At 37.7% G+C, this 72,089-nt stretch overlaps 4 non-coding genes across 4 annotated transcripts; 3 read left to right on the forward strand and 1 right to left on the reverse strand.

The window, feature by feature from the left end:
- Positions 1–21,612: 21,612 nt before the first annotated feature.
- Positions 21,613–21,719, forward strand: LOC112788191 (small nucleolar RNA R71). The gene has a single exon (XR_003195566.1). It is a non-coding gene; the product is annotated as a small nucleolar RNA R71 (small nucleolar RNA).
- An 8,636-nt stretch (positions 21,720–30,355) lies between these two features.
- Positions 30,356–30,463, forward strand: LOC112787845 (small nucleolar RNA R71). Its single transcript, XR_003195234.1, has one exon. It is a non-coding gene; the product is annotated as a small nucleolar RNA R71 (small nucleolar RNA).
- Positions 30,464–39,287: 8,824 nt separating this feature from the next.
- Positions 39,288–39,395, forward strand: LOC112788574 (small nucleolar RNA R71). Its single transcript, XR_003195934.1, has one exon. It is a non-coding gene; the product is annotated as a small nucleolar RNA R71 (small nucleolar RNA).
- A 17,586-nt stretch (positions 39,396–56,981) lies between these two features.
- LOC112787476 (small nucleolar RNA R71) lies at positions 56,982–57,089 on the reverse strand. The gene has a single exon (XR_003194888.1). It is a non-coding gene; the product is annotated as a small nucleolar RNA R71 (small nucleolar RNA).
- Between the last annotated feature and the right edge of the window lie 15,000 nt (positions 57,090–72,089).

Consider the following 72,089-nt stretch of genomic DNA (forward strand, 5'->3'; position numbering starts at 1 on the left):
TCGTTTGTAATCCTGCTAATCTCCTGTTACAAAAGTGAGTGCCTTGATCACTCACGATTGCTCGTGGTGATCCAAAGCGACATATAATATGGTTTCTAACAAAGGAAACAACAGTGTTAGCATCATCAGTACGGGTAGGAATTGCTTCCACCCATTTAGAGACATAATCTACAGCTAACAGTATATAAAGGTAACCACTAGAGTTTGATATGGACCCATGAAGTCAATGCCCCAAACATAAAAAATTTCACAGAAAAGCATAATCTGTTGAGGCATCTCATCCCTATTGGATATATTACCAAACCTTTGGCATGGGGAACAAGATTTACAAAAAGTAGCAGTATCTTTAAAAAAAGTAGGCCACCAGAATCCACAATCTAAACTTTTCCTAGCTGTTCTTTGAGGGCCAAAATGTCCACCACTCTCAGAGGAGTGGCAGGCCTCTAAAATGGACTGGAATTCTGATTAAGGCACACACCTTCTAATTACCTGGTCAACACCACACCTCCATCCTGATTAGAGGACTTTTGTTGATATAGAGTTTCACAATTGAATGAATTTTCGTTGCAAGTATAGTTTCTAAACCAAACAATAATCCTTTCATGCAAAAATTTGGTTTTGTCACAAGTAACAAACCCCTAAATTTATTAAACCGAAGTATTTAAACCTCGGGTCATTCTCCCTAGGAATTGCAATAAAGTGCTTTGTTATTGGTTATGAAGTATGTTTTGGGATTTTTGAGATGATGGACAAAAAATATAAATGGCAAAGGAAATAAACTAACAAAAAGGTCTTGGCAAGGTTAGGTGGTCAAGGATCTCTATCCTAATCACTAACCACAACATGAGAATTGGCAAGGATCAATCCCACTATGTTAACCCCTAACTAATAGTAGAGAAAAGTCAAGTGAGCTATATCAATCCAAGTCCATAAGTCCTAGTTCTACATCTAATCAATTGGTGAGATCTAGCGTTAATGGCTCCCAATCATCAATCACTTGGACATTAGTGACTCAAGAGTTCCTAAGTTACCTTCCCAAGACAAGAGCACAAAATTCTACTCTAAGATCCAACCAAGCATTTTGTTAAACACTTGGAAGGCATAAAAGGAAAGTATAGTAAAATTGTAAGGAATATAAATCTACACTACTCAATTGCAAGGAATTAAACAACAATAAAGCATATCAATGATAAAAGAGCATGAATCATAAATTGCATTAAAAGAAAATAGAAGAAGGAAGAGTGCATCAACAACAAAGCAAACAATTACAAGAATGAAATACAAAATTAGAGAGAGGAAGAGTAGAGGAACAAGAAATTGTAAAAGAAAAGTAAATCAAAGCATGAATTAAACTTAGATCTAAGAAATTCTAATCCTAATTCTAGAGAGAAGAGAGAGCTTCTCTCTCTAGAAACTACTCTACATGATGCTAAACTACCAAACAATTGCTTCCCCCTTACCCAAGCTTGAATTTTGCATGAAATAGCTTCAGAAATGAGTTGGGTTGGGCCCAAAGTGCTTTAGAAATCGCTAGGGGCGATTTCACTTTAGTGCACCACGTGCACAATCGGTGCGCATGCGTACATGGCACGTGCGCGCCCCTTATCGCGAAGTAACATATGATAAATTTTATATCATTTCGAAGCCCCGGATGTTAGCTTTCAAACGCAACCAGAACCGCCTCATTTGGACCTCTGTAGCTCAAGTTATGGTCTATTAAGTGCGAAGAGGTCGGACTTGACAGCTTTACAGTTCCTTCATTTCTTCATGAGTTCTCCCACTTTGCATGCTTTTCTCCTCACTTCTTCCATCCAATACTTGCCCTATGAACCTGAAATCACTCAAAAAATACATCAAGGCATCGAATGGAATTAAAGTGAATTGAATTTAGCTATTTTAAGGCCTAAAAAGCATGTTTTCACATTTAAGCACAAATCAAGGGAGAATTGCAAAACCATGCTATTTCATTGAATAAATGTGGGAAAAGGTGATAAAATCTCCCAAATTAGGCACAAGATAAACCACAAAATTGGGGTTTATCAAATCTCCCCACACTTAAACTAAGCATGTCCTCATGCTAAAATCAGGAAAGAAGCAATGGGACATCAACATTTATTCAATGCAAACTAACTACATGCAACCTATCTATATGCAATCTATTTACATGAATGCATCCACTTAGTCAAAATAAATCAATTTCCAAGAATACATATACAAACACAAGGGCTAAGGTAATAGCAATCACTCAACCCACAATTGAATTGAATTATTAAAAAGATTTTACAAACTTGCAAGAAAAGAGATGATCATGGGTGGAAACATGTAATTGAGCGATCGAACCCTCACCGGATGTGTATCCGCTCTAGGCACTCAAGTGTATGGGGTTGATTCACTCAATTCTCCCCTAATCATGTTTTCCAAGATTTGTTTTTCATCTAACAATCAACAATTATTTCATGCATGCATACAAATATCATGAGGACTTCCCATAGGTTGTAATGAGGTTAGGGTCAAGGTAAGATGCATATGGTCAAGTGGGCTTGAGATTTGAATCTTTGATTAACCTAAACTTTTCACCTAACCTATGATAATCTATACAATTCTAAACAAACCTCACTACCCATTCTTCACTTTTTCACACACTCATCCATTCTCATTTTGATCACCACCCATATGCATTGACTTTTACTGAACCTTGTTTTGGGGCATTTTGTCCCCTTTTTATTGCAATTCTTTGTCTTTCTTTTTCTATTTCTATTATTTATTTTCTTGTTTTTTCTATTTTTTTTATTATATTTTTTTTCATTTATTTTTTTTTCAAACTGAAATATGTATACAAGAACATCAATGCATATGGTTTACACATGATTAATACATGAGTATGTACCCAATTCCCAAGATTTTTCAACAAAAACGTAAACACACTTTTATCCCTACCCAATGTTTCCAACTCTCCCAAAATCAAATGATGAACACTCTCACTAGCCTAAGCTAATCAAAGATCCAAACAAGGGACATTTATTATTTTTTCACTTAGGCTTGTAATGTGCTACAATTAAGAACAAATGGGTTCAGCATAGGCTCAAATTGGTTATCAATGGAAGATAAAAGATAGGCTTATTTGGGTAAGTAAGCTATTTGAACAATGGCCTCAATCATATCAATGTATGTATACAAAAAATAATGGACATATAGAATTAAACAAATCAAAGATTACAATCATAGGAAGAGAATAATGCACACAAGAATGAAAGTAAGTGGTTATGTATGATGTAACCACACAATTAGGCTCAAATCTCACATGCTTGTGTTCTTAGCTCAAAAATCATGTTCCACAAAGTATATAATTCAAGCAAGTTCTAAAAATTTTTTTTTTCAATTGGGGTGCCCTATAGATAAAATTCTTGGAAAATATCATGATTTTGACTAAGATTAATATATACATATGCAATATAAGAAAGTACAACTAGGAATCCTAAAATGAAATGTAAAAGGGTTGGGATTAGGAACTTGTCACCCAAAAATGCTGAGCGGTCGGACGACCTCCCCACGCTTAAAAGTTTGCACCGTCCTCGGTGCATCCAAAGATGAACAAGGGGGTACGGCGAATTTCCTAGTTGCTACCTTCAGTTGGTAGGTCAACCGATGCTGCGTGTTCTTCCTTCTGCTTCCATTTTTGCTTATGGTGCATCGATCATGAAAAATAAAATAAACACCGTAAGATGAGAAAGTACAAAAGCAAGGAAGCGTGAATTGTTGGAATGAGGTAAGAACCACTAGAATAGAGTGAGTGAATTAGTGTGACATTGATGAAAAATAAGTATGTGGGTTCTAAAATTGCGCGCGGTTTAGAATACACACACTAGTACAAAAAGTTATGTCACAATTACACAAAAAAAAACATGCACTTCACTCATTCTAGTGTGCTTGAGATACTTTAAAAGACTTGTAGGCTAAAACAACCCAACAAGTAGTGAAAAAGCATAAAAGCATTCAAGCAAAAATCAAGCAATTGTGAAATTGGATAATGCATGGACATTGATCGATGTGTAAGTAAATTTGATGAACAAAATGGTCTAGAGAGCTCACACATCAAGCAATGACACATATTGAAGTTGTTGCAACACCTAAGTGACATAGAGGTGAAACACATGGATGCTATGGAACTTAGGAAAAAGGATGTAGAAGTGGGAATCAATCACATAGCAAGCATGGCCCACAAAGCTTTACAAAGCTCAAAAATATGTCACTAGGTAAGCTTTCGATCCAATCTCACAATTCCACAATCTCAATGCATGAAATAAGTGACGTGAATAAGGGTAAACCATAAACAAGCATCACCTAAAAAAATCAATGATAATATACAATTGCCTAACAATAGATGATGAATGCATGGTGGCCAAAACATGCAATTCAAAAGAGTTAAGAAGCATGAAGGCAATGTAACATGTACTTGGTATTCACAAATGTTCAACATGAAAATTCAAGACCAAGTAATAAATTACAACCCCAACAAAGGAATCCAACAATGACAATAACAACAATGATGTTAAACTAACATACCATTAGTAATAAGCAGCAGTAAATGGTAAACAAGATTAGTAATCCAACACTTATAATGGAAAACAAAAGTTAAACTAACTAAAAGAAATGGTGTTACATGATACTTGGTAGTGTTGGATGATGTTTGAAGGGTGGAAAGAGAAGAAGTGAAAAGAGAAGAAATGGAAAGAGGAGAAGAAAAGAAGTGTATTGAAAGAAGGGCATCCGCGCGTACGCGTGCATGGTGCACGTGCACGGATGGTGGTGCAATGGAAGCGGCGCGTACGCGTACATGATACGTTTGCGTCGATGGCTTATTTCGAGAGGGGCGCGTACGCGCAAGGTACGCGTGTGCGTGCCTTGGACACAAAGTTGGAACACTTTAGGCACAACTCTCGGGTGAATGTATGGAGGGGTGGAAAAACTCAATCCACGCGTATGCGTACATGGCGCGTCCGCGTGGATGATCGAAAATGCTTGAGGCGCGCGTACGCGCCAGGTGAGCGCACGCGCGGGTTGGTGCTCTGTTTTTCAAAATTTTTTTTCTATGTTTTTGCACCAAACTAAGCATTCCCAACCTCCAAACAACTACCGAAACATCACAAAACTTTATTTGACCTACTAGACTCCCAATTAAACTCAACTAATCAAACAAAACATGAAATTAAATCTAAATTACCAATATTTACAAAGAGGGAAAGGGAAAGATGTTACCATGGTGGGTTGTCTCCCACCTAGCACTTTTGTTTATTGTCCTTAATTTGGACTTATGGGGAGCTCTTCATCAAGGTGGCTTGTGCTTGAATCCATCCTTGAACATCCACCAATGCTTAGACTTACATTGTGCTTCATCATTCAAAGTTAATAACTCCAAGCCTTGATGGAGTTCTTCACAAACCATAGGCTCCCAAAGTTGATCTTCCTTGTGTGATCCGGGATCCCACACTTTGTTTTCACACCCGTCCTTGAGTTGATCATGGTGGTTTCTTCCGGGTGACAAGAGAGATGAATTCTCATGGAAGTACCAAACTATAGTGACAAGAGAGATGAATTCTCATGGAAGTACCAAACTATCCTCCTAGACCTATCCAATTGAGCACTAGTCCAACCTTTACTCCTTGAAGCTTCAACCATAATGAGCCTAGACTTACAATGCCAACCACGAAACATTTTTCTTTTACGCTTCATCCCACAAAGCATCCTAAGTTGACCATCCTTTTCAAGCAAGCCATATTCGAGTGGGATAATAAAGATAATAGAAATGAGTTTCATCCACTCAAATGAAGGTGTAGATGGCAACCTAGGCGAAGGTGATTCCAAGGGTCTTGACAAGGCGTATTCAATTCCCATCCTCCTTTTTCTAAGGACTTCCACCTCTTCACAAAATCTCTTAATTTCAATCCTTTGTTCAACAATTTTATCTAAACCTTTTCCCTTACTCAAATTATAAATGGGAGGACGAGAGAGATTTACCTCCACATTGCTTTCAAATCCAATGGGGGAAGGTTCTTCATGTTCAAAGAATTCTTCACCACTAAGACTTGGTGCTTGATCTTCCTCACCAAGGGAACTCAATTCTTGCTCTATCCCATCCAAGGCTTCATATGGAGTATGCCTCGGAGGTTGTGCACATTCCTCTTAGCATCAAATTCAGTCATTTTGGAGGGGTTTTCTTCAATCCTAGACTCCCAAGATGGTTCCGCATCTCCTAAGTCTTCAACCACTTCTTCCTCTTGTTCAATAATCTCTACCTCCTCCTCTTGTTGCATTTCTTGCTTTAACTCTCCTTCTTCACCTTGGAGCTTCAAGTTCACTCCCTCACTAAGCTCCTTGGTTGCTTCTCCACATTCCACAATGGAAGTGCCTTGATCGCATAGGCTTAGGCGGGATGAGACTATGTTGCCAATGGCTTCTACCATGATAGCCGTTTTTGCTCTTAACTCCTCAAATTTCTTTTCATCCTCCTTGTGTTACCTTAAGATGTGAGATTCAAGATCCCTTAATTCTATCATAAAGGCTTCATCGGGGGGTGATGGTGGAAGAGAGGGTTCATTGTTTGAGGGAAAGGTATTATAGTCGGAAGGTGGTTCTTTTAGGTAGAGTTGTGGTTGAGAGTTTTCATGTACTGGAGGTGGTTCATCTTGTTAATAATATGGAGGGGGCAGCTCTTGAAAATGTTGATGTTGGAGTAGTAGTGGCTTGGTGCACGAAATTACAATCACACTTTTGTAACTCCGCACAACTAACCAGCAAGTGCACTGGGTCATCCAAGTAATACCTTACGTGAGTAAGGGTCGATCCCACGGAGATTGTCGGCTTGAAGCAAGCTATGGTTATCTTGTAACTCTTAGTCAGGATATCAATAATTCTCATATTTAATTGTAAAAAGTAAAAGAACATGAAATAAATACTTGTTATGCAGCAATGAAGAACAGGTTGAGGCTTTGGAGATGCTTTGTCTTCTGAATCTCTGCTTTCCTACTATCTTCTTCTTCATGCACGCAAGGCTCTTTCCATGGCAAGCTTTATGTTGGGCATCACCGTTGTCTATGGCTACTTCCCGTCCTCTCAGTGAAAATGTTCCAAATGTGCTGTCACTGCACGGCTAATCATCTGTCGGTTCTCGATCATGTCGGAATAGGATCCATTGATCCTTTTGCGTCTGTCACACGCCCAACAATCGCGAGTTTGAAGCTCGTCACAGCCATCCCTTCTCAGATCTTACTCAGAATACCACAGACAAGGTTTAGACGTTCCGGATCTCAGGAATGGCCGCCAATAATTCTAGCTTATACCACGAAGACTTTGATCTGAATCATGAGGATAAGAGATATGCATTCAATCTAAGGTAGAACGGAGGTGGCTGTCAGGCACGCGTTCATAGGTGAGAATGATGATGATTGTCATGGATCATCACATTCATCAGGTTGAAGTGCGAATGAATATCTTAGAATAAAAGCAAGCGTGATGGAATGAAAAACAGTAGTAATTGCATTAATTCATGAAAAACAGTAGAGCTCATCACCCCCAACAATGGGGTTGATAGTCTCATGCCGTAGAAGATACAATATGAAACGTGTAGAATGTCATGAGGTACAAGATGAATCACTAAAAGTAGTTTTTATAGTAAACTGGTGACCTAGGGTTACAGAAAATGAGTAAGCTAGGGTGTTTAGTGTAAAAATCTACTTCCGGGGCCCACTTGGTGTGTGGTTGGGCTGAGCATTGAAGCTTTCATGTGTAGAGACTTTTCTTGGAGTTAAACACCAGCTTTTGTGCCAGTTTGGGCATTTAACTCCAGTTTTTATGCCAGTTCCGGCGTTAAACGCCAGAATTCTTGAGCTGACTTGGAACGCCTGTTTGGGCCATCAAATCTCAGGCAAAGTATGGACTCTTATATATTGATGGAAAGCCCAGGATGTCTACTTTCCAACGCAATTGAGAGCGTGCCAATTAAGCTTCTATAGCTCCAGAAAATCCACTTTAAGTGCAGGGAGGTCAGAATCCAACAGCATCTGCAGTCCTTTTTCAGCCTCTTAATCAGATTTTTGCTCAGGTCCCTCAATTTCAGCCAGAAAATACCTGAAATCATAGAAAAATATACAAATTCATAGTAAAGTCCAGAAAAGTGAATTTTAAATAAAAACTAATAAAAATATAAAAAAAACTTATATACTAAAAACATACTAAAAACAATGCCAAAAAGCGTATAAATTATCCGCTCATCACAACACCAAACTTAAATTGTTGCTTGTCCCCAAGCAACTAAAAATCAAATAGGATAAAAAGAAGAGAATATACAACGAATTTCAAAAACATCTATGAAGATCAGTATTAATTAGATGAGCGGGGCTTTTAGCTTTTTGCCTCTGAACAGTTTTGGCATCTCTCTTTATCCTTTGAAGTTCAGAATGATTGGCTTCTATAGGAACTCAGAATCCAGATAGTGTTATTGATTCTCCTAGTTAAGTATGTTGATTCTTGAACACAGCTACTTTATGAGTCTTGGCCGTGACCCTAAGCATTTTGTTTTCCAGTATTACCACTGGATACATAAATGCCACAGACACATAACTGGGTGAACCTTTTCAGATTGTGACTCAGCTTTGCTAGAGTCCCCAATTAGAGGTATCCAGAGCTCTTAAGCACACTTTTTTTGCTTCGAACCACGACTTTAACCACTCAGTCTCAGGTTTTCACTTGACACCTTCACGCCACAAGCACATGGTTAGGGACAGCTTGGTTTAGCCGCTTAGGCCCGGATTTTATTCCTGTGGGCCCTCCTATCCACTGATGCTCAAAGCCTTGGATCCTTTTTTATTTCACCCTTGCCTTTTGGTTTAAAGGGCTATTGGCTTTTTCTGCTTGTTTTTTCTTTTTCTTTCTTTTTCTCTTTTTTTTTATTTTATTTTATTTTTTTTTGCAAGCTTTTCACTGCTTTTTCTTGTTCAAGAATCAATTTTATGATTTTTCAGATTATCAAATAACATTTCTCCTTTTCCATCATTCTTTCAAGAGCCAACAATTTTAACATTCATGAATCAACAAATTCAAAAATATGCACTGTTCAAGCATTCATTCAGAAAAACAAAAGTATTGCCACCACATCAAAATAATTAATCTGTTTTAAAATTCGAAATTCATGCACTTCTTTTTCTTTTTCAATTAAAAACATTTTTCATTTAAGAGAGGTGATGGATTCATTTTCATAGCTTTAAGGCATAGACACTAAGACACTAGTGATCATGTAATAAAGACACAAACATAGATAAACATAAAGCATAAAAAATTCGAAAAACAGAAGATAAAGAACAAGGAGATTAAAGAACGGGTCCACCTTAGTGATGGCGGCTAGTTCTTCCTCTTGAAGATCTTATGGAGTGCTTGAGCTCCTCAATGTCTCTTCCTTTCCTTTGTTGCTCTTCTCTCATGACTCTTTGATCTTCTCTAATTTCATGAAGGAGGATGGAATGCTCTTGGTGCTCCACCCTTAGTTGTCCTCTATTGGAACTTAATTCTGCTAGGGAGGTGTTAATTTGCTCCCAATAGTTTTGTTGAGGAAAATGCATCCCTTGAGGCATCTCAGGGATTTCACGATGATGATTTTCCTCATGCTCTTGTTGAGGTCCATGAGTGGGCTCTCTTGTTTGCTCCATCCTTTTCTTAGTGATGGGCTTGTCCTCTTCAATGTGGAGTCTTGGCCACAACTTCATAGAAGTGGTCTTGATGGACCTTTGAGATGAATCTCTCCATCTCTCATGACTCGAAGGTGGAAGCAATTGCCTTTCCATTCCTCTTTTTAGAGGTTTCTCCGGCCTTAGGTGCCATAAATGGTTATGGAAAAACAAAAAAAGCTGAGCTTTTCCACACTAAACTTAAAAGGTTTGCTCGTCCTCGAGCAAAAGAATAAAGAAAGGAAGAGAAGAAGAAGAGATAGATGAGATGGAGGTGTGTGAATTATTCGGCCAAGGGGGGTTTTAGGTGGTTATGATGTGGAAAAGGAAGGAGTGATGGTTTGAATTTGAGTGGGTGGGTGTAGGTGGTTTGTATGATGGTTTTGGAGAAGTAATGGAAGTGATTGGTGGAGGTTATTTGGGGAATAGTATTATGAAAAGGTGTGAAGAAGTGATAGAGTGAGTTGAGGTTGGTGGGGATCCTGTGGGGTCCACAGATCCTGAGGTGTCAAGGATTTCCCATCCCTGCACCAATTAGGCTTGCAAAATGCCCTTTGCTGCCAATCCTGGCGTTAAACGCCAGGTTGCTGCCCATTTCTGGCGTTTAACGCCAGCTTCTTGCCCTTTTCTAGCGTTAAACGCCAGTCTGGTGCCCATTTCTGGCGTTAAACACCCAGAATGGTGCCAGACTGGGCGTTTAACGCCCATTCTGCTACCTTTACTAGCGTTTAAACACCAGTAGGCTTCTCCTCTAGGGTGTGCTATTTTTCATTCTGTTTTTCAGTTTGTTTTTGCTTTTTCAATTATTTTTGTGACTTCACATGATCATCAACCTACAGAAAACATAAAATAACAATGGAAAATAGAAATTAACATAGATAACTAAAATTGGGTTGCCTCCCAACAAGCGCTTCTTTAATGTTAGTAGCTTGACAGTGGGCTCTCATGGAGCCTCACAGATACTCAGAGCATGATGATGACCTCTTAACACCAAACTTAGAGTTTGGTTGTGGCCTTCCAACACTAAACTTAGAGTTTGAATGTGGGGATTTTATTTGACTCTGTATTGAGAGAAGCCTTTCATGCTTCTTCCTTTTCCTATCTGCAAACCATGGTGCTTCCTGAATGGCGAAGAGTTGCTCATCCGGAAAGGTTTCAGAGATCTCAGTAGGAGGGTGGGACGCCCCTGCTATTGGTTCTATCCGGGACAGGTGATCAGCTACCTGGTTCTCTGTCCCTTTTCTGTCTCTTATTTCTATATCAAACCCTTGCAGAAGCAATACCCATCTTATGAGCCTGGGTTTTGAATCCTGCTTTGTGAGTAGGTATTTAAGAGCAGCATGGTCAGTATACACAATCACTTTTGAACCTACTAAATAGGATCTAAACTTGTCAATGGCATAAACCATTGCAAGTAACTCTTTTTCTGTGGTTGTGTAATTCTTCTGTGCATCATTTAAAACACGGCTAGCATAGTAAATGACGTGCAGAAGCTTGTTATGCCTCTGTCCCAACATTGCACCAATGGCATGGATTGAGATCATAGGCTTTCTATCCTAGTCATGCATGATTAATTCATCTTATTTAGTTAACTCACACATCGGGAGAATGTCAAACAAGACTAATTAATCATATCACAAATATAAATAAGAATTTATCTCATTACGTCAACTCCAACAAATAGGGAGAAAGTCTAATGAGACTAGCTAATCTGAATCCAAAAGTCCTAACTAACTTACTAATTAAACTAGCAAAAGATTAGCATCAATGGAAATAATATTCCATAAGTCCTAATCAACTCACTAATTAAATTAGCGTCAATGGAAACAATACTAGCTAACAACTCTAGATCACCAACATGAGTTGGGTTTTCATGACTCAAGATTACCCAATCACTCTTTCCAAGCCAAGAATGCTCAAAATCTACTCTAACATCCTTCCAAGTATTTTATCAAACACTTGGAAGGCATACATGGAAAGCATAATAAATGACAAGAAATATTAAAATCTACCAACTACCAATAGCAAGAAAAGTAAAATCAATAACTCAATTCAACAATAAAAAGACGTCAAATATTAAATTGCATTAAAAGTAAATGGAAATCCAACAAGGGTTCATCAACATAAAAGTAACAAAATAAAGGAAATGGACAAGTAAAAACTAAGAAGATTAAGATGTAATAACAAGAAATTAACAAGGGAAAACCAAATCAAAACAAGAATTATAACTTGGATCCAAGAAAATTAAACCTAAACTACCCTAAATTCTAGAGAGAAGAGAGAGCTTCTCTCTCTAGAATTCTACCCTAAAACATGATGAAAACTAAACTATGACTAAGTGTGTTGACTCTCCTTCAATCCTTGGCTTGAATAGCATCAGAAATGAGTTGGGTTGGGCCCAAAGTGCTTCAGAAATCGCTGGGGGCGATTTCATCTTTAGTGGGCCGAGCAGCATCGGCGCACGCGCGCAAAGTGCGCGTGCGCGCCCCTATACCCGAAGCAACATATGGCAAATTTTATATCATTCCGAAGCCCCAGATGATAGCTTTCCAACGCAACTGAAACCGCTTCATTTGGACCTCTGTAGCTCAAGTTATGGTCGATTGAGTGCGAAGATGTCAGACTTGACAGCTTTACGGTTCCTTCATTTCTTCATGAGTTCTCCCACTTCGCATGCTCTTCTCCTCATTTCTTCCATCCGATACTTACCTTATGGACCTGAAATCACTCATCAAATACATCAAGGCATCGAATGGAATTAAAGTGAATTAAAATCACCATTTTAGGGCCTAAAAGCATGTTTTTACATTTAAGCACAATTCAAGGGAGAATTACAAAACCATGCTATTTCATTGAATAAATGTGGGAAAAGGTGAATAAATCCCCCAGAATAAGCACAAAATAAACCACGAAATTGGGGTTTATCAAATCTCCCCACACTTAAACTAAGCATGTCCTCATGCTAAAATTAAGAGAGAACAAAGGGTATCAACATTTATTCAATGCAAATAAACTATATGCAACCTAAACTATATGAATGCAACTAAATGCAAAATGATTCTACCTACTTGGTTAAAAATAAATCAATCCCCAAGAACATAGATAAGCAAGTAGGGCAAAGGTCATATGACGACTCATGAATCCTACCAATTCAAGTATAAAAATGAAGTTCAAGTAGACTTGCAAGAGGAACGTTCATGGAAGCCGGGAATCATGGAGTTGAGCATCGAACCCTCACCGAAAGTGTTTGCACTCTAATCGCTCAAGTGTATAGGGTCGATTCTCTCAATGCTCTCCTAATCATGCTTTCCAAGATTTGTTTTTCATCTAACAATCAACATTGATTTCATGCATGCAGACAATTATCATGAAGACTTTTCATAGGTTGTAATGGGGCTTGGGTTAAGGTAAGGATGTATATTTGGTCAAGTGGACTTGAAATTTGAATCTTTGATTACCTTAAGCTTCCCACCTAACCTGTATAGCAACCTATACAATTTAGGTTAACCTAACTACCCATTTTTCACTTTTTCACATACTCATGCATTTTCTTTTTGATTACAACTCATATGCATTGATCTTTATTGAGCTTCACTTTGCTTTGGGGTATTTTGTCCCCTTTTTATTTCTTTTCTTTTCTTTTTATTTATTTTTTTATTTATTTTTTATTTTTTTTCTTTTTCTCTTTTTTTTTTCAAATTATATAAGAACATCAATGCATAAGGTCTATACATTTTATCAATACATGAGTATGTACCCAATTTCCAATTTTTACAACAAAAACACAAAACTACCCTTTTATTCACCCAATGTCCCAAGACTTCCCATACTTGAATGATACACACACACACACTAGCCTAAGCTAATCAAAGATCCAAATAAAGGACATTTATTGTTTTTCGCTTTAAGGCTTGTAATGTGCTAAATTAAGAACAAATGGGTTAATCATAGGCTCAAATTGGCTAACAATGGATGATAAGAGGTAAGGCTATTTGGGTAAGTGAGCTAATGAAATAATGGCCTCAATCATATAAATGCATGAATACACAAAATAGTGGACATAGAGAATCAAACAAATCAAAGATTACAATCATAGAAAGAGAATAATGCACACAAGAAGGAAGAATAAGTGGTTATAAGATGTAACCACGCAGTTAGGCTCAAATCTCACAAGCTTGTGTTCTTAGCTCAAAAACCATGTTCCAAAATAAATTCTTCAAGCAAGTTTGTCACATAAATTTTTTTCAAATTGGTAGGGTGCCCTAAAACAATTTTTCTTGGAAAAGAAATCATCACCCTAGCCAAGTAGTCTTAACATAAAAAGAAATGACAGAATATATACAAATTATAACTAACATGCAACCTATCATGTAATGCAACAATTAACTAACAAAGAAATTGGTGTTGAAGGAAAGAAATTGTTACCCATGGAGATCGGTCGGACGACCTCCCCACACTTAGAAATTTGCACCGTCCTCGGTGCATGCAAAGGAGAGCAAGGTGGACGGGTTGCTACAATTGATGAGTTCCTCCAAAAGGTTGTGCGGAAGGACTTGTTTGTTGCCCCATTTAGAAGCTTTTCCTTTTCTTTCCTTCTTGGTGGCCAACCTAAAAGGAAAGAGAAAGAAAGAAAATTATGCCTACAACAAAGATAGCAAAGCAAGTAGAACATAGGCAGGGGCTAATGCCAAATAAAAGTATGGTTCTCAACTACATGGTAGCTACAACATGTGAGTGAGAAAGCAATTCAAGCAAAGGCATATTAACTAATACTTGATGCAAAAACAAGTTAAAGCATGGGTACATAACATGAAGAGCAAGTTGCATCAAGCTTAATCAATAATTGACACAAACAAGATTAGTGATAAGCATGAGGGCATTTGGTCCCATCCTAACTCAATGATGATGGGGTACAAAAACAAGGGATCATGAGTTAGGAAAGACTAAAGCACTAATCTTGTGTGTAGAGTAAATATTACAATTAATGTCAAACAAGTCACAAAGCACCAAGATTAATCCAAGGACTTCTCAACAATTGAGTAAGAGAATAAAACACCATTATTAAAATAAGAAACTCAAAAAAAAAAAGGTAAAAATAAGTTATGAAAACAAAATAAAAATGGGAAGAGTGGAAGTATACGAATGCAATGGGCAAAAGAAAATGGAAGAGGGAAAAAAAAACTCTTTTTTTTTTACCGGCGCGGACGCGCAAAGTGCGCGCACGCGCGGGTGGCAGGCACAGAATAGGCACAAAAGTGGCACAACTCTCTGGTTTTTGTACCAGGAGGGAATGTGGCGCCATCGGCGCGCACGCGCACAGCGTGTGTGCGCGTGAATTGTGCAATTGGCTTATGGACGCGTACGCGCCAGGTGCGCGCACGCGCGAGTTGCTTTGTGCCTCGCGCACAAAGTAGGCGCAAGTTAGGCACAACTCTCTGGAATTTGGCTTGGAGGTGAAATCTTTGCATCCAGACGTATGCGTACATGGCGCGTCCGCGTGGATGATCGAGAATGCTTGAGGCGCGCGTACGTGTCAGGTGCGCGTACGCGTGGATGGTGCTTTGTTTTTCAAAAATTTTTCATATTCTTGCACCAATCCAAGCATTCCAAACCTCCGAACAGCTACCCAAACACCATAAAAGCCTTATTCAACATGCTAAACTACTGAATAAACTCAACAACTAAGCTACAAACTTATGACACAAATCTAATGAAACAAACCAACAACCAAAATATTAAAATAAAAGTTTGCAAAGAAGAAAACTACCTAACAATGGTAACTCAAATCACTTATTAACCAAATCTAAAAGAGAGTGGAAAGAGTTTACCATGGTGGGGTGTCTCCCACCTAGCACTTTTAGTTTAAGTCCTTAAGTTGGACATTTGGTGGGGCTCCTTGCTAGGGTGGTTTATGCTTGAATTCATCCTTGAATCCCCACCATTGTTTGCATCTCCAATGTCCACCGGGATCCCAAATTAGGCGCACAAGGTCTTCAAGTAAGCTTAGGTAGATGACAAGGCCCCAAGAGTGTTGAATGTTGAAATGGATTCCGGGGTCCCAAACCTTGTTATTGCACCCATCTTCTCGTTGACTACCATGGTTAAATCCGGGTGACAAGACTTGTGAATTCTCAATTGAGCATCCAAATATTCTCCTAGACCCATGCAATATGGTTCTACACCAACCATTGTACTTAAACCTTGATGACTCAACCATAATGAACCTTGGATTGTAATGCCTACCACCAACCAATTCTCTCCTATTCTTAACTCCACAAAGAGTTCTAAGTTGTCCATCCGTCTCAATCAAACCATATTCAAGTGAGAAATTAAAGCTTAGAGATAAGGATTTTACCCACTTGAATGTTATATTGGATGGTGACTTAGGAAGGGACATCTCCAATGGTCTTGTAAGTTCCATTCCCTTGTGCTCTTCTTTGACTACCTCCACCTCTTGGCAAGCTTTTTCAACTTCAATTCCTTGCCCACCAACTTCTTCCACACATTCTTCATTGGTGGAGCTTGCCTCTTGATCATCCTCTTCCAATCTTTCATCATTCATACTATGCCTTGGAGGTTGCGCATTATCCTCCTCAATACCAAATTCAAACTCATTGGAAGAAGGTTCAGCAACTTCCACAAAATCATCAACAATGTTACTTGGTATGGAAGTGTTCTCAAACTTGGAATCCACCTCTTGTTCAACTTCCTCTAACTCTTCAACCACTTCTTCTTCTTCAACAATCTCTCCCTCCTCCACTTGTTGTAAGACATACCCCATCTCCTTGTCCTCATGTTGAGATTCTAAAATCTCCTTCATGCTCCTTTCTTCAGTTGATTTCTCACACTCATCCGTGGAGATGCTCTGCTTGTTGCATGAGTCCCATGAGTCCAAGTTGGCTTTAATTTTGGCAAGGTTAGCCTCAATAGCTTCATAATTCCTCCTTTGAGCTTCCTCTTGCTCCTTTTGACGGATTATTGCTTGAAGCCGATCCATTTCTTCCTTGAGACGATCCATTGACTCTTGGATGGATGGATGTGGGTGTTCTTCCTTGGAGGGTTGTGGTGGAAAGGGAAATTCATTATGTGGTTGAAAGTTATCATACATGGGAGGTGATTCATCTTGGTAAGGGTAGTGAGGTGGTGGTTCTTGAGGGTATTGGTGGTGGAATTGGGGTGGTTCTTCATATGGTTCATATGGATCATAAGGTGGTTGGTATGGTGGATATGGGTTGGGGTCATATGGAGGTGTTTGGTAGTAGGGGGCTTGTGAGTAAGGTGGTTCAAAGTTATGTTGAGGAGGTGGTTCATAGGCATATGGTGGTGGTTGTTGACAATCATAATAAGGGTCACCATATCCATTAGATTGATATGCATTAGGATGAGAGTTATACCCATAAGAATCCGGAGGTTGTTGTTACCAAGAAGGTTGATCAATCCCTTGAGCCTCCTCCCATCTTTGATTCCTAAATCATTGATGCACATCCCCATTGTAGCTCCCATTTCCTACAACATAGTTAGAACCAAACTCATAGCCAAATTGATGAGAATTCATGATAGCAAATAAAAACAAAACTAACAGAAATAAGCAACAAAGTCCTAAAGCTAGCAAAAACTAACAAATAAGCAAAAGGCAAACATATTCACATATTCACAATAGCCAATAACATAACACCATTGCAACTCCCCGGCAATGGCGCCATTTTGATAGAAGAGAATTTGTCGTGTAGGTCTAGAATTTCTCTTCTAGAAATAAGAACTTCGTTGTAAGCATAGTTCTAAACCAACAAACAATTTCCACATCAAAAATTTGAGTTGTCACAAGTAACAAACCCCAATGAAAATTAACCGAAGTATTAAGACTCCGGGTCGTCTCACGAAGAGTTACAATGAAATGTATGCTTATTGGCTATGAAGGATGTAAGGGGGGTTTTGGTTGATAAGAGGGACAATAAAATAAATGACAAGAAAAATAAAGAGAGCAACTAAAGAAAGCAATTAATAAAAAGAGACATTCATGGCAATGGATTGAGATCATAGGCTTTCTATCCTAGTCATGCATGATTAATTCATCTTATTTAGTTAACTCACACATCGGGAGAATGTCAAACAAGACTAATTAATCATATCACAAATATAAATAAGAATTTATCTCATTACGTCAACTCCAACAAATAGGGAGAAAGTCTAACGAGACTAGCTAATCTGAATCCAAAAGTCCTAACCAACTTACTAATTAAACTAGCAAAAGATTAGCATCAATGGAAACAATATTCCATAAGTCCTAATCAACTCACTAATTAAATTAGCGACAATGGAAACAATACTAGCTAACAACTCTAGATCACCAACATGAGTTGGGTTTTCATGACTCAAGATTACCCAATCACTCTTTCCAAGCCAAGAATGCTCAAAATCTACTCTAACTTCCTTCCAAGCATTTTATCAAACACATGGAAGGCATACATGGAAAGCATAATAAATGACAAGAAATATTAAAATCTACCAACTACCAATAGCAAGAAAAGTAAAATCAATAACTCAATTCAACAATAAAAAGACGTCAAATATTAAATTGCATTAAAAGTAAATGGAAATCCAACAAGGGTTCATCAACATAAAAGTAACAAAATAAAGGAAATGGACAAGTAAAAACTAAGAAGATTAAGATGTAATAACAAGAAATTAACAAGGAAAAACCAAATCAAAACAAGAATTATAACTTGGATCCAAGAAAATTAAACCTAAACTACCCTAAATTCTAGAGAGAAGAGAGAGCTTCTCTCTCTAGAATTCTACCCTAAAACATGATGAAAACTAAACTATGACTAAGTGTGTTGACTCTCCTTCAATCCTTGGCTTGAATAGCATCAGAAATGAGTTGGTTTGGGCCCAAAGTGCTTCAGAAATCGCTGGGGGCGATTTCATCTTTAGTGGGCCGAGCAGCATTGGCGCGCACGCGCAGTGCCCCTATACCCAAAGCAAAATATATCAAATTTTATATTATTTCGAAGCCCCAGATGTTAGCTTTCCAACGCAACTAGAACCGCCTCATTTGGACCTCTGTAGCTCAAGTTATGGTCGATTGAGTGCGAAGAGGTCGGACTTGACAGCTTTACGGTTCCTTCATTTCTTCATGAGTTCTCCCACTTCGCATGCTTTTCTCCTCATTTCTTCCATCCGATACTTACCTTATGGACCTGAAATCACTCATCAAACACATCAAGGCATCGAATGGAATTAAAGTGAATTAAAATCACCATTTTAGGGCCTAAAAAGCATGTTTTTACATTTAAGCACAATTCAAGGGAGAATTACAAAACCATGCTATTTCATTGAATAAATGTGGGAAAAGGTGAATAAATCCCCCAGAATAAAGCACAAAATAAACCATGAAATTGGGGTTTATCAGCGATCAAGCATCTAATCAATAAATGGCAAGGGGTAGTGATCCTTGCGAGTGGCTTGGTTGAGACGCCTGTAATCAATGCAAACTCTCCATGAATTCTGCACTCTAGTTGTCAAGAGCTCTCCATGCTCATTCTTCATTTTTGTGACTCCAGACTTCTTGGGCACCACTTGTACTGGACTGACCCATTCACTATCTGAGATGGGATAGATGATATCTGCTTCAAGTAGTCTGGTTACTTCTTTCTTGACAACTTCTAAGATGGTGGGATTCAATCTTCTTTGGGGTTGATAGATAGTCTTTGATCCCTCTTCTAAGAATATCCTGTGCTCACAAACCTGAGGGCTGATGCCTACTATATCCGCCAAGCTCCACCCAATTGCTCTCTTGTGTTTTCTCAGCACACTGAGCAGCTGCTCCTCCTATTGGGAAGTGAGTTCCCTTGCAATTATATCTGGGAGCTTCTGATTATCCTAAAGGTAAGCATACTTGAGGTGGGGTAGAAGGGGCTTTAATTCCAATGTCTGCTCATGGCTAGGCTCTGGATTATCTAGAACTAGTGATAATGGCGAAGTGTCTTCATTATGTTCAGAGGGTATCCCCACACTTGGACCTTGCTCCATGTGCTTCTTTTCTACTTCTTCTTGGTGAACTTCAGCTACCGTTTCATCAATGATGTCGCACTGGAAGATAGAATGATCTTCTGGAGGGTGCTTCATAGCTTCATTTAGACTGAAACTCACTGCTCTGTCATCTATCTAAAAGGAGTAAGTTCCTGAGAATGCATCCAGCTTGAACTTCGAAGTCTTCAGGAATGGTCTTCCAAGCAGGATTGATGATGGTCTTCCTAAGTCATTAGGGGGCATTTCCCAGATATAGAAGTCAATGGGAAATGTGAGCCCCTTTATGCTCACTAATACATCTTCAGCAATTCCAACCACTGTAATAATGCTTTTATCTGCTAACACAAAATGAGCTGCCAACCTTTTTAAGGGAGGGAGCCTTAAAGCATCATATATAGACAATGACATTATACTAACACACGCTCCTAAATCACACATGCAGTCAGAAAATATTACACCTCCAATGGTACAGTTAACCATGCATGGACCTGGGTCACTACATTTTTCAGGTATACCTCCCATTAAAGCAGATATAGAACTACCTAAAGGAATAGTTTCTAGTTCATTAATTTTATCTTTATGTATACATAAATCTTTCAAAAATTTTGCATATTTAGGTACTTGTTGAATAACATTAAAAAGGGGAACAGTTACCTCAACCTTTTTGAAAATTTCTACCATTTTGGGATCAAGTTCCATCTGCTTCCTGGACTTCCTTGCAAGATGTCGAAATGGAATAGGAATGGCGCCATTTGCAGCTTTTGTGTTCTTTGGTGCTCCATTCCTTGGCTGAGCTACTTCTTCTTCAACCATGTCTTGTACTTCCTCTTCCTCTTCAGCATCTTCCACTTCAACTAAGTCTTCATTTTGGGCGTGGTCTTGTGGGCTTGTCTCCTCCTGATTCCTCTCTTGCAGTGTGGTTCCGGACCTTAAAGTGATGGCATTGATGCCACCCTTGGTGTTAGGTAGGGGTTGAGAAGGAATTCCACTGGAGCTTGAAGGTTGGTTGGTGGAAGCAGGTAATAAATCTATCTGGGAGACGAGAGCTTGTAAAGTAGCATTCAGACCATTTAAAGTAGAGTTTAGTGTAGTATGCATGTCTTGTTGTCCTTGTGCAAGAGAACGAAGCATCTCGTCATTTGATGAGGAAGGGGGATAAGTGATCTGAGGGGCCTGTCGTTGGTTATGCTGGGGTCCTTGGGACTGCCTTAAGTGAGGTGCTCTGTAAAGCTGGTTCTGATTTTGCTGTCTATTGTTGTTATTCCACCTCTGATTTCCATTGTTGTCTCTGCCTCCTCTGTTATAGTTGTTCCTCCAGCCATAGTTGAAATTATCTCTCCAGCCCTGGTTAGAGTTGTCCTGCCACCCTTGGTTATAGTTTCCACCTTGGTTGTAGTTACCGTCTTGCTGATTGTATCCTTGATTCGGGCGGTCATAGAAGTTATGAGTGGCTGCCACAAAGTTGTCTTCTTGTTGGAGCTGCGGGCACTCATCAGTGTAATGACTATAATCAGCACATATCTCGCATACTCTTTGGGGGACCAACTGTTGGCTTTGTTGTGGTAGGGGAGACTGTTGTTGTTGTTGTTGATTCAACTGCATCTGCTTCAGTAGGTTGGTCATTTCACATATAGCTTATGTAACGGCAGTAGTCTCACTGCTAGAGGAAACCTCTATAACAGTCTTTGAGTGGCTGTTCCTGTGCTTGTGATTCTGAGTGGACTCAGCTAGATCGCTGATCAGTTGCCATGCTTCATCTGCAGTCTTGTACTTTTTCAGAGAACCATTACTAGCACCATCCAGTGTAGTTTTATCCTGAGGCTTCATGCCTTGAGTGAAGTAGCTGATCAACACTAACTTGTCAATCATATGATGGGGGCATGCATCCAAAAGGTTTTTGAAACGCTCCCAGTACTCATAAAGAGTTTCTGATTCACCTTGAACGATGCAGGAGATCTCTTTTCTTAATCTATCTGTAACTTCAGCTGGAAAGTATTTTTCCAGGAATTCTCTCCTGAGCGTATCCCAGTTGGTGACAGTTGCTTCAGGTTGGGAGTAGTACCACTCCCTCGCCTTTCCCTCAAGAGAAAATGGGAAGGCGGTTAATAGAATAGAAGTTTCATTTGCACCATAACGCCTAACAGTAGAACAGGCTGTCTGAAAATTCCTGAGGTGCTTGATGGGCTCCTGAGCAGGTAAGCCATGAAACTTGGGCTCTCAAGTTGATTAGTGTAGTTTTCAGTTCAAAATCTGCAGCCAGAGTTGGATGATGCACTTGATACGGCTGTAGTGTAAAATCTGGGGCTCCAGCTTCCTGGAGAGTAATCCTCCTGGGTGCTGCCATATTATCTGCACGTGAATCAACTGAATCAGAAGTAAAAGAGCTTGTTTCCTCCTCATATGGCGGTTCAGATTCACCCTCAGATGAGACTGGTGAATCGATAATGATCACTTCACCACCCTCAGAGGCTAACCTGCGCCGAGCTCGCCTAATACGTGAAAGAGTTCTTTCAATTTCACGATCAAATGCAGCTAAGCTCGGATCAGACAACGAACGCGTCATTCAATGAAAGAAACATGTAGCTCATGGTAATAAAATAAAATAAAATACACAAATAAAATAAAAATATATACAGTAATCAATAATTTAGCACGCTATTGCAACTCCTCGACAACGGCGCCAAAAATTTGACGAGAGGCGTAAGTTTGACCAATTAAGAGATTATGATATAAGAACAGTGTTGCGAGCATAGCTCTTAATCAGCAAAAATCCGCCTCGTCAATTTAGAAAGGTTGTCACAAAAGTTTAGAATAAAAATACTGGGAGTATGAGTCCCAGGTCGTCTCCCAACGAGTTGCTAGAAAGGGTGCTAATTTATTAATCAGGAGTTTTTCGAGAGATTTTGAGTAAGTAAACAATTTTAAACTAAAGCAATGAAAATTAAAAGAGATTTATATATTTAAATTAAAAAGCCTTGACCGGGGGAATGATTAATTGGAAGTTCTATCCTTGTTGGAATTCTCTCAAGTGTAGTGTAAAAAGGTTGTTGTTTTCACTTAGTTAACCCTTACTAAATAAAGAAAAGTCAAGTGATTGAGCTAACTCTTATTCGCAAATCCTAGTCCTCTCCCTTGGGAAGGTCTAGCATCAGTAAATACAGAATTAGCCAACAACTTCCAATTTAACTAATCACTTGAGCATTCCAACTCAAGTGTCTCCTTTTAATCAACCCCCATGTCAAGTTGGAAATCTACTCCATTGACATGAAAATTACTTGCATAGAATTAAATAAGGAATAAAAGAAAGACATGATAGACAATAACTGCAATTTAATTAAAAATAAAAGTAATCATTTTCATTAACAATCCATGAAAATAATCCAATTGTAAGTCTAAATAAGAATTAAGAATATGGAATAAATAAAAGAGTAAGGAAACAAACTAGAATAGTATCTTCAACGGAGGTGATGACTCTTCAATATCCAAAGCAAAAGCAATAAACTATGAAACTATGAATGTAAAGAAAACCTAGAGGAAGAGTAATTTTCTCTCTAGATTTAGATCTAAAAACCTAAAACTATGCTAATGAAAATGTGTGTTGAGTCTCTGCATGTTCTCTGGCTCTAATCTGTGTTTCTATGCCGGAAACTGGGTCAAAACTCGGCCCGAAATCACCCCCAGTATTTTCTGTTATTTCTGCAGATCACACATGTCATGCATGCACGTCATTTAGCGAATTTCCTTGCCACGCATACGCGTCAGGCACGCGCACGCGTCGTTGCAAATTCTCCATATCGCGCGCTCGCATGATCCATGCGTGCGCGTCGGTGCTCGCTAGTCATCTCCTTAGTTTCTTGTGTTCCTTCCATTTTTGCAAGCTTTCTCTCCATTTTCTAAGCAATTCTTGCCCTATGAAGCCTGAAACACTTAACACACAGATCACGGCATCGAATGGTATAAAGGAGAATTAAAATATACAAATTAAAGGTCTCTAGAAAGCAAGATTTCAGCCATAGAACAAAACTAGGAAGAGATTATAAAATCATGCAAATCATATGAATAAGTGGGTAAAGACTAGACAAAAACCACTCAATTAAATACAAGATAAACGATAAAATAGTGGTTTATCAGGGTTCGACCAACTCAACTGAAGCGGACGATTAGTTCCGAGCTATGGAGCGCGCATTACAGTCTCAACATGTCCCAGCTAACCAATACGTGGAGTTTGCGGCTTATCAACTGTTAGGAGAGGCACAACTTTGGTGGCAAGGAGAGTGCCAGTTGATGTGACTTCCGAATGCAAAAATCTCTTGGAATGCGTTTCGAACGGCATTCTATAAGAAGTACTTTCCTAAATCTGCAAGGGAAGTAAAGGAGATGGAACTTATGCAGCTGAAACAAGGTTCTTCATCTGTGACAGACTATACTAGCCAATTTGAAGAGCTTTGTAGGTTCTCTAGGGTGTGTCACGGTGCCCCGAAGACCTATGAAAGCTGGAAGTGCGTCAAGTATCAAAGGGGCTTGAAGGATAACATCATGACTGCAGTGGCTCCTTTGGGGATTCAGATTTTCTCTAATCTGGTGAACAAGGCGAGAGTTGTTGAGGAATATGCATAGACGGTAGCCTCTTCAACAGACACTCGTGGAGGAAAAACTAATAGGGAGCACGACGATTACCTTGGACCAAGGGGATAAAACTTTAAGAGAAATGGTGAAGGGAAGCGGTCAAGAACTTACTCCCCTTATATGAAATGTTAGGAGTGTGGGAACTACCATCCGAATAAGCCATGCTGGTTGGGTATGAAACTATGTTACAAGTGTGGTGCACCGAGACATTTGGTTAGAGATTGTCCACACCAAGGAACACATGAGGTGGGTCGATCACAATGGTGCACGGAATTGTGATCACACTTTTCACAACTCCGGTACAACTTACCAGCAAGTGCACTGGGTCGTCCAATTAATAAAACCTTATGCGAGTAAGGGTCGATCCCACAGAGATTGCCGGCTTAAAGCAAGCTATGGTCATCCTGTAAATCTTAGTCAGGCGGATTCAATTGGTTATGAGTTTTGATAATTTAAAGATAAATAAAACGTAAATTAAAATAAAGATACTTATGTAATTCATCGGTGGGAATTTCAGATAAGCATTTGGAGATGCTTTTTTGCTTTTGAACCTTTGGTTTCCTATTGTCTTCATCCAATCATGCGTGCTCCCTTCCATGGAAAGCTGTATGTTAGTGGATCACCATTGTCAATGGCTACCATCCATCCTCTCAGTGAAAATGGTCCAGGTACGGTTTCTGTATGGCTAATCAACTGTCGGATCTCTCGTCTCGAATGAAAAATACCAGGTACAGCTACCGCACGGCTAATCATCTGTCGGAATAGAATCTCTCTATCCTTTTGCACACTGTCACCGTGCCCAACATTCGTGAGTTTAAAGCTCGTCACAGTCATCCCATCCCAGATCCTACTCGAAATACCACAGACAAGGTTTAGACTTTCTGGATCTCAGGAATGCTACCAATTGGTTCTAGCCTCTACCACGAAGGTCCTAATCTCACGGATTCGAATGCTCTGTTGTCAGGAGAGGCAAGTCAAATCCGTGAATCAGAGACCCAAGAGACTATACTCTAGCTGTCGTCCAATGACTACGTTGAACATCATGTAGACCGCTTGTGGTTGTCAGGCACGCGGATCTTGGCTAAGCGAGTAACGAAGATAGTGGGTGATTGTCACGGATCACCCCTTCATTATGACTTAAATGAATTAAGTATGAGAGTATATCTTGGAGAAGAAGTAAGCGTGAATAGAAAGAGAAACAATAGTACTTGCATTAATTCATGAAGAACAGCAGAGCTCCGCACCTTAATCTATGAGGTGTAGAAACTCCACCGTTGGAAAATACATAAGACAAAATAGCCTAGGCATGTCCGTGAGGCCAGCCAAGCATGAAGTTGATAAAAGATGATCAAAAGTCTAAAGACAATAGGAAAGACTAGTATTTATACTAAACTAGTTACTAAGGATTACATAAATTGAGTAACTAAGTGCAGATAGTGTAGAAATCCACTTCTGGGGCCTATTTGGTGTGTGCTTGGGCTGAGAATTGAGCTTTACACGTGCATAGGCCTTTTCTAGAGTTAAACGCCAGCTTGGATGCCAGTTTGGGCATTTAACTCCAGTTCTGGTGCCAGTTCCAGCGTTTTACGCCAGAAAAGGGTCTCTGGCTAGCGTTGAACGCCAGTTTGGGCCATTAAATCTCGGGCAAAGTACGAACTATTATACATTTCTGGAAAGCCCAATATGTTAGCTTTCAAGCCCAACTGAGAACACAACAATTGGACTTCTGTAGCTCCAGAAAAACGTGTTTGAGTGCAGGGAGGTCAGAATCCAACAGCATCTGCAGTCCTTTCTCAGCCTCTGAATCAGATTTTTGCTCAGGTTCCTCAATTTCAGCCAGAAAATACCTAAAATTGTAGAAAAACACACAAACTCATAGTAAAGTCTAGAAATGTGATTTTTGCATAAAAACTAATAAAAATATAATAAAAAGTAACTAAAACATACTAAAAACTATTTAAAAATAATGCTAAAAAGCGTATAAATTATCCACTCATCACAACACCAAACTTAAATTGTTGCTTGTCCCCAAGCAACTAAAAACAAAATAGGATAAAAAGAAGAAAAAATACAATAAATTTTAAAATATCAATGAAGCTTAGTTCCAATTAGATGAGTCGGACTAGTAGCTTTTTGCTTCTGAACAGTTTTGGCATCTTACTTTATCCTTTGAAGTTCAGAATGATTGCCATCCATAGGAACTCAAAATTCAGATAGTGTTATTGATTCTCCTACTTTAGTATGTTGATTCTTGAACACAGCTACTTTATGAGTCTTGGCCGTGACCCTTAGCATTTTGTTTTCCAGTATTACCACCGGATATATAAATGCCACGGACACATAACTGGGTGAACCTTTTTAGATTGTGACTCAGCTTTGCTAGAGTCCCCAGTTAGAGGTGTCCAGAGTTCTTAAGCACAATCTTTTGCTTTGGATCATGACTTTAACCACTCAGTCCCAAGCTTTTCACTTGGACCTTCATGACACAAGCACATGGTTAGGGACAACTTGATTTAGCCGCTTAGGCCAGGATTTTATTCCTTTGGGGCCCTCCTATCCACTGATGCTCAAAGCCTTGGATCCTCTTTACCCTTGCATTTTAGTTTAAAGGGTTACTGGATTTTTGCTCTTGCCTTTTGGTTTAAAGAGCTATTGACTTTTTCTGCTTGCTTTTCTTTTTCTTTCTTTTTCTTTATTTTTCGCCATTTTTTTTTCGCAAGCTTTGTGTTTTTCATTGCTTTTTCTTGCTTTAAGAATCAATGTTATGATTTTTTAGATTATCAATAACATTTCTCTTTTTCATTATTCTTTCAAGAGCCAACAATTTTAACATTCATAAACTTCACTATAAAAAATATGCACTGTTCAAGCATTCATTCAAAAAAACAAAAAGTATTGCCACCACATCAAAATAATTAAACTATTTTCAAGATAGAATTCGAAATTCATGTACTTCTTTTTCTTTTTCAGAAAACATTTTTCATTTAAGAAAGGTGAAAGATTCGTGGAACATTCATAGCTTTAAGACATAGACACTAAACACTAATGATCATGTAATAAAGACACAAACATAGACATAACATAAAGCATAGAAACAAAAAAAAGAAAAATAAGAACAAGGAAATTAAAGAACGGGTCCACCTTAGTGACGGCGGCTAGTTCTTCCTCTTGAAGATCCTATGGAGTGCTTGAGCTCCTCAATATCTCTTCCTTGCCTTTGTTGCTCTTCTCTCATGGCTCTTTGGTCCTCTCTGATTTCATGGAAGATAATGGAGTGCTATTGGTGCTCCATCCTTAGTTGCTCCATGTTGGAACTCAATTCTCCTAAAGAGGTGTTGAGTTGCTCCCAATAGTTGTGTGGAGAAAAATGCATCCCTTGAGGCATCTCAGGGATTTCTTGATGAGGGACTTCCTCATGCTCTTGTTAAGGTCCATGAGTGGGCTCTCTTGTTTGCTCCATCCTCTTTCTAGTGATGGGCTTTTGAGATGAATCTCTCCATCTCCTATGACTCAGAGTTGGAAGCAACTGCCTTCCCTTTCCTCTTCCTAGAGGTTTCTCTGGCCTTAGGTGCCATTGATGGTTATGGGAAAATAAAAAGCAGATCTTTTTTTCTACACCAAACTTAAAAGGTTTGCTCATCCTCGAGCAAAAGAAGAAAGAAAAGATTAAAGGACGAAGAGATGGAGGAGATTGAGGTGTGTGAATGGTTCAGCCAAGGGAGGTTTTAGGTGGTTATGATGTATGAAAATGAAGGAGTAATGGTTTGAATTTGAATGGGTGGGGGTAGGTGGGTTGTATGATGGTTTTGGAGGAGAAAAAGAGAGAGAGTGAGTTGGGGTAGGTGGGGATCTTGTGGGGTTCACAGATCCTGAGGTGTCAAGGAATTCTGGTCCCTGCACCTTTCTGGCGTTTAAACGCCCTCTGTGTGCCATTTTTGGCATTTAACGCCAGCTCTGCTGCCTTTCCTGGCGTTAAACGCCAGGCTGATGTCCCTTTTTGGCATTTAACGCTAGCTAAACACCCTTTGCTGGCGTTAAACGCCAGTCTGTCTGCCAATTCTGGCGTTTAACGCCCAGGATGCTGCCAGACTGGGCGTTAAATGCCCATTCTACTATCTTTACTGGCATTTAAATGCCAGTAAGCCTGTCCTCCAGGGTGTGCTATTTTTGATTCCGCTTTAATTCTGCAGCTATTTTTGTGACTCCACATGATCATCAACCTAAAGAAAACGTAAACTAACAATGGAAAATGAAATGAAAAAGTAATTAACATAGATAAATAATATTGGGTTACCTCCCAATAAGCGCTTCTTTAACGTCAATAGGTTAACAGTGAGCTCTTATAGAGCTTCACAGACACTCAGAGTATGATGGTGGCCTCCCAACACCAAACTTAGAGTTTGAATGTGGGGGCTCTGCTTGACTCTATATTGAGAGAAGCTTTTCATGCTTCCTCTCCATGGTTACAGAGGAAGATCCTTGAGCCTTAAACACAAGGTAGTCCTCATTCAAATTCAAGACTAACTCTCCTCTGTCCACATCAATCACAACTCTTGCTGTGGCTAGGAAGGGCCTTCCAAGGATGATGCATTCATCCTCATCCTTCCCAGTGTCTAGGATTATGAAGTCAGCAGGGATGTAAAGGCCTTCAACCTTCACTAAGACATCATCTACAAGTCCATAAGCCTATTTCATTGATTTGTCTGCCATCTCTAGCGAGATTCTTGCAGCTTGTACCTCAAAGATCCCCAATTTCCCCATTACAGAGAGTGGTATGAGGTTAATACTTGAACCAAGGTCACACAGAGCCTTCTCAAAGGTCATGGTGCCTATGGTGCAAGGAATTAAGAACCTTTCGCGATCCGGTTTCTTTTGAGGTAATTTTTGCTGAACCAAGGTATTCAGTTCCTTAATGAGCAATGGAGGTCCATCCTCCTAAGTCTCATTACCAAATAGCTTGGCATTCAGCTTCATGATTGCTCCAAGATACCGAGCAACTTGATCTTCAACAAGATCTTCATCCTCATCAGAGGAAGAATCTTTATCAGAGCTCATGAACTGCAGCATTAAGTTCCATGGAATCTCTATGGTCTCTATATGAGCCTTTTATTTTTTTGGTTCCTCAATAGGGAACTCCTTATTGGTCAGTGGATGTCCAGCAAGGTCTTCCTCACTAGAAATCACTGCCTTTTTACTCTCTCCAGGTTTGGCCACTTTGGATATAGTTATGGCCTTGCACTCTCTTTTGGGATTCTCTTTTGTACTGCTTGGGAGAGTACTAGGAGGAGTTTCAGTAACTCTTTTACTCAGCTGAACCACTTGTGCCTCCAAATTTCTGATGGAGGACCTTGTTTCAGTCATAAAACTGAGAGTGGTCTTAGATAGATCAGAGACTATGGTTGCTAAGTCAGAGAGGCTCTGCTTAGAATTTTCTGTCTGTTGCTGAGAAGATGATGGAAAAGGCTTGCTATTACCAAGCCTATTTCTACCACCATTATTATTATTGAAGCCTTGTTGAGGCTTCAGTTGATCCTTCCATGAGAAATTTGGATGATTTCTCCATGAAGGATTATAGGTGTTTCCATGGGATTCTCCATGTAATTCACCTCTTCCATTCCAGGATTCTCAGGGTCATAAGCTTCTCCTTCAGAGGAGGCTTCTTTAGTACTGCCGGATGCAGCTTGCATTCCAGTCAGATTTTGAGAAATTATATTGACTTGCTGAGTCAATATTTTATTTTGAGCCAATATGGCATTCAGAGTATCAATCTTAAGAACTCCTTTCTTTTGAGTCATCTCATTATTCATAGGATTTCTTTCAGAAGTATACATGAACTGGTTATTTGTAACCATTTCAATGAGTTCCTGGGCTTCTGCAGGTGTTTTCTTCAGATGAAGAGATCCACCAGCAGAATGGTCCAATTACATCTAGGACAATTCAGACAGACCATCATAGAATATACCTAAGATGCTCCATTCTGAAAGCATGTCAGAAGGACACCTTCTGATCAATTGCTTGTATCTTTCCCAAGCTTCATAGAGGGATTCACCTTCCTTCTGTCTGAAGGTTTGGACTTCCACTCTAAGCTTGTCATCTTTTGAGGTGGAAAGAATTTGGCCAAGAAAGCATTGACCAACTTTTCCCAAGGGTTCAGGCTTTCTCTAGGTTGTGAGTACAACCATATCCTAGCTCTGTCTCTTACAGTAAAGGGGAAAAGAATAAGTCTGTAGACCTCGGGATCAACCCTATTGGTCTTAACAGTGTCACAAATTTGCAAGAATTCAGCTAAGAACTGATAAAGATCTTCCAATGGAAGTCCATGAAACATGAAATTCTACTGCATTAGAGAAAATAATTGAGGCTTAAGCTCAAAGTTGTTTGCTCCAGTTGCAGGAATTGAGATGCTTCTTCCATAGAAGTTGAAAGTTAGTACAGTAAAGTCACCAAGCATCTTCCTTGCATCTCCACCATTGTTCTCAGGTTCGGCTGCCATGTCTGCCTCTTTTTCGAAATTTACTGTAAGGTCCTCTCCGGAGTGTTGTGCTTTAGCTTCCTCTTCAGAGTCCTTTCAGGTTCAGGATCAGCTTCAACAAGAATGTCTTTATCCCTGTTCCTGCTCATATAAAAAAGAAGAGAACAAAGAGAGAAGAGGAATCCTCTATGTCACAGTATAGAGATTCCTTTATGTGTTAGAGGAAAAGAAGAATAGAAGAATGAGGTAGAGAAAGAATAAGAAGAATTCGAACACAGAGAGAGGGAGAGGGTTCGAATTATTAGATTAATAGAAGAGAAATATTAGTAAATAAATAAAATAAATAGAAAGAGATGAGAGAGTATTCGAATTTTAAGAAGAGGTAGGAGAAAAATATTTTTTTTTTATTTAATTAATTAAGTTAGTTTCGAAAATTTGAAAAAGAAATACAAGAAAATTAAAAACTAAAACAATTAGTTAATTAAAAAGATTATTGAAAAAGTGGTTAGTGATTTTCGAAAATTAGAAGTGGAAAAGTAGTTAGGTGGTTTTGAAAAAGATAAGAAATAGTAAACTTTTTAAAATTAAAACAAACAAGTCAAGTAGTTAGTTAAAAAAGATTTGAAAATAAATTTTAAAAAGATAAGAAGTTAGAAAAAGATTTTGAAATTAAAATTTTAAAAAGATATGATTGAAATTTATTTTGGAAAAGAATTGAAAAAGAAATTAAAAAGATTTGATTTTTAAAATTAAACTTGATGACTTGACTAACAAGAAACTAAAATATATGATTCTAGAATTTAAAGATTGAACCTTTCTTAACAAGAAAGTAACAAACTTGAAATTTTTGAATCAAAACATTAATTGTTAGCAAGGATTTTTGAAAATATGAAATAAAATTAAGAAAAAGATTTTGAAAAATTATTTTTAAAATTTTCGAAAACATTAAAAGAAAAATGAAAAAGATTTTGAAAAATTTTAAAAATAAAATTCGAAAATCATAAAAAAAAATGAAAAAAGAATTGATTTTGAAAAAGATTTGAAAAGATAAAGTTTTTAAATTGAAATTTTGACTTGACTAACAAGAAACAACTAAATTTTAAAAGTTTTTGACCAAGTAAACTCAAAATTTCCAAAATTATGGGAAGAATAAGGAAAAGATATTTTTTTTTTACTTTCGAATTTTTAATGAGGAGAGAGAAAAACAACAAAATGAAACAAAATATAAAAATTTAAGATCAAAACAAATAATGCATGCAAGAATACTTTGAATATCAAGATGAACACCAAGAACACTTTGAAGATTATGATGAACATCAAGAACATATTTTTGAAAATTTTTAAGAAAAGAAAGACATGCAAGACACCAAACTTAAGAACTTTTGTACTAGGGACACTAACAATTTGAAAATGCATATGGAAAATAAGAAAAGACACAAAACAAGAAAATGTAAAGATCAAACAAAGAAAATCATCAAGAACAACTTGTAGATCATGAAGAACATAATGCATGTATTTTTGAAAATTTAAAAAAAAATTAAATTAAAAAAAATAGAGTTGACATCAAACTTAAAATTTGACACAAGACTTAAACAAGAAACACAAATTTTTTTTTATGATTCTATTAAACTTTTTGTATTTTTTTTCAAAATTATTTTGGAAAAAGAAAATAAAGACATTCAAAATTTTTAATAAGAATTCCAGTATTCATGCAATGTTAGTCTAAAGCTTCGGTCCAAAAGAATTAGACATGGCCAAATGGCCAGCCAAGCTTTAGCACAAAATAATAAATGAGAATCCAAAGGCTCCTCCAATAGCTGCAATGATAAGTGGAAGCTTCAGTCCAAAAGATTAGACTTGGCTTAATAGCCAGCCAAGCTTCAACATATCATCATGGAGCTCTAAGGTGGAATTCATTCTTAAAATTTTTGAAGAACATTTTTTTTGAAAACTTTTTTTTCTTTGAAATATTTTTAAAAACTTTTTGAAAAGAAAATAAAGGTTGAAACAAGAAAGAAGGTTACCTAATCTAAGCAACAAGAAAGAAGGTTACCTAATCTAAGCAACAAGATGAACCGTCAGTTGTCCAAACTCGAACAATTCCCGGCAACGGCGCTAAAAACTTGGTGCACGGAATTATGATCACACTTTTCACAACTCCGGTACAACTATCCAGCAATTGCACTGGGTCGTCCAAGTAATAAAACCTTACGCGAGTAACGGTCGATCCCATGGAGATTGCCGGCTTGAAGCAAGCTATGGTCATCCTGTAAATCTTAGTCACGCAGATTCAATTGGTTATGAGTTTTGATAATTTAAAGATAAATTAAACGTAAATTAAAATAAAGATACTTATGTAATTCATTGGTGGGAATTTCAGATAAGCGTTTGGAGATGCTTTGTTGCTTCTGAACCTATGCTTTCCTATTCTCTTCATCCAATCATGCGTGCTCCCTTCCATGGAAAGCTGTATGTTGGTGGATCACCATTGTCAATGGCTACTGATAAACCACTATTTTATGGTTTATCTTGTGCTCAATTGAGTGGATTTTATCAATCTTTCATACACTTATTCATACAATTCGCATGTTTTATGTTTTCCTTCCTGATTTTGTGCTATGATTGAAAATATGTTTCTTTGATCTTAATTTAGCTAATTTTAATCCTCTCTTATTACCATTCGATGCCTTGATATGTGTGTTAAGTGTTTTTAGAGATTACAGGGCAGGAATGGCTTAGAGGATGGAAAGGAAGCATGCAAAAGTGGAAGGAATACAAGAAACTGAAGGAACTGCTAAAGCTGTCCAGCCTGACCTCTTGCTACTAAATAGACTATAACTTGAGCTACAGAGGTCCAAATGATGCAGCTTTAGTTGCGTTGGAAAGCTAACACCCGGGGCTTCGCAACGATATATAATTTTCCATATCTGCCTGGTGCACGAAATTGTGATCTCTGGTAATGGCTCCAAAAACTTGGTGCTCTGATCTTAATTCATAATTTGTCACAACTTCGATACAACTAACCAGCAAGTGCACTGGGTCGTCCAAGTAATAAAACCTTACGTGAGTAAGGGTCGATCCCACGGAGATTGTCGGCTTGAAGCAAGCTATGGTCACCTTGTAAATCTCAGTTAGGCGGATATCAAATGGTTATGGAATTTTCGAATAATAATAATAAATAAACAGAAAATAAAGATAGAAATACTTATGTAATTCATTGGTGAGAATTTCAGATAAGCGTATAGAGATGCTTTCCTTCCTCTGAACCTCTGCTTTCCTGCTGTCTTCATCCACTCCTTCCTACTCCTTTCCATGGCAAGCTTTATGTAAGGCATCACCGTTGTCAATGGCTACATCCCATCCTCTCTGTGAAAAAGGTCCAAATGCTCTGTCACGGCATGGCTAATCATCTGGAGGTTCTTGATCATACTAGAATATGGTTCACCCTCCTTTTGTGTCTGTCACTACGCCCAGCACTCGCGAGTTTGAAGTTCGTCACAGCCATCCCTTCCCAGATCCTACTCGGAATACCACAGACAAGGTTTAGACTTTCCGGATCTCAGGAATGGCCATCCATGGGTTCTAACTTATACCACGAAGATTCTAATATCTCGGACTCGGTCCTCTGTATTAGATATCTAAGAGATACTCAGTCTAGCTTGTTTGCATGTAGAACGGAAGTGTTTGTCAGGCACGTGTTCATAAGTGAGAATGATGATGAGCATCACATAATCATCACATTCATCATGTTCTTGGGTGCGAATGGATATCTTAGAAGAGGAATAAGTTGAATTGAATAGAAAAAGAGTAGTACTTTGCATTAAATCATGAGGAACAGCAGAGCTCCACACCTTAATCTATGGAGTGCAGAAACTCTACCGTTGAAAAATACATAAGTAATGAAGGTTCAGGCATGGCCGAATGGCCAGCCCCCAAACGTGATCAATAGATCCAAAGTTGAACTAAAAATCATAAGATGTCTAATACAATAGTAAAAAGTCCTATTTATACTAAACTAGCTACTATGGTTTACGGAAGTAAGTAATTGATGCATAAATCCACTTTCGGGGCCCACTTGGTGTGTGCTTGGGCTGAGCTTGAAGTTTACACGTGCAGAGGCTTCCTTTGGAGTTGAACGCCAAGTTGTAACGTGTTTTTGGCGTTCAACTCTAGTTCGTGACGTGTTTCTGGCGTTTAACTCCAGACTGCAGCGTAGAACTGGCGTTCAACGCCCTTTTGTGTCATCCAAACTCGGCCAAAGTATGGACTATTATATATTGCTGGAAAGCCTTGGATGTCTACTTTCCAATGCAATTAGAAGCGCGCCATTTTGAGTTCTGTAGCTCTAGAAAATCCACTATGAGTTCAGGGAGGTCAGAATCCAATAGCATCAGCAGTCCTTCTTCAACCTATGAATCTGATTTTTGCTCAAGTCCCTTAATTTCAGCCAGAAAATACCTGAAATCACAGAAAAACACACAAACTCATAGTAAAGTCCAGAAATGTGAATTTAACATAAAAACTAATAAAAACATCCCTAAAAGTAACTAGATCCTACTAAAAACATACTAAAAACAATGCCAAAAAGCGTATAAATTATCCGCTCATCACAACACCAAACTTAAATTGTTGCTTGTCCCCAAGCAACTGAAAATCAAATAGGATAAAAAGAAGAGAATATACTATAAATTCCAAACTATCAATGAAACATAGATCCAATCAGATGAGCGGGACTTGTAGCTTTTTGCCTCTTGAATAGTTTTGGCATCTCACTTTATCCATTGAGGTTCAGAATGATTGGCATCTATAGGAACTCAGAGTTCAGATAGTGTTATTGATTCTCCTAGTTCAGTATGTTGATTCTTGAACACAGCTACTTTATGAGTCTTGGCCGTGGACCTAAGCACTTTGTTTTCCAGTATTACCACCGGATACATAAATGCCACAGACACATAATTGGGTGAACCTTTTCAGATTATGACTCAGCTTTGCTAAAGTCCCCAATTAGAGGTGTCCAGGGTTCTTAAGCACACTCTTCTTTTGCTTTGGACCTTGACTTTAACCGCTCAGTCTCAAGTTTTCACTTGACACCTTCACGCCACAAGCACATGGTTAGGGACAGCTTGGTTTAGCCGCTTAGGCCAGGATTTTATTCCTTTAGGCCCTCCTATCACTGATGCTCAAAGCCTTGGGATCCTTTTTATTACCCTTGCCTTTTGGTTTTAAGGGCTATTGGCTTTTTGCTCTTGCCTTTTGGTTTTAAGAGCTTTTGGCTTTTTCTGCTTGCTTTTTCTTTTTCTTTCTATTTTTTTCGTCATTTTTAGCGCTTCTTTTTTTTTTCTGCAAGCTTTTTGTATTCACTGCTTTTTCTTGCTTCAAGAATCATTTTTATGAATTTTCAGATTATCAAATCATATGTCTCCTTGTCATCATTCTTTCAAGAGCCAACATATTTAACATTCATAAACAACAACTTCAAAAGACATATGCACTGTTCAAGCATTCATTCAGAAAACAAAAAGTATTATCACCACATCAATATAATTAAACTAAGTTCAAGGATAAATTTGAAACTCATGTACTTCTTGTTCTTTTAAATTAAAAACATTTTTTATTTAAGAGAGGTGATGGATTCATATTCACTACTTTAAGGCATAGACACTTAGATACTAATGATCATGTAATGAAGACGCAAATATGGATAAACATTTAACATAGAAAATGAAAAACAGAAAATTTAAGAACAAGGAATGAGTCCACCTTAATGATGATGGTGTTTTCTTCTTGAGGAACCGATGATGTCCTTAAGCTCTTCTATGTCTCTTCCTTGTCTTTGTTGCTCATCCCTCATTACTTTTTGATCTTCTCTAATTTCATGAAGGATGATGGAGTGCTCTTGATGTTCCACCCTTAGTTGCTCCCAATAATTGTGTGGAGGAAAATGTATCCCCTGAGGTATCTCAGGGATCTCTTGATTTGCAGTCAAATGTTCTACCACTGAGCTATAGACCCTTTATGGAAGCTTTTGTCTTCCCTTTCCTCTTTCTAGAGGTTTCTCTGGTCTTAGGTGCCATCAATGGTTATGGAAAAACAAAAGAACTATACTTTTACCACACCAAACTTAGAATGTTGCTCGCCCTCGAGCAAAATAAGAAAGAATAGAAGAAGAAGAAGATGTGGAAGAATCTAGGATTATGAGGAGGGAAGGTGGGGATCCTGTGGGGTCCACAGATCCTGAGATGATCCTGTGAGGTCCACAGATCTTGAGGTGTCAAGGATTTATATCCCTGCACCAATTAGGCATGTAAAATGCCTTTGCATGCAATTCTGGCTTTTAAACACCGAATTGATGCTTGTTCTGGGTGTTCAACGCCCAGATGCAGCATATTTCTGGCGTTCAGTGCCAGCTTTCCTCAGGGTGCATTCCTGGCATCTGAACGTCAGGATGTTGCTTGTTTCTGGCGTTCAACGCCAGATCCATGCTCTATTCTGGCGTTGAACGCCAGCCAGATGCTCCTTACTGGCGTTTAAACGCCAGTAAGCCCTACCTCCAGGGTGTGATTTTTCTTCTGCTGTTTTTGATCCTGTTTTTAATTTTTCTATTTATTTTGTGACTCCACATGATCATGAACCTAATAAAACATGAAAGAACAATAAAATAAAAATAAAATTAGATAAATAAAAATTGGGTTGCCTCCCAACAAGTGCTTCTTTAATGTCAATAGCTTGACAGTGGGCTCTCATGGAGCCACACAGGTGATCAGGTCAATTTATAGACTCCCAACACCAAACTTAGAGTTTGGATATGGGGGTTCAACACCAAACTTAGAGTTTGGCTGAGGCCTCCCAACACCAAACTTAGAGTTTGACTGTGGAGGCTTTAGTTGACTATATACTGAGAGAAGCTTACTGTGCCTCTTTTCCATGTTTACAGAAGGATGACCTTGAGTTTTAAACACAAGGGAGTCCTCATTCAATTGAAGGACTAGTTCACCTCTGTCAACATCAATCACAGCTCTTGCTGTGGCTAGGAAGGGTCTTCCAAGAATGATGGATTCATCCTCATCCTTCCCAGTATCCAGGATTATGAAATCAGTAGGGATGTAAAGGCCTTCAACCTTTACTAATACATCCTCTACTTGTCCATAAGCCTCTTTTCTTGAGTTGTCTGCCGTCTCTAATGAGATTTTAGCAGCTTGCACCTCAAAGATTCCCAATTTCTCCATTACAGAGAGTGGCATGAGGTTTATTCCTGACCCAAGGTCACATAGAGCCTTCTCAAAGGTTATGGTGCCTATGGTACAAGGTATTAGGAACTTTCCAGGATCCTATTTCTTCTGAGGCAATCTCAGTTGATCCAATGCATTTAGTTCATTGGTGAACAGGGGAGGTTCATCTCCCCAAGTCTCATTACCAAATAAATTGGCATTCAGCTTCATGATTGCACCAAGGAACTTGGCAAATTGCTCTTCAGTAGCATCCTCATTCTCTTCTGAAGAGGAATACTCATCAGAGCTCATGAAGGGCGTAAGGAGGTTTAATGGAATCTCTATGGTCTCTAGATGAGCCTCAGAGTCCTTTGGTTCTTCAAAGGGAAACTTCTTATTGATCACTGGACGTCCCAGGAGGTCTTCCTCCTTGGGATTCACGTCCTCCCCTTCCTCTCTAGGTTCGGCCATATTGACTATGTCAATGGCCTTGCACTCTCCTTTTGGATTTTCTTCTGTATTGCTTGGGAGAGCACTAGGAGGGGTTTCAGTGATCTTCTTACTCAGCTGGCCCACTTGTGCCTCCAAATTTCTGATGAAGGACCTTGTTTCATTCATGAAACTCAGAGTGGCCTTAGATAAATCAGAGACTAAGTTTGCTAAATTAGAGGTCCTTTGTTCAGAATTCTCTGTCTGTTGCTGAGTGGATGATGGAAAAGGCTTGCTATTGCTAAACCTATTTCTTCCACCATTATTAAAGCCTTGTTGAGGCTTTTGTTGATCCTTCCATAAGAGATTTGGATGATTTCTCCATGAGGGGTTATAGGTGTTTCCATATGGTTCACCCATGTAATTCACCTCTGCTATTGCAGGGTTCTCAGGATCATAAGCTTCTTCTTCAGAAGATGCCTCTTGAGTACTGTTGGATGCAGCTTGCATTCCATTCAAACTCTGAGAAATTATATTGACTTGCTGAGTCAATATTTTATTCTGGGCCAATATGGCATTCAGAGTATCAATTTCAAGAACTCCCTTCTTCTGAGGCGTCCCATTACTCACACGATTCCTCTCAGAAGTGTACATGAACTGGTTATTAGCAACCATGTCAATGAGTTCTTGAGCTTCTGCAGGCATTTTCTTTAGGTGAATGGATCCACCTGCAGAAGTATCTAATGACATCTTAGCTAATTCAGACAGACCATCATAGAATATATCCAGGATGGTCCATTCTGAAAGCATGTCAGAAGGACACTTTTTGGTCAGTTCCTTGTATCTCTCCCAAGCTTCATAGAGGGATTCACCTTCTTTTTGTCTGAAGGTTTGAACATCCACTCTAAGCTTACTCAGCTTTTGAGGAGGAAAGAACTTTGCTAAGAAAGCCTTGACCAGCTTATCCCAAGAGTTCAGGCTATCTTTAGGTTGAGAATCCAACCATATTCTAGCTCTGTCTCTCACAGCAAAAGGGAAAAGCATGAGCCTGTAGACTTCAGGATCTACTCCTTTAGTCTTAACAGTATCACAGATCTGCAAGAATTCAGTTAAGAACTGAAAGGGATCTTCAGATGGAAGTCCATGAAACTTGCAGTTTTGTTGTATCAGAGAAACTAATTGAGGTTTAAGCTCAAAATTGTTTGCTCCAATGGTAGGAATGGAGATGCTTCTTCCATGTAAATTGGAATTAGGTGCAGTAAAGTCACCAAGCATCCTCCTTGCATTATTATTATTTTCGGCTGCCATATCCTTTTCTTGTTCAAAAATTCCTGTAAGGTTGTCTCTGGATTGTTGTATTTTAGCTTCTCTTAGTTTCCTTTTCAGAGTCATTTCAGGTTCAGAGTCTGCTTCAACAAGAATGTTCTTGTCTTTACTCCTGCTCATATGAAAAAGAAGGGAACAGAAAAATAATAATAGGATCCTTTTTACCATAGTATAGAGGTTCCCTTGTTGTGAGTAGAAGAAAAGAAGAGTAGAAGAGAAAAGAAAGGAGAATCCAAACAGAAGGGTGAGGAGAGCAGAGATATGAGATGAAGAGAAGTGTTAGTAAGTAATTAATAAATAGAAGGAGATGGGAGAGAGGGATTTTCGAAAATTAAATTTTTTAAAAAAGAGTTAATGATTTTCGAAAATTAAGATAAAATTAAAATTAAAATTTAAAACAATTAATCAATTAAAAAGAATTTTTGAAAAAGAGGGAGGTATTTTCGAAAATTAGAGAGGGATAGTTAGTTAGGTAGTTTTGAAAAAGATAAGAAACAAACAAAAAGTCAATTAGTTAGTTGAAAAAGATTTGAAATTCAATTTTGAAAAGATAAGAAGATAAGAAGTTAGAAAAGATATTTGAAAAAGATAGGATAAAAAGATATTTTTGAAAAGATATGATTGAAATTAGTTTTGAAAAAGATTTGATTTTAAAAATCAAAATTAATGACTTGACTCACAAGTAATCACAAGATATGATTCTAGAACTTAAAGTTTGAATCTTTCTTAACAAGCAAGTAACAAACTTGAAATTTTTGAATCAAAACATTAATTTTTGATGATATTTTAGAAAATTATGAAATAAAATTAAGAAAAAGATTTTTGAAAATTTTTTTTAAAATTTTCGAAAATGAATAAGAGAAATGAAAAAGATTTGATTTTTGAAAAAGATTTTGAAAAAGATAAGATTTTTAAATTGAAAATTTGATTTGACTCATAAAAACAACTAGATTTTAAAAATTTTTGAAAAAGTCAATCCAAATTTTCGAAATTTATGAGTGAAAAAGGGAAAGATATTTTTTGAATTTTGAATTTTTAATGATGAAAGAGAAAAACATGAAAATGATGAAATACATGAAAATTTTGGATCTAGACATGTGATGCATGCAAGAACACCATGAATGTCAAGATGAACACCAAGAACACTTTGAATGTCAAGATGAACATCAAGAACTTATTTTTGAAAAATTTTCAAGAAAAGAAAACATGCAAGACACCAAACTTAGAAATTTTTCATGTATAGACACTATGAATGCAAGAATGCATATAAAAAACAAGAAAAAAAACACAAAACAAGAAAATATGAAGATCAAACAAGAAGACTGGCCAAGAACAACTTGAAGATCATGAAGAACACAATGAATGCATGAATTTTCGAAAAATGCATAAAAATTTTTAGAAAAAATGCAATTGACACCAAACTTAAAAATTGACTCAAGACTCAAACAAGAAACACAAAATATTTTTTATTTTTATGATTTTATAAATTTTTTTTATTTTTTTGAAAATTAATGTGAAAAAGAAAAATAAAGATTCCAAAATTTTTAATATGAATTCCAGGAATCTTGCACTCTTAGTCTAAAGCTCTAATCTGAGGGTTAGACATGGCTTAATAGCCAGCCAAGCTTTAGAAAATACAAATCAGTCATACAATAACAAATTTGATTAGCAACAACTAGCTTGCTCTTGTAATGATGACTTGGGAGCCTCAGTCCAAATGAATTTAGACGTGGCTCTACAGCCAGCCAGGCTTCTACATGCTTCATGAAACACTAGAATTTATTCTTAAAAGTTCTGAAGAAATATATATATTTTTTTATGAATTTTTTTTTCGAATATTAATTGGGAAAAACGAAAAAGAAGAAAATAATTTTTGAAAATTTTTTTGAAAATTTTTTGAAAATAAAATAAGAAGAAAATTACCCAATCTGAGCAACACGACGAATCGTCAGTTGTCCAAACTCGAACAATCCCCAGCAACGGCGCCAAAAACTTGGTGCACGAAATTGTGATCTCTGGTAATGGCTCCAAAAACTTGGTGCTCTGATCTTAATTCATAATTTGTCCAACTTCGATACAACTAACCAGCAAGTGCACTCGGTCGTCCAAGTAATAAAACCTTACGTGAGTAAGGGTCGATCCCACGGAGATTGTCGGCTTGAAGCAAGTTATGGTCACCTTGTAAGTCTCAGTCAGGCGGATATCAAATCGTTATGGAGTTTTCGAATAATAATAATAAATAAACAGAAAATAAAGATAGAAATACTTATGTCATCATGTCATATTTTTCTATGCTTTTTCATACAAGAAATTGATAATTAGTGATTAAATTTTGCATTCTTTTGTGCTTAAATGGTATATTTCTTTGGTCTTTTGATTTGATAAACCTTGTAGGAAATAAGAAGAAAAAAAAAAGCACAAAATAAGCTAAAAAGGAGAAAAAAGAGTTTTGGGGCACACTTTGATGCCTTAGGCCACACCTTTAAAAGCATGGCTCATGACCATGAGTGAAAGAAACAAAGGCTAGCGCTAATTTAAAGGGAGCACTACGTTAAAGAAACAAAGTGAATTTTCTTTATGCCTTGTGACAGCATGACCATGTCTCCTTCAAAGGGCCATAACTTGAGCTACAGATGTCCAATTGATGTGCTTCCAGTTGCATTAGAAAGTGGACATTCAGAGCTTTCCAATGATATATAACAATCTATATTTGGCATAAAATTGAAGCACATGTAATAGGCATCTTTAAGACCCAAAAACCAACCAAGCAAGTGCTCACACCAAGGCTCGAAGAGGGGAACCATACACCAAGCAAGGAAGCACCCAAAATGGGACAGCCAGTGCTCGAAGAGGGGCACACAGTGCATAGAAAGGGCGCTACGTTGAAACTCCTCACTGAGCGCTATTTTGGCATGAGGAATTGCTGCAAAATGTAGCCACCAAGATTCGAAATGGGGACCATGCACAAGGCAAAGAAGCGCTACATTCAATTCACCAATTGAGCGCTATGAAGTTATGAATGAGGCTTGGTTCAAAGGCTTGACAAGGAGCTAAGTGAGCGCTACGTTATTTCATTCTACTGAGTGCTCCACTAGAGGTGGCCCTTGGTCCATTTTCAATGAAAAGCCATCTTGGATCCACTTCTTCACCAACTTGAAAAGCCTATTCCAAATTCTAAAAGCCAAAAATAAAAAGTGTATAAATAGGAGTTTATTTGATTTGTAGAGGACCTTTTTCTCATTTTTCACTTTTTACTTTTAGTTCAATTTTAGTTTTCACTTGGAAATTTCATCTGTCTTTGAATTTGGGATTTTGGGAATTGGATCTAGCTTTCTGTTTTGATTTTCTTTTCTTCTGCAACTTCTGCTATCTATTCTTGGAATTTGAATTAAGATTGAAGAGCCTTATTGATTCTAAATCTGAGAATCATCTTTCACCTCTCATCTCAATTGTACTAAGGATTGGATCTAAGTTTCATTTGCTATTATCCTTTTTATTTCTGCTGCAATTACCTTCTTCTAGTTTTTAGCTGATTTTTCATTTTCTTTAACTTTAGTTTTCATTGAGAGCTCTGAAACTGAGATTGGATCTGAATCTTGCTCTCTAGTTTTCATTTTAATTTCTTCTGTAACCTCTACTTTCTGTTTTAAATTTTGGAATGAGATTGAAGAAATTCTGTTTCAATTCTTAATCTGAAATTTATCTTTGCTCTTCTGCTGCATAATTCTGAGAATTGAGGAATTGGATCTGAGTTTCACTTGCTGTTTCATTCACATTTCTTCTGTAATTTATTTTCTGTTTAATCAAGGGTGTAATTGAGATCTGGATCTGTGTTCTAATCTAATTGCTCCTCTTAGATCTTCAATTTTTCTTTTAGATTTCATAATTGAGCGGAGTTTTATTTCTGTTTATTTCTTCGAGTAATTTTTTCATTTCTATTTAGATCTTCTGCACTTCACTTCATCTTCTACTTCTCTGATTGATTGCACTTTACATTTTCTTGTTAAATTCTGAATCCCAACTCCCAAATCCCTTTAATCTTCAAGCAATTTAAGTTTCTCAGCAATTTAGATTCAGTAATTTAGCTTTCTTGCACTTTAAGCTTCAGCCATTTACATTTCTTGCAATCTAAGTTCCAGTCATTTACATTACTTGCACTTTAAGTTTCAGCTCTTTTACTTTCTTGCACTTTAAGTTTCATGCAATTTACTCTTCTGCACTTTACCTTTTTGTCAATTTCACCTCTCCCTTTTATTTTCATGCAGTTTAGCTTCTGCTATCCAAGTTTTACTCAAATTATCATCTGTTGGCTTAATTAAATTCATCACCTAACTAAAATTGCTCAATCCATCAATCCCTGTGGGATCGACCTCACTCATGTGAGTAATTACTACTTGATGCAACCCGGTACACTTGCTGGTGAGTTTAGGTATTGGAATCTGATTTCAACCTATCAAGTTTTTGGCGCCGTTGCCGGGGATTGATCTAGATTGACAATGATTAAGTAAGGTGGTGGTCTAGATTAAGCACTTTTTCTTTGTTTTTGTCATGCACACTAACTGTTTGAATTTTTGTTTAACCTAACCTTAACCTCTCTCTAGTTGTAGAGTGAATTGTTTTGGTTTCTGGTTCTGTGTGTGTGTTGCATGCCAGGAGGAAGAAAAGGCCAAGAGGATGGAGAAACAAGAGGATCCTTACTGAAGGCCTCTCACCAAATAACTTTTAAAAATTTAGGGGTCTTACATCCTACCCCACTTATAAAAATTTTCGTCCTCGAAAATTAACTTAATACACAAAATATTAAATTAGTTTTGAATACTTTATTTTTGTATACTTTTAGAAAAATAGAGGTCTTGGCAGATATATGTATATAATTTTCCAAATACCGAATAATTCGTAAAACTTAGGTGTAAAGGAAAAGTGTGGTCTAAAGCAAAAGTTACAAGATGGTTCAAAACACGAATGTCTTATGGGTTACTAACCGAAACTTGAAGCACAAGAAGGTACAAGTGTTCCAGTTAGGTTTTTGCAAAAACAAAGGGGTATCTAGATGGCAAAAGTATGAAAATAGCTTGACGTAAACAAATAGGATAACATCTGCGTACAGCCTTGTACCAACTTCAAAACTTCAACCTCCCAATTCTATCAGTCACTTCACAACCTCCTAACCCGTCACAAGCCTAATCATCCGCAACTCTTTCTCAAGGAATAAAACTCTCACAGCTTCTCATAATGTTGCACACTTACCGCTTCACCTTCCAAATTTATAAACCACTTCTTAAAGAACCAACACATCGCGTTACTATACCTAAAGATCGCACGTGACATTAAAACAATCCTCGAGTTTAATCAGAAGGGTGCTAAACTTTAGAAAAAGAACAAGTGACAACGACAATATCCGCAAAAATTTGAAAGAATTATTGGGGTCACAAGTAATCAAGGGTGTACAAGGAATGAAGAGAGTCGGAAAGAGAAATAGTTTGGCAACCTTAGGAACGACCCCTGAATAAGAGAAGATCGATAGCAACAACAAAAAGGAAAAGCAGTGTGGTGGTTTGAAACAAAATCAAGCTGAATTAAAGAAGTATGAAATCATAGAAGAAGATTAACTAGGGTCAATGATGACGCTCACAAGGTTTAAAAATTTACGATTAAGAACACTTTCTAATACATTTGAATATAAAGAATGAAAAACTTAAGCAAGATCACCTTGTGTTCTAAAAGAAAGGATATGTAACTCGCATTTTGCAAAAGGATGACAAAAACATATATTAAATCTGCAATATGGTCAAATGAAAATTTAATTGCATTTCGTCCAAACAGTTCCCAAATAGAAGACAGAATAGGTGAGGTTTGAAAAATGAAAATCAATTGTGTTGAGGCTAAAATAATGTCTCACCTCTCTCGAAAAACATGTTGGTACTAAATCAAATAAAGTTGTGCAATGGAATCGTGGCAAAGTTGGAAGGAGTCAAATTTTGTTGAAAAACGAAGGTCTAGGGTAAAGTTTTAAACTACACAAACTTTTAAAGTTCAAATTTTCCGAGGTAAATTTGCTTATAGGTCAGTAAAGGAAATAAGTGGTGCATTGCAAACAAACAGATTTCCGATAAATAGGAAGCTTTTCAAAACTTCTTTTAAAATAGCGCATGCCCACTTTAAAACAACTTGTCAAATTTAAAGAATAACTATAGATGCAATTAAGCGAGAAAAATTGATTTAAAATTTCTTAAGGGAATCCAAAACTTGTTTAAAAAAAAAATTTACATCAAAGCTTCAAGAATACACTTGAAATCGCCATCACCTAGGGACATTCAAGAATATTAAGGTGTACTGAAAAAGAAATCAAGTTATATGAGAAAGAATCTTAAATCAAGGGAGTTCAAACAAGATCCACGAGTCATGAGACACCAAACAAGCTTTCAATCGATCCAAAAGAATACAAAACTCGTAAGAAAAGATGACTCAATCAATAGTGAATTTTCGAGAAAGAACCTATGACTAAACAAAGACAATTAAGAGAACAAACGGTGCACTTGATGGAAACGAATTTAAGTTGACTTGAATGAGTATGAGATTCAAAAGAAAAGAAAAACTAAAACTAATGGTGATGTTCATAAAGGTAAGAGAGTAATTAAAAACAGAATCAAATATGACATTACAAAAAATAAAAAGCTTAAGGGAATTGGTCCGTTCATAAGAAAAAAGACATGAGTCCGACATTTTCAAAAGAACAACAATTGCATAGACAAGGTGTTATACTAAACAAAATTCAAATTAAAAATAAATTAGATGAAGTTTATTAAACGAAAATCAATTGCAAAGAGACAAAAATCTTTCTTTGAAAAATATCTAAATACATAATCAAATAATGATATTTGTAAAAACTATAATATAGTTAGAAAATCAAGTTGTATTGTTAAAATAAGTATATTTTCATAAACCAGCAAAAGAACTGGCGAGGTATTGGAAGTAATTAGTTTTTAAACAATTTTCAAAATTTCATATAAAGAAAATTATATCGAATCAAAAACGATTTTATAAGGGCTTCAAGAATAATGGTTGTAAATATAGTCAAGTAAGAGAAAGATTAGCTTTTGAAATTTCTTTTAAAAGAATCCAAAACTTCTTTTCAAAAGGTTTAAATTAAAAATTCCGTATGTAATCTTAAAATTGTACCCTAATAAGGATATTCAGAATGCACTAGAAAGGAAGGTCAACTTGCTTGCAAGAAAGGAACTAAATTCAAAGGAAATCAAGCAGGATTCACAGGATTCACAAAATTGGAAATAACGAACAAATTTTTAGGTGATTCAATGAATTACAGAACTTACAAAGAGGTACAACTAAATCGATAATGATTTCTTAAAGATTTTCAAAGTGCTTTTTGATGTATCAAACAATTCAAAAATACATCAAGAAACACGAGTCAAGATAAAGGATTTTGAACAAATGAGGCAGTTATTTCGAGGAATTTCAAACAAAAATATACAGTTAAGATAAAAAGAATGCATACGAACAAGAGGGCAGGATTGGAAGGTAATCTGATTACTCTCCAAGAAAAGAATCGCAAACAAGAACCCCAAGGCATAACAAGAAGGAACAAGTCACATGACATCTGCAGAGTTCGACACCTAACCAAGTAACTTCAAGAAATAGTTTCTAACGTTTCTAAAAACCCGCGACTCGCGTTATCTATGACTCGCATATCGTCTATGATAACCCGTTAGTGCTTTCATATACATAATTCACTAGTGTTAAGCCGGCCAAACTTAATACTAGGAATTATGCAATGCAAGACTAATAGCATTAATCAATAGACCGTCATGTGCATAAAGCTCTAATTCTCGTTACCCGAACAAGACCTACTACATGACAGACGCTCAGAGTATGCAATTGAAGCATAGTCGGTCTACTCCTCAGGCTCTACAGGAAAGACCGCTCTGATACCATAATGTAACACCCTAACTATCAAAATGTCACGCTTCCGGCTGCGCCACTCTGATAGTTCGGGTATTACGACGACTTTTAAAAGATTTAATAGTAAAACATGAGCCTGTTTAAATTTTAAACCGTATGACCGCTTAAGAGACTTCTTATCTGATAACATACAACCATGTTTACAAAACAAACCACAATACTTACAAAAGATATATACACACATATCTACATATTATTAATATTACAAACATTACATAATCAAAATCCTATCCCTCTTATGAAGACTTGTAAAATTAAAGGCGAGGGAAACATAAATGCTAAAATCAATACAAAAATATCGTTTAAACAAAAAGAAATAAGCTCTTCCGAACTTCGTCGTCCATAACCTGAAAAGGGAAAAACCTGTAGGGGAGCGATAACATCGTCCTCGAAAGGGTTCTCACCGTAGGGTTACAGAATTGCTATAATAAGATACGATAATAAAACCGTTTTTAATGTACAGTGACTAATAACTGCCTTATGCTTCTTTTCAAAACCAAAGATTTAATACTCAAAATCTGAAATCCTTTCTAAAAGGGAAAGCTGTTAATTTCTCAGAAATCCAAAAGCCCCTTTTTTTAAGGTTTTTTCCTAGACAGCATGAATGACCAAACTGTTCCAAGCATAGGTTCATTAAGTCTATGCTGAACCAGTTTAGTTTTTCATACTTTCCTAAACCAAAAACACAAACCAAACACAGCATTCAGCCCATCTCATAATCAACCACGGCCCTAGGCCCAAGCAACTCAATCAAGCACTAATTCATCACAATCCAACCAATTCTCAGTCTCAAACACAAGTAAGAAGGTTCAAACACAATCAAACAGTTATATCAAGTAGAGCAAGTAGCAATTAAACGTAACTATTCACATAAGCAAACCAATTATAATATGCACACCCAAACAATGTCATATAAATGCATATGATGCATGCCTGTCCTACTGGCCATGATCTCATGCGTCGGTTATGTTGCCAGACCCGACTCGGATAAGCGGGATTAAACCACCATCCTTATCCGTAGGTTCCACAAGCAAGCGGGATTAAACCACCATCCTTTCCCGGAACACGCAAGCGGGATTAAACCATCGTCCTTATCAAATAATTTATCAATATGTGAGCGGGATAAAACCACCATCCTCACTGCAGGCGGGACAAAACCACCATCCCTGCACAACGGTTTACGCACTGAGCAAGCGGGATTATACCACCATCCTTGCCAGGCCAAAAATCCTCATTATATTCTCAGCAATATCCACAGTCAATCAGACTCGATCTTATTGCAATAATCATTCTTGGCCCACTTACTTTCAAATCACAAATGTATCCAGTTCACATCTTGCCAAGAACCATTTTGCTAAAATAAGTTTTCTTTTCAAAACTTCCAAACCACTTCAAAACCATGTCAACTTAAAATCTCTTCTAAACTACTCAAAATCATTCATTTTCAAACCGATCGCTCAATCACTTTAAAGTCAAAAGTTATTAATTAAAACTCACGGCAAGGTCTCAAGACTTTAGGGGGAAAACCAACGACTTCATTTCCATAAATTCAGTAAAGATTCTTAAAAATCATTGTTTTCTTAATTTAATTTATACAAAGGAAGTTTCTATACCCATTTAAAACCAAATCATAGAAATCAGAAATTCCGAACCAAATTCGAATCCAAAATCAATCTCAATTTCATTCTTGAAACCAATTCTTTCAACCTTTTCCAAGAACCTCACAAAACGACATCACCCAATCAAAGTCCCTTTTTCTTGTAATTTCATTAAAGTTCCTCTGAACGAAATCCGTAAGTCCAACTTAAAACATAAGCCCTTTTTATATGTAAAATCGATCTTAAAACATAATACTTTCCTTAAGTGCTTTAAAATCGTAAAGTAATTCTTTTCTGAATAAATCGAACTCAAGATATGTTTTTCTCAAACAGATTAAATTCAAAACATAACTTTTTCCTTAATAAATCAAGTAATACGATTTCTCAAGATTAAACTTTTCTAAATAACATTTCAACAAGGTTTCAGATTTTATAGAAAATTCGGCAACATCTCCCCTAAAACCTGGACTTTGCCACCCTTTTCGGGTCCCAACCAAACCAATCCTCAACTCTTTCCAATAGGTTCAAGACCAAATTAGTTTCCAATAAACAAAATTCAGACTTTTAAATATCAAAAATCATTTCAAGCCAAACCAATCAAAAATCTCAATTTTAACAAAATTAGACATCTCAATCAAGCAGACAATCATATTCAGCCAAGACAAATCAGACAATGCATAAGACTTACATAGTCACCAGAAAAGCATTTCGCTCATCATATCAATTTATAACAATTCCACTTTAAAATAAATTAGTTTTATAAAATCCCCTACCTCGATTGCGATTTACCCACGCGACATAACTCTTTTTCCCACTACCCGCAACACCACAGCCTCAACCACAGTTCCTTACAGCTCCCATAACAGCAGCCGCAGCTTTAAATGCGATATGAAATGACCAAAACTCACCCCTAAAGCAATGACGCCACAAATTCCTCAATAACATAAAGCAGAAAAGTGACTAAACTAGTTTTCGGAGTAAAACGACTTACTAAAATGGAGAATAGGTGGGGGAAGGAAACCGCAACGGCTCCGACGAGCTCTAGCAGCGATCATAACTCCGGTGACAGCGGCTGTAACAACATGCAACGACAATAAAACTCCCAGAATCTCAAAAGAACGTAAACCAAATCCAAAAACCTTACCAACAGTGGCGGTGTTGGTAGCTGACATTTCCTGGCAGCAGATGCTCGGCCACGGCGACGCGGCTTCCAGCAACAGGGTGACGAAACGCGTGACGGCGGCGCCTCCTTTTTCCTCCACGCGACCCAAAAGGCGGTGCGGACAGCAACAGCAGCGACGAGCTTCACGGACAGCGACCCACAGCCTCCTCTTGTTCGCGTCTCTCTCTCTCGCATGATCTCCTTGGTCGGTGGCACGAACGGCGATGCGATAGCCCGGGACGTCAGCGACAGCTTGAACAACGACAGCTAGCTGAACGGCGGCGGCTCCCTCTCTTCTTCCCTTCTTCTCCGTCGCAGCTCCCTCATCCCCGATGCCCTCTCCCTCTCGGATCTACTCCCTTCCCCCTTTCTTCATTTTCTTCTTTCTTCTTTCAGTGTGTGTGTGGGTTACCGTGAGTGAGGGAGGCTGTGGCGTGTGTGTGTTAGTGTGGGTAAGGGTAGAAAATTAGGTTTAGATAAAATTAGGGTTAGATTAGATATTTTTATTAAAATTTTAGGTGTAGTAGTGTAATTTTATAAAATATATAAAAAGATAGAATAATAATTAAAAATCAAATTAAATATAAAATATCCATCTTTAAAATACCTTTCAATTACAAATTTGTAAATTAGTTTCAATTAAATGTTAATTAAATAAAAATTGGAGATAGATAAATTAATTCTCCTTCATTTATAAAATAAGGTTAAAAATATAAATATTTAAAATTAAGGCATATAAAATATTCACTATTTTTCGATTATAAAAACTCTAAATAAATAAAAAAAAAAATAAGATTTTACTCAACTTTTTATATAAAAATCTCTAAAATAAATATAATGCATCATAAATAATTAATTAATAACTTTTAAAAATTTAGGGGTCTTACAGTCTTCGTATTGATCATCATTGTTCCAACCGGGTGGCACACAATCTGAATTCCCACTGAGATACCCAAACAACTTCCGAGACCCATTCAATCGAGCTCTACACCAATCCTTGTACTTCAATTTGGAGCGTGCAACCTTATTGAACCTTGCATGCCAACTCCTACCACTAACCATCTCCTTCTTACTTTTAAAGCCACAAAGAGCTCTAAGTTGACCATCCGTCTCAAGTAAACCATATTAAAGTGGGAAAGTAAAGGTTAAGGATAAGGGTTTTACCCATTTGAATGCTGTATTGGATGATAATGGCTTTGGGAGAGGTATTTCCAATGGTCTTGCAGGCTCTACTCCCTTGTGCTCTTCTGTGAATTCTTATACCTCCTTGCAAACCTCTTCAAATTCAACCGCGCCCTGATCAAAATCTTCTAATTCTTCCCCATTACTCAAGTCATAAGTTGGAGGTTGAGAAAAGTCTACCTCCATGTCATCTTCAGATTCACTTGGAGAAAGTTCTTCAAACTCAAGGGGTTCAATTGTGAATGCAAGTTCACCACTAGGAGGGCTTGATTCATGATCATCATCACCCAAGGAAACTTACTTCTTGATCTGTTTCATCCAAATCTTTATAAGGTACATGCCTTAGAGGTTGTGCACTATCCTCCTTAACATCAATTCCAAACTTTTTGGTGAAATTTTCTACAACTCTCGATTCCCATGAAGGTTCAGCATCTCCTAGGTCTTCAACCACTTCTTCTTCTTCGATAATTACTGCTTCCTCCAATTGCTCTATACAAAATCGAACTCCTCCTTGATGTCTTCCCTCACCAATTCTTCAGCTACGTCTTCATCTTAAAGCCGATCCCTTCTCTCTTGTTCCGTGTCAACAGCATAATTGGGATCATGTTGCTCTTGGATTGATGCATCCACTCGGGATATAAGAGTTTGGAGGGTAGAGGTAAGATTAGTGAGAGTAGAGGCAAGTGTAGTTTGAAGCTGTATTTGCCCTTTTCTAATAACACAAAGGGTGTTGCTATCCAAGGGAGGTTGGGGTGGTTTTATGTAGGATTCGTATGGTGGTTGGAATGATGGATAAGGGTTAGGGTCATATGGGGGTGAATGGCGGAAAGGGGCTTGTGAGTATGATGGGTTAAAGCTATGTTGAGGAGGGGTTCTTAGGTATATTGTGGTGGGTGTTGATTGTCATGAAGAGGTCCACCATAACCATCATAGAATGGTTGTTAATAATACCTTGGAGGTGGTTGTTGCCAATAGGGTTGATCAGATCCTTGTGGCTCCTCCTATCTTTGATTGTCCCATCCCTGATCCAAGCTCTCATTATAATCTCCTCTTCCTACAACATGATTGTAACCAAACTCATAGCCAAAGGGGTGAGCATTCATAGTAGCAAGAGAAATAAAAACTAAAAAAAATTAATGAAAATAAACTCCTAAAACTAGAAACAACTAACAAAGAAACGAAAAAGCAAAATTATTCATAATATTCAAAATAACCAAGAATAAGCCACACGTTTGCAACTCCCCGGCAACGGTGCCATTTTGATGAACGAATTTTTGCTAGTAAAGAATTCACAAATGAAACCTCGTTGCTTGTATAATTTCTAAACCAACAAAGAATCCTTTCATACAAAAGTTTGGTTGTCACTAAAATAAACCCAATAAAATTAAACCGAAGTATTTGAACCTCGGGTCGTCTCTCAAGGAATTGTAGGGAAGTATGTTACTATTGGTTATGGGATTGTATCTTTTTGGGTTTTTGAAATAAGGAACAAGAAAAGTAAATTGCAAGAAAGTAAACTAATGGCTAAGAAAGCTCTTGGCAAGGTATGAGAATTAGAAGTCCTATCCTAGCTATCCTTATCAATTGTGACATCAATTAACCATTGTTCCCATTTAGTTAACCTCTAACTATGAAAGAAAGTCAAGTGGATGAATCAATTTGATTCCTCAAGTCCTAGTCAACTCCTAAGGAAAGACTAGCTTTAGAGGGATCCAAATCAACTAGCAACTTCTCAATTATCAATCAACAAAGGAGTTTGATAACTCAAGAGTCTCCAATTACTCAACCAAAGCCAAGAGGAGAGAAATCTACACTAAAATCCAATCAAGCATTCTATCAAACACATGGAAAGCACAACATAAAAGCATAGAAAAGTAATAAGAGACAATAAAATCCAAACAACCAATTGTAAGCATCAATAACACAAATAGAAGAAAGCAATCATAAATATGAAATACCTCAAATTGCATTAAATAGAGAATCAAATCTAACATGAGAATTTATAAACTAAAGTGGCAACATAAAGTAATCAACAAGGGAAAAGATAAACTAAAATACTAGAACAAATAAGAGTAGAAGAGAAACTAAATTGAAATAGAGTAGAATCTAAAATTGAGAATAGCTAAATCTAAGAATCCTTAAACCTAGAGAGAGGAGAGAGCCTTTCTCCCTAGAAAACTACATCTAAACCCTAAAATTTTGTGAATGAATTAATGAATGAATGAATGATTCCCCCACTCTACAGCCTCTATTCTGTGTTCTCAGGCTTGGAATTGGGCCAAAAAGGATCCCAGAAATCGCTCCCAGTGCTTTCTGCAATTTCTGCATGTGACGCATGTCACGCGTATGCGTCGCTTGGCGAAATTCCTTGTCACGTGTATGATGCCAAGGCATCTTAGGCTAGTTTCGCTAGCCTTTTTCTTTGTTTTTGATAGGTTTTATGCACTTTCTTGAGCTATAAGTAAGCAAATTGGGTAGCAAAGCTTTGATTTAAGCAAATTGGTTTTATGCTATGATTACTTGTATGCTAAGAATGATTAGAATTCTCATGATTTTAGCAAAGCTTTGATGTATTTATTGGTTGATGATAGGTGAAGGAAAGCATGGAGGAAGGTTGAAGAAGGAGCATGGCAAGGATGAAGAGGAAGAAACGTTGGTGGCCAAGTTTGACCACCAACTTTGCCTCAAATGTTGGAAGAGAAACAGAGCACTTCTCTGTAACATGGCTGATGTTCACGTTGCAGGTGGCATTGAGGTCCAACGTTAACCCCAACTTTGTGAGTAAATGATCAATTCTGGGACTGAAAGATTTTTGAGTGGCGCGTGCGCGTCCATGATGCGTACGCGTGAAAAAGCAATTTTTGACATCCGCGCGGAAGTGTGCATCACGCGTACGCGTAAATGAGTAATTTTGACCCATCTGCGCGGAAGCACACAGTACGCGTACGTGCCATAACCTAACGTTGGAGGTCCAATGTTGCATCAAACGCTGCCTTCAACGTCCACGTTGCCCAGCCTAGAGTTGAGATTGGAAAATTTTGAATCGACGCGTACGCGTCAGTGACGCGTACGCGCGGATGGAAAAAAAAAGCAATGGGCGCCTAAGTGCACAGTAGGCGTATACGCCAAAACGCCAACGTTGGAGGCAATGTTGAAGGTCCAACACTGTATTCAACGTCCCCTACCTTGTTTTAAATCTGGAAAATGAAAATTTTGCATCCATGCGCACGCGCAAAGTCCGCGTACGTGTGGAGGAGCATTTTTGGCCTTTTTCCGCGGAAGCGCACAGTACAGGTACGCGCGGATCAGCTAACGTTGGTCCTCCAATGTTGAATCAAATGCCAATGATAGCAAGCTTTCTGGTTTTTGCTGGTTTACTTTACATGGCATTTGAGTCAACGTTGGCCCTCAAACGTTGACTCAAACGTAAAGCATCAGATTCAAATTTTACACAGATCCATTCTCTTACACCATTTTCCAATTTTTAGTTTTCATTGACTGCACTTTGAATTTTAAAATGTATTTTACAAGTCCAATTTCCATTTTGAGAGCTATGAACAACTAAACCCCTTTTCATTGGGTTAGGGAGCTCTATTGTAATTCAATGGATCAATAGTGGTTTTCATCTTCTTCTTCTTTCTTTTCTCTTGATTTTTGTTACAAAGCTTTCGGTCTTAATTCAATTGGATAGTTCTCTTAAGAGAGAAGCTATTCATAATTGGAATTCTTTGGAGCCTTGAGAGAGGAATGAAGAATTTATGCTAGAATTTCTTTCTCACATTGGATTAGATTGGGGTTTGGATGGATATAGTGACATGTAATCCTACCAACACTTTGATCTATAAATTTGTGTGGTATAGTCACTGACCGAACTTCAACTCTTCCCATGAGCAATTAAATCAAGACATTGGACAATTGTTCATGCTTAGAGAGATCGGTGAGCCAAGACATTGGAATCCGATCATCTAAGATTGCCAAGCAATGTCAATGAATGCATTGATTGAGGAAGAGGTAAAAATGATTTGATCCGGAGAGTTCAATATCTCCCAAAACCCAGTGAATCCCCATCTCTGATCTTACCCATTCTATTTACATTCCGTTCTTTAATTCCATGCACAATTCCCTGATCCCATTTAATTTCTAGCCATTTAATTTCTGTTGATTTACTTTCTTGCAATTTAAGCTTCCAGCCAATTTTACTTTTTGCAATTCTCAATTTCAATTCCGATTCCGCTCAACTAGTATAATTCTTCAATTAACATTGCTCGATCTACTAATCCCTGTGGGATTTGACCTCACTCTTTTGTGAGTTTTTACTTGACGACAATCTGGTGCACTTGCCGAAAGGAAATTTATCGAGAGGCAAATTCCCGTGTACCAAGTTTATGGCGCCACTGCCGGGGATTGGTTTTGTATTGACAATGATTGAATTGAAGGAGACCTAGATTGAGCACTTTTATTTTCGTTTGATTTATTGAATTTTTAATTTCAGCTGTTCCTTTTCAATTGCTGCAATTTTTTGTTATTTCTTTTTAATTTCTTTTACTTCTTTACTTTCCAGCAAGCTAACATACTAACTATTTGATCAATTGCTCTAACCAAGCTAACTATACTCTGTTTTAGTAGACTTTGTACTGGCTGTTTCTTGTACTTGTTCATTGTATGACAGGTAGGAGAAAGGAAATTTCTACCTCATTTGATAGTGAACCGGAAAGAACCTTCCTGAGATTAAGGAGGGAAACAAGAGGAAAGAGGGTTGTTGGAGCAGAAGAAGAGGAGGAATACTTTGATATAACCATGGAAGATGATATGGAAAATCATCATGAAGAAGAGGTGAACAGCCATGCCAGAAGGGGTGGAGCTAATCCTGCTGGACAAGAGAGAAGAGTTTTGGGATCATACATCAATCCAAATCCAGGAAATTGTAGTAGTAGCATTCAGAGGCCAACCATCCTTGCTAACAATTTCGAATTAAAGCCTCAACTCATAACTCTTGTCCATAACAACTGTTCTTTGGGAGGAAGTGCACAAGAGGATCCTAATGAACATCTCACTAAATTTCAAAGGATATGTGACACGGTTAAGTCTAATGGTGTTCATCCTGACACCTATAGATTGTTACTATTTCCATTTGCTTTGAGAGACAAGGCATCAAAATGGCTGGAGTCATTCCCCAAGGAAAGCTTAACCACATGGAAAAATGTAATGAGCAGATTCTTGACAAGGTTCTACCCTCTACAAAGATTAAACAGGCTAAGAACTGAAGTACAGACATTCAGACAACAAAATGGTGAAACTCTATATGAATCCTGGGAAAGATTCAAGGACTTGACAAAGAAATGCTCCCCTGACATGTTTAATAAGTGGGTGCAAATTCACATCTTCTATGAAGGGCTGAATTGTGAATCAAGGAAGGCTGTAGATCACTTATCTGGAGGTTCCCTAAACAAAAAGAAGACCATTGAAGAGGCTATTGATGTTATAGAGATAGTAGCTGACAATGAGTATTTTTATGCCTCTGATAGAAGCAACAACAGGAGAGTCTTGGAATTAAACCATATGGATGCAATCCTGGCCAGAACAAGATGATTACCAAGTAACTGGCTGAATTGACCAAACAAATGGAGAAGACTCAGGCTGCAGCTATCCACACTCAATCATCACCTCAAGAAGAAGTAGAGACAGAAGAATTAGCTAACTGGGAGGAAGCTAATTACCTTGGAAACTCATCCAGGCAAGCTAATGATCCATACTCTAAAAACCTATAATTCCAGTTGAAGTAACCACCCAAACTTTGGGTGGGAGAACCAACAAAACCAAGGCCAAGACCTCAGACCACACAATCCAACCTAGTCCAATAACCCCACTCACCAAAACTCTAACCAAAAACCATACCATACCACACAAAATACCTACTCACAACCACCATACCAAAACCACAACAACCACTCTCAATACCTCAACTCAAACCATCCACCACCACATGACGATGACAGAATGGCCAGGATGGAAGCTATGCTTGAAAACCATTGCAAAGAGTTTGAAGACATAAAGAAATTCAAGGAAGAAGCAATCTCCAATCGACAAAATCAAGATGCGGCCACTCAGAAGCTTGAAGCACAAGTTGGGTATTTGTCCAAACAAGCCTCTAGCTATAGTTCCAGTAGTGCTACTAAGACAACTTCAAGAGAGGAATGCAAAGCTATTACCTTTAGAAGTGGAAGAGAACTGGAAGAGAAGTCAAAGGAGACTAAAGAGGAGAAAAAGGAGGATAGTTCAGTTGATAAGGATGAAGCACAAACACCTACTCCCAGTTCATCAGAAGGAAAGGAAGTTCTCAAGCTATATGTCCCAAAGGCTCCTTACCCTCAACGCCTAATGAGGAATGCAAAGGACAGCCAATTCTCCAAATTTTTGGAGATTTTCAAGAAACTTCATATCAACATTCCCTTTACAGAAGCACTAGAACAAATGCCACTGTATGCTAAGTTTCTAAAGGAATTAATGACCAAGAAGAGAAGTTGGAGGAACGATAAAACTGTGATCTTAACTGAGGAATGTAGTGCTATCATCCAACACAAGCTGCCTCAAAAATTGAAGGACCCAGAAAGCTTCCAAATTCTCTACATCATAGGGGAAATAATGGTTGAAAAAGCCCTATGTGACATGGGAGCTAGAATAAATTTGATGTCCTTAACAATGATGAAGAGAATGAAGATTGAGGAAGCCAAACCAACAAGAATGGCTCTCCAATTGGCAGATCGGTCATTCAAATTTCCTCATGGAATAGTGGAAGACTTGCTAGTGAAACTAGGAGACTTCATCTTCCCTGCTGACTTTCTGATATTGGACATGGAGGAAGAAGCTAAAGCCTTAATAATCTTGGAGAGGCCATTTTTAGCCACTGCTGGAGCTATTATTGATGTCCAAAAGGGTGAACTTACCCTTAGGCTACATGAGGAGAGGATGGTGTTCAATGTATTCAAAGCCATGAGCTACCCACCAGAGTCACTGGGAGAGTGTATAAGGCTGGATGCAGTAGAGATTGTGGTGCAAGAAACCTTTGAAGAAGAACTTGGAGAAGTGACAGAGGGTGACTCCATGTTAAATGTTGAGGTTGCTGATGCTAACTCAATTGAAATGCTTATTCCAAGCACATTGGAGGAGAGGAAAAAGGAGAAAGAAGCACCCAAACTAGAGCTGAAGGCACTTCCTTCTACTCTTAAGTATGCATACTTGGGAAGGGATGGAAGTTACCCAGTGATCATCAATTCTGCCCTTAGTCAAGAACAGGAAGAGGAATTAATCAAGGTGCTGCAAAAGCACCAAGATGCAATTGGATGGACCCTTGTTGACTTAAAAGGGATAAGCTCATCCATATGCATGCATAAGATCTTGCTGGAAGATGACTCAAAACCATCCATTCAAGTCCAAAGAAGATTGAATCCTGTCATGAAAGAAGTGGTCCAAAAAGAAGTGATAAAGCTATGGCAAGCAGGAGTCATATATCCAATTTCTGACAGCCCATGGGTGAGCCCTGTCCACGTGGTTCCAAAGAAAGGAGGGATCACAGTTGTACCCAATGAGAAGAACGAACTCATACCCACAAGAATGGTAACAGGCTGGAGGATGTGCATTGACTATAGGAAACTCAATGAGGCAACTAGAAAGGATCATTTTCCACTTCCCTTTATGGACCAGATGCTGGAAAGATTGGCAAGACATGCATATTATTGCTTTCTTGATGGATATTCGGGTTATAATCAAATAGTGGTTGATCCAAGAGATCAAGAAAAGACATCATTTACTTGTCCATATGGAGTTTTTGCTTACAAGCGCATGCCTTTTGGGTTGTGCAATGCCCCTGCAACTTTTCAAAGATTCATGTTGTCTATTTTCTCAGACATGATTGAAAAATTCATTGAAGTCTTCATGGAAAATTTCTCGGTTTTTGGAAATTCCTTTCATAATTGCCTTAATCATCTTGCCTTAGTGTTAAAAAGGTGCCAAGAGACAAACCTAGTCCTAAACTAGGAGAAATGCCATTTCATGGTAACAGAGGGGATTGTCCTTGGCCATAAAATTTCTGAAAAAGGCATAGAAGTAGACAAAGCTAAAGTGGAATTAATTGAGAAATTACCTCTACCTAGTAATGTTAAGGCAATTAGGATCTTTTTAGGCCATGCTGGTTTCTACAGAAGGTTTATTAGAGATTTTTCCAAAATTGCAAAGCCTTTGAGCAACCTATTAATCTTTGATACACCTTTTGTATTTGATCAAAAATGCACACTAGCATTTGAAAGACTGAAAAGAGAGCTTTCCTCAGCACCTATCATTGCTCCACCCGATTGGAATTTGCCTTTTGAACTGATGTGTGATGCATCAGACCTTGCTGTTGGGGCAGTGCTTGGACAAAGGAAAGGCAATTTAGTGCATGTTATATATTATGCCAGCAAGGTTTTGAATGAAACTCAAAGGAATTATACCACTACTGAGAAGGAACTATTGGCAATAGTGTTTGCATTTGATAAGTTTAGATCATATCTCATTGGATCTAAAGTTATTGTTTTCACTGATCATACAGCACTAAAATATTTACTTACAAAACAAGAGTCAAAACCAAGACTGATAAGGTGGATTTTGCTGCTGCAGGAATTCAACATAGAGATTAAAGACAAGAAGGGAGTGGAAAACAAAGTAGCAGATCATTTGTCCCGAATCCCTTGTGAAGAAGGTAGCACCCACAAAACAAGTGTCAATAAATTATTCCCTGATGAGCAATTAATGCTGGTCCATAAGGCACCCTGGTTCACAGATATTGCTAATTTTAAGGCAACTGGGGAGTTTCCTTCAATGATCAACAAGCATCAAAAGAAGAAACTCATCAATGATGAAAAGTACTTCATTTGGGATGAGCCATACTTATTCAAGAAATGCTCGGATGGATTACTAAAAAGGTGTGTTTCAGAGGAGGAAGGAAGGGAAGTTTTATGGAATTGTCATGGGTCCTGCTATGGTGGCCATTTTGGAGGAGAGAGAACCGCAGTAAAAGTCTTGCAGTGTGGGTTCTTTTGGCCCACCATCTTCAAAGATGCACGAGAGCTAGTGAAGAACTGCAATGAATGTCAACGGGCTAGAAATTTGCCAAAGAAATATAAGATGCCACAACAATTCGTCCTAGAACTTGAGCTGTTTGATGTATGGGGATTGATTTCATGGGACCATTCCCAACCTCATACTCAAACAATTACATTTTAGTGGCAGTGGATTATGTATCAAAATGGGTGGAGGCCATTGCAACCCCTATAAATGACAACAAGGTGGTTCTGAACTTCCTCAGAAAGAATATCTTCAGTAGGTTTGGAGTTTCCAGAGCACTCATCAGTGATGGAGGAAGCCATTTTTGCAATAGATCATTAGAGACCCTCCTCCTAAGATATGGAGTGAAGCACAAGATTGCCACACCCTATCATTCCCAAACAAGTGGCCAGACAAAGGTATCCAACAGAGAGCTAAAAAGGATCCTGAAAAAGATAGTGGGAGCTTCAAGAAAAGATTGGTCAAAGAAGCTTGACGATGCTCTTTGGGCATATAGAACAGCCTTTAAAACAACAATTGGCATGTCCCCATATCAATTGGTGTATGGTAAGGCTTGTCACCTGTCATTAGAGCTTGAACACAAGGCTTTCTGGGCTCTCAAGTTGTTGAATTTTGATAGCAAAGCTGCGGGTGAAAAGAGGCTCCTGTAACTGCAAGAATTAGAAGAATTCAGATTCCAAGCCTATGAAAATACCAAGGTGTACAAGGAAAAGGAAAAGGAAAAACATGACCTCAAAATTGCACCAAGAATCTTTGAGGAAGGACAGAAAGTGTTACTATACAACTCCCACCTGAAACTTTTCCCTGGAAAATTGAGATCAAGATGGTCAGGCCCCTTTCTTGTCACCAAGGTTTCTCCTGATGGACATATAGAAATTATGGAAGAAAAGTCACAGGAGACTTTCATTGTTAATAGACAAAGACTCAAGCACTATTTGAGTGATATGAAGGAAAGGCCTAAGACAAAATACAGACTAGACTGAAAGGGGTGATGGTCAAGCTAGTGATGTTAAAAGAGCGCTTGTTGGGAGGCAACCCAACCAGAGGTAGTTCTCTTTCCCTAGTTAAATTCAATAAAAGAGTTAAGTAGATCCTTTGTATTGCAAGGAGCTAAGTTTGGTGTTCCACACCAAAACAATCTAAGGGTGAATGTGTAATTCTAAGTTTGGTTCCACCAAAGATTTCATTAAAGAACACATTGTAACCCTCAGCATGACTAGTCACCAGCTCTAACCAATCAGGGAAACTACTAAACAATAGGTTAATTTCTAGTTCATAGTTTGTTTTTCTAGTTCATAGTTGTTTTCTTAATAAAAGCACATGAGGTTCTATGCATGTATTCAATTTGTTGCATTAGGCAAGGAACTAAGTTTGGTGTTCACACACCAACTTAAGTTCAGAAAATCACCAGCATACATGTATGCTAACAATCTCTCAAGTGCTTGGGGAACAAGCAACTTCCTTTAACTTTGCAGGTATTCAATCAAAATCTTGGAAGGACTACACACCATCAGCTGAGAGCAAGGAGAAGAAGCCACCAAGAGGTTGTATTGTTACTTAATTCCATTAGCTTTGAAATGCTCTAAATTGGAAGTCTGAATGTGCCCATCTTGATGGTAGCTTATGGTTTTAGTCATTTTGCATACTGTGTGTTTAATCTTGCAATAAGTGTGTTAGCCTAAGTGTCTGTGCTTTCATTCTCACCTATCTGAATGTTTGTCTTGTCCCCTAAGTCTTTTCAATTTCAATAAAAGAAATATTTGAATAAGAAGTGGAAGAGTTCATTTTTAGCAAGTAGTACAATAATAGTAAGTGGTGGTATGCATGTTGATTGTGTAGTAGCTAACTTACAAATGAATAAAAGGATAGGTTGCTCTATTTCTAAGAGAAGGTTAGCATGTTATCTATGAATCTTAGCAAATAAAAGTCCTTGGTTGAAAGAGAAACAAAAAAAAAGGAAAGAAAAAGAAAAGCCAAAGTGGCAACAAAAACAGAAGAGAGCAAAGAATAAGGCTAGACACTAATAGCTTGGACCTTAGGACATATGCCTGTGGTGTCTTTGTACTAGGATCTGCTTGGATGATTAGGTTCTATGGAGTGCTTTAACACTTGGTAACTTGGGTTAAATAACCCGAGATTATCAACCGAAAGTCCATTGTCAAGAGCAACTTAGTTACAAAATATTTAGTATCCCAAAGAGGTGCTGGGCATCAATGTTCTAAGAAGAATTGTGAGCCAAGTGTCTGTAGTAAATAATGTGTTTAGTACATATGAGCTAAGAAACTGCTATAACACATGACACTGAGCTAAGGTTTACAGGAAAAGAAAATGAAGAAAAGCAATTACCAAGGATAAGTAAATAATAAGAGGTCATAGTAGTGTGTTAATTGATGCTTGAAGGAGACATTCTATGCTTAAAGAGTAATAAGAAGTTAGCTACTGCATTTTCTGCATAAAACCCCATCAACTAAGAAATAATGCTTTGCTGATATGAATACTCCCTTCTGCTTCATTCTTTCTTCTAAATAAATTTAGTACTTGTTTAGGGACAAGCAAGATTTATGTTTGGTGTTGTGATGCCAGGGCATTTTAGGCTAGCTTCACTAGCCTTTTTCTTTGTTTTGGATAGGTTTTATGCACTTTCTTGAGCTATAAGTAAGAAAATTGGGTAGAAAGTCATGTATGCCTATATTTATTCAACCATGAGTAATTTGATGTAATTTCATTAGGATTTATGCTATGATTACTTGTATGCTAAGAATGATAAGGATTCTCATGATTTTAGCAAAGCTTTGATGTATTTATTGGTTGATGTTAGGTGAAGGAAAGCATGGAGGAAGGTTGAAGAAGGAGCATGGCAAGGATGAAGAGGAAGAAACGTTGGTGGCCAAGTTTGACCACCAACGTTGCCTCAAACATTGGAAGAGAAACAGAGCACTTCTCTGTAACATGGCTGATGTTCATGTTGGAGGTGGCGTTGGGGGTAACATTAACCCCAACTTTGTGAGTAAATGATCAACTCTGAGGCTGAAAAATTTTTGAGTGGCTCGTGCGCGTCCATGACGCGTACGCGTGAAAAAGCAATTTTTGACATCCGCGCGGAAGCGTGCATCACGTGTACACGTAAATGAGTAATTTTGACCCATCTGCGCGGAAGCGCATGGTATGCGTACACGCCATAACCTAACGTTGGAGGTCCAACGTTGCATCAAACGCTGCCTCCAACGTCTGCGATGCCCAGCCCAGAATTGAGATTGGAAAATTTTGAATCGACATGTACGCGTCAGTGACGTCTACGCGCGGATGAAAAAAAAAAGCAATGGGCGCCTAAGCGCACAGTACGCATACTCGCCAAAACACCAACGTTATAGGGATCGTTGGAGGTCCAACGATGCACCTAACGTCCCCTACTTGGTTTTAAATCTGGAAAATGAAAATTTTGCATCCACGCGCTCGAGCACAGTACGCGTACATGTGGATGAGCATTTTTGGACTTTTGCGCGTAAGCGTACGGTACACGTACGCACGGATCAGCTTACGTTCGTCCTCCAATGTTGAGTCAAATGCCAATGACAGCAAGCTTTCTGGTTTTTGCTGGTTTGCTTTACATGGCGTTTGAGTCAACGTTGGCCCTCAAACATTGACTCAAACGTGAAGCATTAGATTCAAATTTTACGCAGATCCATTTTTAACATTAAGGGAAACCAATTGGAACCATCTTCAACCCAATTCCATCAAGGCCGAAAGCCCAATTCAAGGCTTGAAGATCAATAGAAGAAAGTGTATAAATAGCTTAGAATTTAAGATGGAATGGACTTTTTTTAACACCATTTTCCAATTTTTAGTTTTCATTTACTGCACTTTGAATTTCAGAATGTATTTTACAAGTCCAATTTCCATTTTGAGAGCTATGAACAAATAAACCCCTTTTCATTGGGTTAGGGAGCTCTATTGTAATTCAATGGAACAATAGTAGTTTTCATCTTCTTCTTTCTTTTCTCTTGATTTTTGTTAGAAAGCTTTTGGTCTTAATTCAATTGGATAGTTGTCTTGAGAGAGAATCTATTCATAATTGGAATTCTTCGGAGCCTTGAGAGAGAAATGAAGAATTCATGCTAGAATTGCTTTCTCATATTGGATTAGATTGGAGTTTGGATGGATATAGTGACATGTAATCCTACCAACACTGTGATCTATGAATTTGTGTGGTATACTCAGTGGTCGAACTTCAACTCTTCTCATGAGCAATTAAATCAAGACATTGGGCAATTGTTCATGCTTAGAGAGACCGGTGAGCCAAGACATTGGGATCCGATCATCTAAGATTGCCAAGCAATGTCAATGAATGCATTGATTGAGGAAGAGGTGAAAATGATTTGATCTGGAGAGTTCAATATCTCCCAAAACCCAGTGAATCCCCATCTCTGATCTTACCCATTCTATTTACATTCCGTTCTTTATTTCCATGCTCAATTCCCCAATCCTATTTAATTTCCAGCAATTTAAGATTCTGTCATTTAATTTCTAGCCATTTAATTTCTGTTGATTTACTTTCGTGAAATTTAAGCTTCCCGCCAATTTTACTTTCTGCAATTCTCAATTTCAATTTCGATTCCGCTCAACTAGTATAATTCTTCAATTAACATTGCTCGATCTACCAATCCCTGTGGGATTCGACCTCACTCTTTTGTGAGTTTTTACTTGACGACAATCCGGTGCACTTGCCGGAATAAAATTTGTCGAGAGGCGAATTCCCGCATACCAGCGTACGCGTCAGTCATGCGTACGTGTCGCTTGTCTTCTGCGCTAGGCACGCGTACGCGTCGCCCATGCGTACGTGTCGCCGCCAGCTTCTCAAAACTTTATTTTCTCGCGTTCCTTCCACTTTTGCATGTTTCCTTTTCCATCCTCTAAGCCATTCCTGCCGTATAAAGCTTGAAAATACTTAACACACAGATTACAGTATCGAATGGTAATAAAGGGTAATTAAAATTGATAGTTTAAAGGCCTAGGAAACATGTTTTCAACTATATCACAGAATTAGGAAGGATTTGTAAAACCATGCAAAATTATATGAATAAGTGAGCAAAGAATTGATAAAAAACACTCAAATTAGAACAAGATAAACCATAAAATAGTGGTTTATCAACCATCCACGCGCACGCATCACCTACGCGTACGCGTGGATTCAAAATTTTCACCTCCAAGCCATTTTCCCAAGAGTTACGCGAACTTTGTGCGAATACTGCGTTGGGCGCGCGACTCCCACCCACGCGTAAGCGTGAAGGAAGCGTACGCATCGACTCTCTAAATAAGCCATCACGCGTACGCGTAACCCACGCGTACGCGTCGCTTCCATTTCACCATCCACACGCGCACGCGTCGATGCACGGGTACGCGTGGATGCCCTTCTTTTACATACTTCTTTTCTCATCTTCTTTCCATTTCTTCCCTTCTTCTTTCTTCTTCTCTTTTCTTGCCCTTCTCTTTTCATCATCCAACACTTCCAAACACCATTTATAACCATTCTTTTTAGATAGCTAGTTGTTTAGTCAGTTTAATTTTCATTTAATTTTTGTTTTTTATTATAAGTGTTGGATTGTTAATCTTGTTTACTGTTTATTGCTGCTGATTATTGATGCGATGTTAGTTTAACATCATTGTTGTTAATTGTCATTGTTGGATTCTCTTGTTGAGGTTACACTTCATTACTTGGTTTTGAATTTTTCATGCTTAACCTTTGGAATACCAAGTGAATGACATTGCCTTCAAGCTTCTTAATCTTTTTGAATTGCATGATTTGGCCACCATGTGATTTGAATAATTTCTTTGATTAGGCAATTTCTTGATAGGTGTTGTGCGTTTATCTTAATGCATTGTGTTTTTTGATCATATGAATCCATATATTTTTTACTTGAATGCTTTCATGCTTCTTATTACTTGTTTAGTTGTTTTAACCTACAGGTTTAGAGCATCTCAAGCACACTAGGATGAGTGGAGTGCACAATTCTTTTGTGTAACTATGACATAGTTCTTTTTATGCTAGTGTGTATTCTAGACTGCATGCATCTTAAAACTCACATACTTTTTTCATTAATGTCGCACATTAGGTTACTCACTTCATTCTAGTGATTAGTACCTCATTCTAACAATGTATACTTTCTTGCTTTTGCATTTACTTTTCATACTATCCTGCCTTCTATTTTCAGGATAAGTTATTATAAGCTAAAAATGGAAGCGGAACAAAGAACATGCAGTAACCGATTGACCTACCAGCTGAAGGTGGCAACTTGGAAAGTCGCCGTACCCCCTTGCTCATCTTTGAATGCACCGAGGATGGTGTAAAATTTTAAGTGTGGGGAGGTCATCCGACCAATCGGCGTTTTGGGTGACAAATTTCTAATCCCAACACTTTTGCATTTCATATTTTAGTTCTTCTAGGATTTTTAGTGCATTTTTCTTTTTTTTCATATATATACCTAATAAGCTTTGTCAAAATAATGAAAATTTTCAAGAATCTATCTATAGGACATCCCAATTGATTTCAGTAAAAATTTTTCATTGAACTTGCTTGAATTATATCTTGTGGAACATGTTTTTGAGCTAAAAACACAAGCTTATGAGATTTGAGCCTAATTGTGTGGTTACATCTTATAACAACTTATTTTTCCTTCTTGTGTGCATTGTTCTCTTTCTATGATTGTAATCTTTGATTTGTTTGATTCTTTATGTCCATTATTTTGTGTAGACATGCATTTATATGATTGAGGCCATCAGTTCATTTAGCTCACTTACCCAAATAGTCTTACCTTTTATCTTCCATTGTTAGCTAACTGTGAGCCTACGATTAACCCACTTTGTTCTTAATTTAGCACATTACAAGTCTTAAAGTGAAAAACAATAAATGTCCTTTATTTGGATCTTTGATTAGGTTAGGCTAGTGAGTGTTTATCATTCAAGTGTGGGGAAACTTGGGACATTGGTTGGGAAAAGGTGTGTGTTATATTTTTGTTGAAAATTTTGGGAATTGGGTATATACTCATGTGTTAATTAAATGTAAAACCATATGCATTGGTACTTTTGTATATACTTTATTGCAAAAAGAAAAAAAATGAGAAAAATAAAAAAAAGAAAAAAAAAAGGAAAAAAAAAGTAATAAGAAGGGGACAAAATGCCTCAAAGTGAAGCTCAATAATAATCAATGCATATGAGTTGCGATCAAGAAAAGAATGTATGAGTGTGTGAATAAGTGAAGAATGGGTAGTTAGGTTAGCTTTGAAATTGTATGGGTTGTTATATAGGTTAGGTGGAAAGTTTAAGCTTATCAAAGATTCAAATTTCAAGTCCACTTGACCATATGAGTCCTTACCTTGACCCGAGCCCCATTACAACCTTATGGAAAAGACCTCATGATAATTGCATGCATGCATGAAATAATTGTTGATTGTTAGAAGAAAAACAAATCTTGGAAAGCTTGATTAGAGGAGAATCGAGTGGATCAACCCTAGACACTTGAGCGATTAGAGCGGATACACATCTGGTGAGGGGTTCGATTGCTCGATTACATGTTTCCACCACGATTATCTCTTTTCTTGCAAGTTAGTAAAATCTTTAATAACTTAATTCAATTGTGGTTTGGCTTAGTTGTTAATACCTTTAGCTTTTATGCTTATATTGGTTTTCTTGGAAATTGATTTATTTTGACCAAGCAATTGCATTCAATTAGATAGGTTGCATTTAGATAGTTTACATTTAATAAATGATAATACTCTTTGTCTCTTTCTTGGTTTAAGCATGAGGACATGCTTGGTTTAAGTGTGGGGAGATTTGATGCACCACTATTTGGTGGTGCATTCTATGCTGAATTTAGGGGATTTTATCACCCTTTTCCCACATTTATTCCATGAAATGGCATGGTTTCATGTATTTCTCCTAAATTATGCTTAAGTGTGAAAACATGCATTTTAAGCCCTTAAATAGCTAATTTTAATTCACCTTTGATTCCACTAGATGCCTTGATGTATGTGTTAGTGATTACAGGTTCAAACGGCTAGGAATGGATCAAAGGAATGAAGAAAACAGCATGCAAAGTGCAGGAATTATGGAAAATCAAGGATTTCGGATGCATTCAACGACGCGCACGCATAGCAGATGTGCACGAGTGGAATTGAAGTTGCATGGCGATGCGTATGCGTACATGACACATACGTGTGGAAGCAAAATTGCCAAGCGACGCGTACGCATGACCCATTCGTACGCGTCGATGTACGCACGTGACTTCATTAAAGTGAAAATGCTGGGGGCGAATTCTGGGCTTCCCAGGCCCAAATCTAACTCACTTCTGAGCCTATTATTTACAGAAATCAAAGAGAGTCAAAGGGGAGGTCATAATTGAATTTTGGAGGGAATGTTTTAGTTAGTTTCTAGAGAGAGAATCTCTCTCTTCTCTCTAGAATTAGGTTTGATGTAGATTAGGATTTCTTAGATCTAGGTTTAATTCTTGCTTCATCTACTTTTCCTTTACAATTTCTTGTTCCTCTACCTTTCCTCTCTCTAGTATTGTATTTCATTCTTGTAATTGTTCACTTGTTGATGCACTTTTGTTTCTTCTATTTCTCTTTAATGCAATTTATATTTTCATGTTCCTTTATTGTTGATTTGCTTTATTGTTGTTGATCTTTTGTAACTAGTAGTTTTAGATTTATATTCCTTGCAATTTGATTTTACTTTCCGTTTATGCCTTCCAAGTGTTTGATTAAATGCTTGGAAGGATGCTAGAGTAGAGTTTTCTCCTCTTGGCTTTGGTTGAGTAATTGGAGACTCTTGAGTTATCAAACTCTTTTGTTGATTGATAATTGGAAATTGCTAATTGATTTGAATGACACTAACTCTAATCTTTCCTTAGGATTTGACTAGGACTTGTGGACTCAAATTGATTTATCCACTTGACTTTCCTTCATAGTTAGAGGTTGACAAAGTGGGAGCAATGGACAATTCTCATCACAATTGATGATGATAATGAGGATAGGACTTCTAACTCTCATTCCTTGCCAAGAGTTTTCTTAGTTATTAGTTTACTTCTTTTGCTATTTACATTTCATGTTCCTTATTCAAAACCCCAAAGATATACAATCCATAACCAATAGCAAGAACACTTCCCTGTAATTTCTTTGAGAGACGACCCAAGGTTTAATACTTTGGTTATTTTTATTGGGGTTTGTACTTGTGACAAACAATTTTTTTGCATGAGAGGATTATTTGTTGGTTTAGAAACTATACTTGCAATGAGATTTCATTGAGGAATTCTAAACCACGAAAAATTCATTCATCTGAGTGACGCAGCGGAAAGCGAGAGAGAACATTGACACGGTAGGATGATGATGAATGAGATGCTTTGGCAACTTGTTGGGTTGATAACGTTGATAGTAGAATGCTTCGTGGAGAATATATATATATATATATATATATATCGCATGATTAGAATTTTCGAGGGCGAAAATTTTATTAAGAGGGGAGAATGTAAGAACCGGTGTTTTTCACGTAAAACCGTTCTAATAAAATAATTTTAGTGCCTGGAATAGATTCAAAATTTAGAAGTTTTAATTTTAAAATATAAAGGTGAAATTTGATTTCGATGAATTTTTCTGAGTTGGAAGATGTATCTTTTTCGAAAAGTTTTTGTAAAAATGCGTACTGGCACTTAAGCTGGCAGTACTGGCTCTAGTCTGTCCAATACCGCATATTTTGGAAAATAAGATTTTGAAAGTTGATTTATTATTTTGAAAGGATAAAAATAATTTAGAATAACCGGGCACTAATTTTAAAGGTTTTGGCCCAAAGTGGGCCAAACGGACCAAAGACGCTAACGGGTTAGACCAGGCCCAAACGGGTCCAAGGCCCAACATATATATGCTCATCTAATGAGCATTTCAGCCCATTCCACTTCATTTTGGGAAGAGGGGCGCTGATGGTGGTGAAGGGAGAAGAGAAGAGAAGTTACTATTTATCTTCTCCTTCATTTGACCATAACTTGAGCTACAAAACTCCGATTGACGAGCCATTTATGGCCACACGAAGCTCTTGTCAAGCTCTTCGTTTCTATCCAAGCAAACCTGTTAAGAAGTCACGTCTCAATCTAGAGTTTCCAGTCCTAGAATTCTGCATTTTTGGGGTTATAGTTTTGAGTGGACTTTGTGGTTTTGCTTCTTTAGGTGATCTCTAGTAGCGGATAATTGTTGGATTTTACCCCTAATCTCGTTGGATAAGGTAAGGTTTTACTAAACCCTTGTGTTTAGTTGTTTTGTGTATCTTAGGTTTTGATTTTGATATATATATGATGTTAGTTTGTGCTTTGGTGGCTTGTTGGTGAGTTGAAAGCTTGTTGGACTCCAATTGTGGTGTGGTGTGCTTTTGAGGAGCGGTCAAGGTATGGTTTCGATCTCCTCTATGTAATATATAATATCTCTGGACACTTAGGCTAGTGGACCATAGGATAGTATTGAAATTTAGATGTTGATGAATATGATGTATGATGACTTTGAGTATGTGTAGCATGATGATGGGATATTGATGTTGTGTTGAGATAGGTGTTGGATGATTATTATGATAATGATGGGTGGTAAGTGATGCATCTATGTATGCGAAATTATTGATGTGTAATATTGTTGTGAAAATGTTCTTGGTGAATAAGGAGAACTATGAGTCTTTATGATGGTTTTGGATATTGTTGAATGATGATTATGATGTGTGATGATATATATTGATGATGATTATTGGTATTTAATGATTATGAAGGTTGATGATGAATGTGTAAATTATTGTTGTTGATGAGGGTTTGTTGATATGGTTGATGATTGATGATGAATATTGATATTGTTGGTAATTTGAGGGTCAGTGTTAAGATTGTTGATAAATGATGTGGGTTATGAAGTTAAGTTAATGATTGTTGAGAATTATTAGCGTTGATGAGTTTTATGATGGATTTGATTAATGTTAGATATTGTTTAGTGATGATTACTGGAATTGATGAGGATTTGTTTTGGATGTTAAGGTTTTGAGGTTTTTGGTCAAAACAGATTTTTGGTGAACTTTGATGGATCATAACTTGTGCCTCAGTTTTCAAAATTTGTTGAAAATTATTTAGAATTAAAGTTCATTGAAAAGTCTTCAAATTGGTATAAAGTTTGTAAAATTTGGACTTTTGTCGAGAAAGTTATAATCATTCAAAATTTGGTGTCAAAATCTGAAATTCTGCAATGT

This window comes from Arachis hypogaea, chromosome 20, assembly GCF_003086295.3.
Source record: "Arachis hypogaea cultivar Tifrunner chromosome 20, arahy.Tifrunner.gnm2.J5K5, whole genome shotgun sequence".
NCBI classification, from domain to species: Eukaryota; Viridiplantae; Streptophyta; class Magnoliopsida; order Fabales; family Fabaceae; genus Arachis; species Arachis hypogaea.